This window comes from Prionailurus viverrinus, chromosome B2, assembly GCF_022837055.1.
Source record: "Prionailurus viverrinus isolate Anna chromosome B2, UM_Priviv_1.0, whole genome shotgun sequence".
In the NCBI taxonomy this organism is placed as follows: domain Eukaryota; kingdom Metazoa; phylum Chordata; class Mammalia; order Carnivora; family Felidae; genus Prionailurus; species Prionailurus viverrinus.
The window spans coordinates 90308694-90380782 of NC_062565.1; the positions used below are offsets into that span (position 1 = coordinate 90308694).

Consider the following 72089-nt stretch of genomic DNA (forward strand, 5'->3'; position numbering starts at 1 on the left):
ATTTAAAACATTTAAAAATGTATACCATGGCCCAATATGTGTTAAAATAATGTATATGCTTAGGAAAAAACAATATATAAAATACTGTGATTTTCATTTTATTTTTTATTTCTAAATTTTCTATATATATTATTTTTCTAATAAAATATTATTATGATAAAATATTAGCAATAATTATCTCAGGCTGCTGAATTTGGGATGATTTTTATTTTCTTCTAAAAAATTACATATTTGCTTCCCAAATTCTCTATATTAAGCATTTTTATATTCTTTATAAATTCAGAGAAGAAATAAGCATTATTTAAAAACATATCTTGAAAGCAAGAATATATTCAAATGCCCATCAAATTATAATAATTCTATGGAAGCAAGGATGAACTTATTCAGGTAGAAAAGACACTGGGTACAACCAGATGTCTTTAGAACCTGTAGTTATTTGCTTGATAACATCTATGGGATTTTGATTCATTTGAGAAGAAGATAGAATTGAGTATTATTCTTTGAACTTTCAAATATTCTTAAAATGTACTACAATTTTTTGAAGTTTAGAAATTAGTTTACAGAGGTCCAAGTTTTACAGTAAGCACTTGCAACATTTATCAAATATTGTTCTCATAGATTCATAGTAAGACATTTGAAACCACATTAAATCTTTTTGTCTCATTTATTTATATTTTTTCACATTAAATCTGTATTTTTTTTTCAGGAATAGAATTTAGTAATTCACCACTTACATATAACACCCAGTGCTCATCCCAACACGTGCCCTCCTTAATGCCCATTGGCCATTTAGCCCATCCCTGCCACCCAACACCCCGTCAGCAACCCTCAGTTTATATATATATATATATATAGTCATATATATAGTCATATATATATATAGTCATATATATATATAGTCATATATATAAAATCTTCTTTATTCACATTAAATCTTAAGAAGTGCAAATCAGATGCCTTTTAGAAAACCCTAGCTAAAACCTAAGTAAAGGCAAAATGTCTGCAAGCATTTTAATACACAAGTGATATGCCAGTGCTTTATTGCTACATTCAAAGTAAAAAAAAAATGAAAAGGAGAAGTTTAAAGAGATTTGTAAGGTATCTCAATCACAAGTCTTTTTGTGGTTTATATGAGAAATCTTCCTATATGTTAACATTTAGATATATATCTTTCCATGCCCATATATGACTATGGGTATAAATATATGTGTATATATGTGTGTATGCATATATTTATACCCATAGTCATATATGGGCATGGCAACTTCAAATATATATATATATATATATATATATATATATATATATATACACACACAACACATACACACAGACACCCCAACATCCCTTCAAAGTATTCTTTATCTTCTTTCCTTTCTGATTTATTTATTCACTCAGTTGTTACCTGGACACCTGTTATGTGATAGCTACTGAAGTTTCACCAGTACTAAGATGAGTTAGATTTTTTCTGGTTGGAGGAGCTTACAAGTGTAGTGGGTAAGACAAGTACATAAATGCTATTACTGGTTATGCTACATATAATAGAGGACACCACAGAGTAGTATGTAAGTACCAACAAAGAAATGATTAATTTGGCTTACTTTGGGAGTAGGAGTGTAAAGAAATGACATTTACATTGGGTCTGAAGAACAAGAGTTTCTTAGGTGGAGAGCAAAAGGGTATTCTAGGTAGCAGGAATGGCACATAAAAAAGCCTGGATAAGTGAATGTATACCCTATGTATATGACCAAATCTTAAGGTAAGTAGAGGGGAATGACCATTAGGGTTCAATTGTGACGGGCTTTGTAGACCAGGCTATATTTAAGTCTCAATCACAGTCACCTGGGACATGACCATTATCAAGCCCTTCAGGGTTAAGGGACATTTTGTCATCTGTCTGATCCAGTTATCCCAGAAGCTTCCATTTTGGAATGCAAATAAGGCCTCCTCTGTGCAGAAAGCAATCCTCCATTCCTGCTGAGGAAGTGCTTTACCCAAACTTACTTATCTTTTCAGGTATACATTCTTCAGAAACAAATAGTAAACAACACCCACAGTGCTTTCACGAGACCTTCTCATTTGCAATGACCCAGGAAACCCAGCTTTGTTAATAAGCAGTGAACACCTACTCAGGCTGGCAACTGGGTCAAAATGTTAATTACTCTCCAATAGCCACATTTTTTTTCTCTCTTCATTTGCTTTTTCACCTCCTCAGAGACTTTAATCAAGTTTGAATTTTCCTTACTGCTGAGACTAGTGTAGTGTTAAAAATAAGTTAGCCCTTTGCCTGTCTCCTGGGCACCTATAATCTCAGGCGTCATTAGATTCTCTCCCTTTCCAAGTTAATTATATTCAGTGTGAGCTTGAATTTTCAAATCCATCTGGTTTCTCCATCTCTGGAGATAGTTTATTTATATCTACTATTTTAAATAGAAAAGAGATGGAACAACAGTTTCCTCATAGTCTAAGCATTTTGAGTTTGATGCAACAGCCATTTCCTTTAGAATAAAATCAATGGGGAAGAATTTATTTCACAGCATCTCTGTGTCTAAGCACTGATAAAAAACTCTCCAGTAGGACTAAAGTTTGTCTCTGTTATTGTCTCCTCTAGGCACTCATCACAATTTATAATTATATATGTATTTCTGTGTTCACATTTGTGATGCTAACCAGACCATAAACTCTGTAAGGGCAGGAAAATGTTTTGTTCATCAATCCATAACTGAAACTTAATATACTATATGGAATATGCTAGATGCTCAATAAATCTTTATAGAATAAAGGAAGAAAGGAAGGAATCAAGGTTCATAATAATTGTAATACTTTAGAGGCTTACAACTTTTTTTAATCACCAAGGCCATTTCATTTTATTTATTTATTTATTTATTTATTTATTTATTTTTACATTTATTTATTTATTTTTGAGACAGAGACAGACACAAGTGGGGGATGGGCAGAGAGAGAAGGACACACAGAATCCGAAGCAGGCTCTAGGCTCTGAGCTGCCAGCACAGAGCCCCACGCGGGGCTCGAACTCACGAACCGCGAGATCATGACCTGAGCTGAAGTCGGACACTCAACCGACTGAGCCACCCAGGCGCCCCATCCAAGGCCATTTTATTAATTTTTACCTTCATGGATGCTATTTCAGTTACCTATTGCTGTGGAACAAATTGCCCCAAAGCTTATGACTTAAATAACAATTTTTAAGTTTTCCCAATTCCCAGTTGGTTGGGTGGTTCCTCTGTTGCTTTTACCTGGGTCACTCAAGTGACTGAATGCTGGACAGTCAGCTGGACTGTAAGGTCCAAGATGGTCTCAGCCACATCTGGGAGTTGGTGTTGGCTACCAGCTGGAGTGCCTCAGTTCTCTTCCACATAGTTCCTCATCCTCTGGTAGGCTAGACTGGCTTTATAACATGGTGTCTTACGGCAGGGTTCGAGAGGGCACAGGTAGATGCTGCAAGTGCTCATGAGGGCCTACACTTTGGAACTTACACAATGTCACTTCTGCTAGTCTGTTGGTTAAAGGCAGTCACAAGATCAACCTAGCTTAAAGGAATGGAGAAATAGACTGTACTTCTCAACAGGAGAGGTTGTAAAATATGGTTCATGTGTTTTTCAATTTCTAGAGTATTTAAAAGTGATGATGATAATGAAGATGATGATGGTGTTAAAAGTACTAAATATTTACACTAACTAGTGTTCTAAGTGCACTGTTTACGGCTCACACACAAAAAAGTGTGAATTAGGTGATATGATCATTCTCAGTTTATAGATGGGGAACTGAGGGTTAGAACAGTTAAAGAACTTGCTCAAAGTATTACAGCTAGTAAGCAGAAATTTAGGGATGCAAACACAGGTTGATTAACTTTATAGCCTGTAGTTTCCCCCCCTTCCCTTTCTCTGAACTCTTAATGAAATAATTAGTCCCTGCTGTCTGTGTTATGTCTTTCCATGTCAACATCAATCCTGATTTAAGTAACCAGAGATGATTGTTTTCAGTGGATTGCTAATAAACGATAGAGTTGAATAAATAAGTTGATGTGTTAGCTACTACTGTTAGCACTGTTAGCTACTACTGGTAGCCTGATTTTCATAATTGCTAAAAGAATGGGTTCAGCCTTTTTTATTTTTAAAATTGATTTAAGAACAGACAGGCAGAAACTCTATTTAATGAATACAGATTGCAGCTGGTCCTCCTCCTGGGTTATCATTTCAGCTGGTAAATTTCCCATAGGCTAGAAATCTCAAAACAATTCCTCTTCTTCAGTCTGCATAACCAACTTTATTTTTGGAAAGTTTCTCCTGTCTGTCTCCTCCTTTGCATTTCCATTGGACATAACTCCTTGCAGCTCAAAATGGGGTCTGTGCACTAGCAATATTGGCTCAACTGGGAACTTATTAGATATGCAGAATCTCAGACTGCACCTAGAACTGCTAAATCAGAATCCACATTTTTAAAAAAGAGAGAAGGCAAATAAAATTAGAAATTAAAGAGGTGAGGTGCCTAGGGGGCTCAGTTGGTTGAGTGTCCTCTTAATTTTGGCTCAGGTCATGATTCCGAGTAATGATCTCAGGTCGTGGGATCAAGCCCCACATTGGGCTCCATGCTGAGCCTGCTTGGGATTCTCTCTCTCTCTCCCTCTGCCCCTCTCTCCTGCTCAAGCTCTCTCTCTCTCTCTAAAATAAAAAATGAAAAAAAAAATTAGAAATGCAAGGAGACGTTACAAATGATATCACAAAAATACAAAGAATCATAAGAACAATGAACATGAACAATCATATGCGAACAAATTAGGTAACCTAAAAGAAATTGCTAGAAACATGCAACCTATCAAGACTGAATCAAGAGAAATATAAAGCCTAAACAGACCATTGATGAGTAAAGAGACCGAGTCAATAAACAAAACAAAAAACAAACAAGCAAAAAATTCCTAACAAGGAAAAGCCCAGAACCAAATGGCTTTACTGGTGAATTCCACCAAACATTCAAAGAAGAATTAATATCAATCATCCTTAAAAACAGAAGAGGAGAGAATATTTCCAAACTTATTTTATGAGGCCAGTATCCTCAGATACCAAAGATACAATAAGAAAAGTACAGGCCAATATTTCTAATAAAATTAGATGCAAAAGTCCTCAATAAAATTCTAACAAACTGAATTTAACAGCACATTAAAAGGATCATGTACCATGATCAAATGGGATTTATCCCTGGGATTCAAGGATGACTCAACACATATAAATTGATTGATGTGATATACTAAATTAACAGAATGAAAGATAAAAACCACAGGATCATTCCAATAGATACAGAAAAAGCATCTGATAATATTCAACATCCATTCAAAATAAAAACTCTAAACAAAATAGGTTTATAAGGAACTTACTGCAACACACTGAAGCCCATATATGAAAGGCTGTCAGCTAACATCATACTCAATGGTGAAAAACTAAAAGCTTTTCTTTTGAGATTTAGTAAGAGGCAAGGATGCCCACTCTTGTCACTTCTATTCAACATACTACTTAAAGTCCTAGCCAGAGTAATTAGACAAGAAAATGAAATAAAAAAACACCAAATTGGAAAGGAAGAAGGAAAATTAATCACTATTTGCAGATGACATGATAATATATATATATATATATATATATATATATATATATATATTTATGCAGAAAACCCTGACTAAGCAAAAAATTGTTACAACTAATAAATAAATTCAGTAAAGTTGCAGGATATAAAATCAACATACAAAAATCAGTGGCATTTCTATACACTAAGAATAAGCCATCTGAAAAGGAAATTAATAAAATGATCTCATTTGCAATACCAACTAAAGGAATAAAATAGGAATACATTTAATCAAAGAGGTAAAGGGCTTATGCACTGAAAATATAAAATATGGATAAGTGATATTAAAGAAAACACAGATAAATAGAAATATATCCTTCATACATGGATTGGAAATAATATTGCTAAAATGTCCATACTACCCAAAGTGATCTATACATTCAGTTCAATCTCTATCAAAATCCCAATGGAATTCTTTTCAGAAATAGAAAAAAGAACTCTAAAATTCACCTGGAAATACAAATGACCCCAAATAGCCAAGGAAACATTGAGCAAGAAGAACAAAGCTGGAGGCATCATACATCCTGATTTCAAAATATATTTAAAAAGCTACAGTAATTAAAACAGTGCAGTACTTGCATAAAACAGACATGCAAACCAATGAAATGGGATATAGAAAGTCCAGAAATAAATCCATGCACTTTTGGCCAACTGATCTTTGACAAGGGTGCCACAAACGCACAATGAAGAAACAATAGTCTCTTTAATAGTGTTGGAAAAACTGAATATCCACATGCAGAAGGAAATTGGACTCATCCCACACCATGTAAAAAGTGAGATAATTGGCACAAAATCAACTCAGTATGGATTATGGGCTTAATGTAAGATCTGACATGTAAAACTACAAGAGGAAAACATAAGGAAAAATCTTCTTGACTTTGGTCTTGGAATTGATTTCATGGATATGACACCAAATACACAGGTAACCAAAACAAAAATAGACAAGTGGGATTGCATCAAAGTAAAAAGCTCCTGCACAGCAAGGGAAACAATAAATGGAGTGAATAAAGATCTTATAGGATGGGAGGAGGTATTTTCAAACCATAAATCTTATGAGGGGTTAATATCTAAAATATATAAGGAACTCAATCAAACAACTCAATAGCACAAAAACAAATAACCTAATTAAAATTGGGGCAAAGGATCTGAATAGACATTTCTCTGAAGAAGAAATGGACAACAGGTGGGGAAAAAGCTGCTCAACTTCACCAGTCATCAGGGAAATGCAAATTGAAACCACAATGAGATACCACTTCATATCTGTTAGAATACCTATCATCACAGAGACAAAAGATAAGCGTTGGCAAGGATGTGGAGAAAGAGAGCCTTTGTGAGAATGTAAATCAGTGTAGCCATTATGGAAAATGGTATGGTGGTTCTTCAAAAAATTAAAAATAGGGCTAGCATGTGATTTAGTGATCCCACGTCTTTTAAGAAAATTTTATTTAAGATTTATTTCTGAGAGAGAGAGAGAGAGAAAGAGACAGAGAGAGAGACAGAGCATGAGTGGAGGAGGGGTAGAGAGAGAAGGAACACAGAATCCCAGGCAGGCTCCGGGATCTGAGCTGTCAGTACAGAACCTGGCATGGGGCTTGAACTCATGAATGGTGAGATAATTACCTGAGCCAAAGTCGGATGCTCAACCAACTGAGTCACCTAGGCGCCCCAGTGATCTCACTTCTGAGTATATGTCCAAAATAAATGAAATACTATCTTGAAGAGATATATGCACTTGCATGTTTATTGCAGCATTATTCCCAATAGTCAATACAGAAACAACCTAAATGTCCATCAACAGATGTATGGATAAAGAAAATGTGATACACACAGATCACACACACACACACACACACACACACGCACACACACACACACACACACACACTATTCAGCCTTTAAAAAGAAGAAAATCCTTTCATTTGCGATAGCGTAGATGAACTTGGAGGACGTTATGCCAACTGAAATAAGCCAGACACAGAAGAATACATACTGCATGGTCTCATTTATGTAGAACTTAAAATAGTCAAATGCATAGAAGCAATGAATGACATGGTGATTGCCAGGGGCCAGGAGGAAGGGTGAATGGGGAAGATGTTGGTCAGAGTACAAAGTTTCAAGGTGAGTAAGTTCTGGAGATCTAATGTACAGTATGCTGATTATATTAACAATACTGTGTTGTATACCTGAAGCTTTCTAAGTGGGTAGATCTTAAGTGTTCTCACCAATAAATAAATAAATAAATAAATAAATAAAATGAGTATGTTAATTAACTTGATTGTGGTAATCATTTCACAATGTATACATATATCAAAACATCAAGTTGTACACCTTAAAAAATACTATCCCTATTCATCAGTTATACTTTAATATAGCTGAAAAAAGATCCTCTTTTATTCAGTTTAGAAAGCTCTTATACTGTTCTTCCTTTCTGATTGTAAACTATAATAAACTGTTGCCTGCTACTCATTTTATTTTGTGCCCACCTCTTCATTCTTTGAAGTGGGAATACAACAAATCCTAGGTATTAAGGTAAAAAAAATCCTGCAACATACAATTTATTTCAAAATTATTTGTATATTTTTTTCTCAATCCTGTGTGTGAAAAAAAGTAAAACATTTTGTGAGGTATTTAGTTAATTTTGATCCTTCTATATGATTCATTTATGTATTTGGATTTAGGCATTTATTAGTAGGGAGGAAGTCAGTTGGTAGAGACTTGTTTCATTGAATGATGGAGATGGGTACATTTAATTTTAGAAGAAAATGCAACGATGAGTTGTCAGTATATTTTTTCCTCAATTCAGTGATGTGCACTTTATCCACATGTTAGTTTTTAAACTAATAACTAGGATGTGCCTTACTATTAATATGAATATTTAATGTTGTATTTTTGGTTCCCAAAGGAAGTTATTACATTAGTTGTGCATTTTTTAAATGTTTAATTTTGAAAGAGAGAGACAGCATGACCAGAGGAGGGGGAGAGAGAAAGAGACACAGAATCTGAAGCAGGCTCCAGGCTCTGAGCTGTCAGCACAGAGCCTGATGTGAGGCTTGAACCCACAAACTATGAGATCATGACCTGAGCTGAAGTCAGATGCTTAACCAACTGAGCCATCCAGATGCCTCTAAATTCATTGTGCATTTTACCATCAATTGTACTTTAGAATTGAGAAATCACTGGAGATTGTTTTCTGGTTCACCTAAGTAGGTAGAATTGATCTATAGGAAACACAGGAGACAATGGATTTTCAATTCTTGAGACTGGGTAATGTTTTAGGCATTAAATTTTATTTTTTCCCCCCAGTGGAGCCCAGAATAATGTCTTGGAGATATTGTTATGTAAATGTATGTTAAATAATGAATATACAAACATCAAAAACCAAGATACCAATTTAGCATAGGTTTTTGGATGGACATTGCTGTATTTGAGCTAATTACTGAAAGGGCAAATGAAACAATACTATCTCTATGGGCGTGAAGTCATAAAGGATTCATAGCTATAGGATTGCTCCTAGCCTTAGGCAAAGGAGGAGGCTATCTGTACAATGAACTAAATTTTTGGTGTAGAGAGCTGTCAACAAAAAACTGGGGATAGTAAAAAAAAATATATTGTTAATTTCTATATTTTGCTTTGGGCTTGTTCCATAGAACTCTGTGAATAAAAGGATGACTGGGTGCCTCGGTTAAATTTCTGACTTTGGCTCAGATCATGATCTCAGGGTGCGAGAGCCCCACATCGGGCTCCCTGCTGTCAGCACAGAGCCCACTTTAGATCTTCTGTCGACCTCTCTCTCTGCTCCTCCCCCCTCACCTCCTCACTCTCTCTCCCGCTCTCTCTCTCAAAAATATTTAAAAAAAAGAACTCTGTTAAATAAATGGAAAATTAATCTCTGCCATCCTGACAAAGAAGTCAAAGCAAATTATGAAGAATCAGCTATTTTTTTTCTAACTACAACTTTTAAAACATATGATCTTGATTTATTCACTGAACTCTCAGGAATTTGGTATAGCCATTGAGTGTTAACTTTAATTTTCTTACTAGCAGTTTTTTACTGTCCCCACAAGGGAGGGAAGTTTGGTGGCAAGAACTCAGGGCTGGTTTCTAGCAGCCCATTGGGGTTGGGTCTCTGGACACACTGGACTGTGTTAAAAATAACTTGGTCTTTCTGGGGATTATTTTTCTCATCTGTAACATCTGATAATCTCTAAGGCATCTTTCAAGTCCAGATTCCATGACCCCTGTGACATCATAACCCATGAAAAACAGTAATATCTAGACTTCAGGTGCCTAGATTTCTGAGAATCTGGTATGATGGGTGCCTTTTAATTATTAGCCATATTTAGGGTACATTTTACTACTTCTGAGCTCTTTATGCTTTGTTCGTGAGAAACTATATTAAGGAAATATGAAATCCTTAGGAATACGTACCTATTGGGATGAGCACTGGGTGTTGTATGGAAACCAATTTGACAATAAATTTCATATAAAAAATACAAGCTGTAGGCTAGAAGTAAATTAATATTCAAGCATTCACTGATTTATATTAATTGGTCAAAATTTAAATGAGGTACCTAAAATTGAATAAGCATAGAGGAGGGATGCAGTTATGATTGTAAGTAATAACAAATACCCAAGTATTAATTAGATATGGGAAACTGATCATTATGTTGTCTTGAAAATAAACATGTATACATATCATGGGCAAAAAATACAAGACAGAGAATCTCTGTCAAACAACCTTAGCAAATTTGTGTGTGTGTGTGTGTGTGTGTGTGTGTGTGTGTTTACTTATACATAGAAAAAGTATGTAAAGCACAAAAATGAATTTAATAGTCATCCTTTTTATTTTGTACTTTGATTAAATGCTAAAGTTCTTTACAACTCTTAATAAATGTAAATTAAAAGAAATCACTGACCAATTTACATATTGGAATTATTTGATATCTATTGGAAATGCTATTAGAAAAATGTATGTTGGTTTAAAATAATTTTAATCTTTAAAATCATAATATATTTTGTAATAAAAAAGATGATGGAGATAAACTCTTCAACTATTTTTCAATTACCAAATGACAACATCTGTTGATGACCCATGGTTTTGGGTCTTCAGATGTCAGGGTTACTCACTGAACCCTGACTGTTGCACCATAGGAACGTGAGAATAAAGGCCCCTGGAATTGTAGCCATGATACAACTTTTTCTGAAGTTGTAAAGGAGCATCTAGGCTCTGGGTGTAGCTCTGCAGAGCTCAGTTACAGAACTAAAATGCCTCAATGTGACCTATATGTATCACGTTGTTCATGTGAACTTTCATCGAGATATGCGTTTATATATTCCCTTGTTTCAAAATGGTCTCTAAAAGATCTAGAACCAAATACATTGGGTTAAAAGTCATATGTCTTGACAACTGAGATATAAAAATGGAAATCAGATTGTTAAAAAAGTTGGTCTCTGTGACTCTTTCATGTAAAGGGTTGAGTAAAAGTGAGTTTAAGACATTCATGGAGCAAGTGATTCTATGAATTTAGATGAAGTGGGTGGGTTTATAGATTTCATCCACAAATAAAATAGCAGTGTTTACCTTTGTTGAGAATACAGGCTTTAAAATCATTTCTTTCTTTTCTTTCTGTACAAAATGCATGTTTTATACAAACCCAAAGAAGAAAAGGTAGCTATAATGAACATCTACACATTTAAGGGCTAATTACTTTTGTACTCTTGAGCAAACATATACTGTAACCTAAAGAGAATGTATCTGAGTGTATGCCTCACATCCTGAAGAATACTATTATTGAAACGCATGTACTGCTTTCTGTAATTCATAAGCATGAGAACAAAGCTAAATGCAAAAGAATATTCTTAAACCATCAACTAATTTCTTAATCAGTTCTTTTCTTATGGCACTGTAGGAGAAAGCAAATCCTCCCCCCTCCCAAATAATTGACACTCTCCAGTATGATAGTACAGGTTGCCAGGGTGTGCTTTAAAAGTACAGAAACAGGCAGACCTGGATTTTAGCCCAGCTGTTATGAAGCTGCTCAACATCAAGCCTATCATTTAACCTTTCTGAGCCTAAGTAAATTGGGTTGATACTTACCTCATGGGTTTGTTACATGTAACCTTACATATTGCATATGTTCGATACATGGTAACTGTTATGCTAACAGATGGAGCTGATTATTGAAGGCATTAGATTGAATCATATGAAATTTTGTAGATAAAAAATGGCCAAATTTAAGACTTCATGATAAGGTTTTCCCCTCCTAGGAATCTCAAGAGCACTATTGCTGTGAAGCCAAAGTATGGATGGCAAGGCCAGATTCCTTGGTGAATTTTCAGTCAATAGTCATGGCCCTTTTATCAGTGACTAGTTTATAATAAGCTGAAGTAACACCCATAACCATGGAGCTCAGGGATCTTAGACTATCCCTTTCTATACTCCCAACATGAACAAATATTTTACATCTTACTAAAGTTAGCATTTTAAACTCATTGCATTTGAATGGTTACACTTCCATTCCATGCTACTGAGAGTCACAAATACACAGGAAGGATGGACATAAGCACACTGTTTCACCTGCTCTTTCTAATAATACCAATAACATAGACAAGCCTATCTAGACTTTTGGTGATACGTGTGCTCTCCTAAAAGCTGGATTTCAAGGTATTTTCTATATTGTTGATTTCCTTCTCAGTCACTCTCCTTTGCACTTGAGGCAGGCGTTTCCGGAAATTTCCACTCAGCACGATGTAGAGAAAAGGATTAATGCTGCTGCTGGCATAGCTGAAACAGATGGAGAGATAATAACCCACATGGAAAGCCAGTGTGGGCTGCTCCATCTGTAAGTTCACCAGTTGTATCACGTGATAGGGGGCAGCACTTAAGATAAAGACTGCCACCAGCACCAGCACCATCTTTGTCAGCTTCATCACTCGTTGCTTTGGAACACTGGGATTATAACTACAAAGGAAGCATTAGGATAGACAGAACATAAACAACCATAGACATTGTGGGGCAATGATTTCCTAGAGCTTTCATTAACAGAGATGCCATGCAGTTACCATGAGCCCCCTGATGTGTTGTGATGAGAAGAACTGATCTTTCCCCAAAACACATAACTACAGTCTAATTGTGATACAATATCAGGCAAGTCCAGATTGGGAACATTCTATGGGATACCTGACCAGTACTCCTTAATACCCTCGAGGTCATGAAAAACAAGGAAAGAGCAGGAAACTCTCATAGACTAGAGGAGACTGGGGACACATGACAACTAAATGCAATGTGGTATTCTGCATTGAATCCTGGACCAGAAAGAGGCTTTAATGGAAAAACTAGAGAAATCCAATTAAGGGTAGAGTTTAGTTAGTAGTAATGTACCAATGCCATTTTCTTTGCTTGGACAAATGCATCATGGCAGGGTAGTATATTCATGGAGGAACGAAGTGAGGACTGTATAGGAACTCTATACTATTTATGGAACTTTTCTATTAATTAAAAATTATTCCATGGGGCGCCTGGGTGGCACAGTTGGTTGAGCGTCCGACTTCAGCCAGGTCACAATCTCGCGGTCCGGGAGTTCGAGCCCTGCGTCAGGCTCTGGGCTGATGGCTCAGAGCCTGGAGCCTGTTTCCGATTCTGTGTCTCCCTCTCTCTCTGCCCCTCCCCCGTTCATGCTCTGTCTCTCTCTGTCCCAAAAATAAATAAACGTTGAAAAAAAAATTAAAAAAAAATTATTCCAGATAAAATTTGAAATTTCCCAAGTTTTATCATGTTATATTTAGATATTTAATAGAAATGTCCCAGGGATGTAGTTGAAGCAGATGAAAAAGCCCAGGGAATGATTAAAAAAAAAAAAAGCACGGCAACTGAAAATCTTTGTAAGATAATGATTCTTCTGCAGCTTATCTGAGTAGGCACCATCATTCCTCTAATTATTTGCATTTTGAGGGGTAATTGGACAGTATGATATTTGTTTCATAAGATGCTCTTTGCATTTCTGAGGAAAGTGCTGGGAACAAAGTGATCTGTTTTGGAGAATGGTCTTAAAAGGGCTCAAGCATCCTCTCCAACTGTCAGCGTCTTAATACTCCATGTGATTCCATTTCAACTGTCTTCCCAGCTCAGCTGCCTGTGATACATTTAGAAGCTAAGTTATTTTTCCATAACTGTGGCTGCTTCCCTTTCCCATTCTAAATGGGAATGCAACATTACCAGAGAATTTCAGGAAGCTAAGTGGGAAAAAATGTCATGGGTCAATAAAACACCTAAACCTTTGGCACCAGAGTTTGCCACAGATTTTGACTCATGGTTAAATTGATCGCCTATTTGACTTCCAGGGAAGATGGTGGGTTAGGAGAATCCTAAACTCATCTCATCTCACAGATGCAACTAGATAACACCCATATCTCAGTTGTAAATAACCCAGAAAATGACCCAAAACCTGGCAGAACAGACTCTACATAGTTAATCATAGAGAAGAGGCCACATCAAAAATGGCAGGAAGGGCAAAGGTGTGGTCAGGAGCAAAACTGACATGTAAGGCTGTCCACAGGAGGGCAGGAAGCTGCAAGCATGAAGAAGGCAGAAGAGCAGAGCCTACACTAGACATCCTAGGCAGGGGGGATCTGAACTGGGAAGACGAATCTCCACAACATTTGGATTTAAAAACAGAGGGGCTTAACTTCACAAGTTTTTACAATCAGTGAGGCTTAATACCTGGAACTTTAAAAATCAGCAGGCTCATCTCTGGGAGAGTTAAAGGGTGGAAGGAAACTGAGTTCCCACCCGTAAAGAGACAACACAACCACAGTCCCTTGTAGATACAGCACAGAAGCAGCAGTTTGAAAAATATCTGTGATTTATTTATTAATCTCAGAACATGTACTGGAGGGGCAGAAATCATTAGGAGACTTATCCAAGAATAAAAGAGCATGGACACCTGGGGAACCAGCATGAACACTCTCTACCTAGCTTGCTAAAAGTGTACCCCACCCCCACGTTCTCCTGCAGACCTGCCTCCTCCAATATGCCTTTGGCTGGAACCCATCCAAAGCACTGCCACAAGCTTGGCAGTGTGTAAGCAGCCCTGACAGTGGCCAGCGTCACTCCAAAATGACTCCTGTCTGGGGTGCCCGAGTGGCTCAGTCGGTTAAGTGTCTGACTTCGGTTCAGGTCATGGTCTTGTGGTTCCTGAGTTCTAGCCCAGTATCAGGCTCTGTGCTGACAGCTTAAAGCCTGGAGCCAGCTTTGGATTCTGTGTCTCTTTCTTTCTCTGTCCCTTGACCCCTCACACTCTGTCTCTCTGTCTTCAAAAAAAAAAAAATTAAAAAATAAAACAAAAACAAAAACAAAGTGACTCTGTCCTGGAGAGAGAAGAAGATAACCACACACAGAAGTTTCACTGTGGCTCCAGCAGTGGACTGGGGGCAGACATCTGGTCTGACTATAGTCCCTGACCACCAATGAAAGCTTCTCAGGAGATAACACAGGGAGAGTCCCCTGTAGTTTGATGTTATTGCATCTCTGGCAGATGCATGGTCTGACCCAACTCAAGCCCACAATAGCCCCATACTGATCCATTAACAATACAGGACCCAACTCTGCCCACCACCGACAGAGAGCCATTGCAAATGACTGGACTGAAGTCAAATGCAGTTCAGCCATAATAGTAGGGCACATGCAACACACATAGGAGACACCCGTGAAGCAGCAGATTCTGATGAACAGAGAACATTGCACTGCAGGGCACTATAGAACCCCTTCTTCATTAGGACATCACTTTCAAAAGCAGGAGATGTAGCTGATTTCCCCAACACATAGAAATAGACATAGAGTGCTAGACAAGATGAGAATCAGAGGAATAGATCTCAAATGAAAGAACAGGACAAAATCACAGCAAGAGAGCCAAATGAAATGGAGATAAGCAATATGCCTGATAGAGAATTTAAAGTAATGGTTATAAAGATACTCACTGGACTTGAGAAATTACTGAAATTAAAAAAAAACAGTAGAGGGAATTAATAGCAGAATAAAGATATTTGTGCTACCAAAGTGAGTATAAAATAGTAGAATAGAGGAAACAGAATAATGGATCAGTGATCAGGAAGATGGAATAATAGAAAGCAATCAAGCTTAATAGGAGAGAGAGAGAGAAAAAGAATAATAGAAAATGAGAATAGATTGAGGGAACTCAACGACACAGTCAAGCATGCAAATAACATTTGTATTAACAGGGATCACAGAAAGAGAAGAGAGAGAAATGGGGGCAGAAAATTTATTTAAGAGACAATAGCTGAAAATTTCTCTAATCTGAGGAAGGAAACAGACATCCAGACATAGGAGGCACAGAGAGCTCCCAACAAAATCAACCCAAGGAGATCCACACCAAGACACATAATGATTAAAATGGCAAAAACAGTGATAAAGAGAGAATTTTAAAAGCAGCAAGAGAAAAGAAAACATACATATAAGGAAAGTGCCATAAGGCTATCAGTTGATTTTTTAGCAGAAACCTTGCAGGCAAGAAAGGAGTGGCATGATATATCCAAAGTGCTGAAAGAAAAAGCCCCTGCAACCAAGAATGTTCTGTCCAGTGAGGCTATCATTCAGAGTAGAAGGAGAGATAAAGAATATCTCGAACAAAAGTTAAAGAAATTCATCACCTGTAAACCAACCTCATAAGAAATATTAAAGGGGATTCTTTGAGTGTAAAGGAAAAACCGAAAGTAGGAATAAGAAAAGTAGAAAGCAGAAAGGCAGAAAAAATAAGTATATCTATAAAAACCAGCCCAGGGATTCACAAAATAAAAGAATGTAAATTATAACACCATATACGTAAAATACTGGGGAGGTGGGGGTACAAATTTAGTGCTTTTAGAATGGGTTCAAACTTAAGTGACCATCAACTTAATATAGACTGCTATATGCATAAGATGTTATATATAAACTGATGATAACCACAAATCAAAGACCCGTAATAGATGTGCAAAATTTAAAAAAGAAAGGAATCCAAGTACATCATTAAAGAAAGCCATCAAACCATGAGAGAAGAGAGCAAGAGAAGAAAGGAACAAAGAAGTACAAAAACAACCATAAAATTAGAAAATGACAGTAAGTACATACCTATCAATAATTACTTTGGATGTAAGTGGACTAAATGCTCCAATCAAAGATAGGGTGACTGAATGGATAAATAAGTAACACCCATCTATATGTTGCATAGAAGAGACTCATTTCATTTCTACAGACACATGCAGATTGAAAGTGAAGGGATGGAAAAACATTTACCTTGCAAATGAAACTACAAAGAAAGCTGGGGTAGCATTATTTATATCAGACAAAATAGACTTTAAAACAAAGACTGTAACTAGACACAAACAAGGACATTACATAATCATAAAGGGAACAATCCAATAAGATATAACAATTGTTAATATTTATGCACCCAACATAAAGCACCCAAATACATAAAGCAACTATTAACAGGCATAAAGGAAGTAATTGATTGGAATACACTGATAGGGGACTTTAACACCCTACTTACATCAATGGGTAGATCAGATAGAAAATCAACAAGGAAATAGTGGCTTTGAATGACATACTGGACCAGATGGATCTAAGATATATTCAGAACATTCCATTTTAAAAGAGTGGAAAACACATTCTTTTCAAGTGCACATGGAACATTCTCCAGAATAGGCCATAAAACAAGTTTCAACAAATTCAAAAAGATCAAAGTCATATCATACATCTTTTTCTAACCATATACTTATGAAACTAGAAATCAACCATAAGAAAAAACCTGGAAAGAGCTCAAATACATGGAGGTTAAATAACATGCTACTAAATAATGAGTGGGTCAATCAAGAAATCAAACAGGAAATAAAAAAATGTGGACACAAATAAAAATGATAACACAGTGGTCCCAAATCTTTGGGATACTAGGGCACTCAGCCAGTTAAGCATCTGTCTTTTGGTTTTGGCCCCAGGTCATGATCTCACAGTTTGTGATGATCACAGTTTGTGATCTCACAGTTTGTGAGCCCCATATCAGGCCCCAAGCTGACAGTGAAAGAGCCTGCTTGGGATTCTCTCCCTCTCTCTCTGTCTCTATCCCACTTTCTCTTTCTCTCTCTGTCTCTCAAACAAGTAAACTTTTTTTTTTTTAAAAGGGGGAAAAAAAACCCCAAGACTTTTAAATATAGAGAACAAACTGTTGGTTGCCAGAGAGGATGTGGGTGGGGGGATGGGTGAAATAGGATTAAGAGGGGGTGATGTGTGGGAGATCTAGTGATCTTGTCTTTCCAAAATACAGTAATCTATTCTAAAGACAAAATTTAATATTGTCTTAAAATCCAACATGTTATGTGTTCACTGACTTACTTAACTTGATATAGACAGTTTCAAGTAGAAAATAATTTAGATTTATTCATACAGTTTTACTGACAACTATTTTTAAAGTTTCTTCCCAAGTCTATTGTCTTAAGGTAAATCTTTGGTTTTATTCATTCCTAATTAATCTTGTCCTAAATATTCAAGTATTAATGAGATTCTTTTCCTCCAAATTAAAAAATTAAGCACAAAATTAGAAAGTTATACATGGCATCTAGGTTATTTACATATGTACACAACTCTTCAAAGTGTACAAACGAAACATTTAAGTAACGTTGATAACAAATATAAAAATATTCTTTTTTTTTTTTTTAATTTTTTTTTTCAACGTTTTTTATTATTTATTTTTGGGACAGAGAGAGACAGAGCATGAACGGGGGAGGGGCAGAGAGAGAGGGAGACACAGAATCGGAAACAGGCTCCAGGCTCTGAGCCATCAGCCCAGAGCCTGACGCGGGGCTCGAACTCACAGACCGCGAGATCGTGACCTGGCTGAAGTCGGACGCTTAACCGACTGCGCCACCCAGGCGCCCCTAAAAATATTCTTTTAATAGTATATTGAGTTCTGTTTAGATTTTTATGAAACTATAACATTAGTATTGCAAGATTTATCACTGGGAGGTCCTCAAATAGCTGCTTCAGAACATATCTTATTTCAGAAAATGCCTCATATAAACATTAATGCCCGTATGTCTAAATGTGGTATGTTTCAAGTGATTGTTGTTTAAATTTCTGTTGTGGATGTCTTAGGATCTCTGAATTGTTCTTTCAACAAATAAAACAAAATAGGGTAAATACTTACCATCTGGCATCCTTATTCTGTTGGTACATCTCCCAAGTATAGCATAAAATTAAAATATAGCATACCAAAATCAAAGGCAGAGGGAAAAAAAAAGTTGTTATTGTCAAATAAAGTGTATACCTGTAAAATGAGAGAGAGAGAAGACACGGCTGTTACATTCACATTGCCAGGAACTGGCTTTTACAGTTTATGAGGCATGATTTTCTAATTTCTCAGGGCTCAGGATAAAAGTCTTTGGGGGAAAAGTTAAGGATCTTGGCTGCTTTTATGTAAAGAAGTCTTGCTCTTCATTATTTGCCAACAATGGTGCTCATCTGTTCTCTAGCCAAGCCCAGCACTACTGAGTACAAACAGGTGAGAATACATATTATTACCATTATCTTTAGTGTTATCTACAATATGGAACAGCAAGTAGCATTTATTATATAGTATATGCTGATCTGAGTACTTGACATATTTTAATCCATTGAATCTGTTCAATGCCTGATTACAATTGCCATTAGTATTCTCCTGTTACAGAAGAGCAAACTAAGGCACAGAGGGGTTAAATGGCTTGCCTGAGGGTATCCAGCTAGTAAGTAGGAGAGGTGGGATTTGAATCCACAAGAGAGTTGAGTTGCACAGCCCACCATTGTAATCAAGACCCCGATGGCCTCTCAAAGGGCCTGTTGTGACCCTTTTCCTTGGGGTCACAGACTGTGACCAGTCTTTTCCTTGAGATCCCCTGGGGAAAATTCTCAGGTAAGCCAATTCCATTTTTGCATGGATTCCAGTTATCCTCCTGCCTGGAAGAAGCTTGGTGTTGGTGAATGAAGGCAGCCCACACTGGGTGGGTGTGCACAGGGTGCCACAGGGAGAGCACCTGGGAGCAGAGGGACACTGAAAGCCACACATTGGTTCCAGTCTCAGTTCACCATAAGAACTTAATTCTGGGGAGTAACAACAGAGTCTAGAACCTCAGGATTGCCCTTATGATAACCAACCAAAACCAGCAGATGCAGCTGCTGGTGCAAAATAATCATTATTATTTCTTTGACACAGGCTGAGTCCTCTAGACATCTCAGGTTGTGCTGTTCTGTTAGACAGGTTGGGGTTCATATTAATAATCTGTCAGCCACCAGTGATTAAATATCATTTCACCTTTAGATTGGCAGATGGTTTTTGTCTGTGAGTGCTGCCAGTGCTGGTGGGAGAAAATAATGAATTAACAATCACTCCTACTGATGTTCTGGTCCTCTGGAGGTTTTTGTTACTGGATTTGTAGCCTTGCAAGGGCCTCTACCTCCATCCCTCTTGGGCTGTGAGTACATGATGCAGAAATGACTCACCTATTTGACAAGTGGTAGATGGGAAAAAGGAATCTTCCAAATTGACTGGAGATAATGTATGTGAAAAGCACCTAGCACAATATGTAGCCTGTAGTAGGCGGTCAAAAAATTTTAGTCATAGACTCCAAGGATGTATTCAAAATTTCGAACAAAAATTTTTGACTTAATTTTTCTTTTCAAATTAAAATGTGAGAAATAATCTGTATTGGCTGCCTTGTTAGTTACCCAGAGCTGCTGTAACAAATGACTGGGTAGCTTAAAGCAACAGAAAGTTATTGTCTCAGTTGTGGAGGTAGAAGTTAAGGGGCACCTGGGTGGCTCAGTCAATTAAGTGTCCAACTCTTCATTTTAGCTCATGGCATGATCTCACGGTTGTGAGATCAAACCTTAAGTTGGGGTCTGCTGAGCATAGAGCCTGCTTGGGATTCTCTTTTTTCCTCTCTCCCCAACTCTCTCTCTCTCTCTCTTTCTCTCAAAAAAAAAAGTATGAAATTAAGATGTTGGCAGGGTTGGTTTTTTTTTTTTGGAGGCTCTGAGGAAGAATCTATGCCATGCCTCTCTGGTAGTTTCTGGCAATCCTTGGTGTTATTTCCCTTGTAGACACATCACTCCAATCCCTGCCTCTGTCTTCACAGGCTCTCTCCTCTCTGTGCCTCTTCAAACCTCACTCTCCTTCTGAGGACACCAATCACTGGATTTAAGGCACACTTGAATCCAGTATGACCTCATTTAACTTGATGATATCTGCAAAGACCCTATTTCTAAACAAGGTCACATTCATAGGTACTAAGAATTAGGACTTGAATATATCTTTTGGGAGGGAGGGCAAACTTAAACCAAACTCCAGTGGCACACTGTTAAGGTTGGAATCTTGGTAACGCCTAGACCCTTTTGGAAATTTTGCCCCTCCCTTGATTTTTGCATTCCTGCTGTGTCTGGTTGCCATGGATCTTTAAAATCCATATTTAAATATACTTGTGTCCACTGAGGCTACATAATTAAACTCCAAATCTTTTTCTAAAGGTTACCCTCTCCTTAAAATCAGGCTACCAACTTGATTGTGGAAAGCAGAAAGCGAAGCGGGGAGACTACCCCTTAGAGGATCCCCAAGGACACTGTGTGCAGCTGCCCACGTGTTGACAAGGAGGATGAAGCACTTCACAACTTAATTCAACTCTATTTTTCTTAAGTTTTAACAACTTACCGGAGTACATCGTCAGGGGATGTTAAATCAAAAGCACAACTCTCCACGCCGTCTTTAAATTTGATGACCTTCGAGTAGACCCAGACAGGCAATGCCAGAATAAAGGAAGCTGCCCAAAGGCCCAAATTGATGCGGATGGTCTTGTACCTCGTTCTCCAACTTGTAAGTCGAAATGGTTGGACGAGAGCCAAGTACCTGCAAAGCCAGTTAAGAAGGGTTTGGGAACAATCAATAAAACGCTGAGCTGCCAGGATGAAAGGTTCATGACAAGAGTAAATTATTAGTATTATTATCTTCCCTGAAGCACACCTCTATCAGGGTAAAAGAAAGTTCTATTTTTTAAGAGCTGGCTGGTACCTGTAGAGAAAACAACTCTTGACCCTGCAAGTCTGAATAAACCACTCACTGAAATAGCTGTCACTTCCCCGAACACACTGATAATGGTAAAATTCTGCCCTGTGCAAACTCTGTCTTTACAAAAGTGCTTCCCATGTAGGCTGGGTTCTGGAAAACTTTGCTTCTGAGCAGGGATTTCCTCCAGGAGAGAGGGGCCTTCTTCCCAGTAGGATTTACTGACATGGAGGCAGGAAGGAGGCAAGTGCACTGGCTGGTAGGAGAGTCCCCAGGCAGGATGAGGTTCTGGCCCATGGGGACAGACATTCTGCCCAGATGACTTTCCAGTGGGGGCCCCAGGCTCTTGGAAAGCAGTCCACAGGAATCACAGTGAGGATAAACCAACATGACTAGTGCAGACAATGCAGATATCCAGCAATTTAGGCTGCAGGCCAAAGAGGGGGAAATGGGCTAATTTCATGGGGAAGGGGTTTTTCTTTCTTTTCTTTTTTCCCCCCATTTTTAATTCAGAAAAAAAGCATAATCATTAATGAAGCTTGAAGTCCTGACATATTAAATATATTTGGTTCTCAAGCAAGTCCAAGAATGTTTTAGAGCCAACTGAAAGCTAAAAGGTGAGAAACAGCCTAGACCCAGAAGGAAGGTTATCTGTGAAAGCACAGTTTTGCTGGAGGTGGGGGTGTTGGAAGGCAGTATCCATACACATCAAATAAATGTAAAATATGTTTTGGTGGTTATTTAATTTTTGTAGAGCTACTTAAGATTTCTAAAAATAAAAAAAATTGCTTGTCCCCTGTTCTTTCAATTTTGCATGAGAGGCAGAACGTTTTAAGGGACACTTAGTTAAGGGACCCCTTGGCATTCAGGGAGACGTTTGTGGCCCAGGGTACCCCAGCTGCTCCTCTCCTGCACATTGCACCTTCATTACCTGTGGCTGAGGAGAGAAGGACCCCTCCCTCCCTTGTGTACAACCACGAGGTAGTGATTGTACAGCAGCCCAACCATCATTTTGTCTGGGATGAAAGGATAATGGAGTCATGGCATCAATAGATAAGGGAATCTTCTCTGGTTATATCTTCACCCCAACACCCTCCTTCTCCCACCTGAAAACCCCTCACTGGTTTTCCATCTCCTTTCAGATAAAATTCAGAATTCTTACCATTATTTGCCAAGTCTTTCTTCACCTGGCCCTGCCTGTCACTCAGGCTGCAGCTTGTTCCAGTCTCACTATGGCCTTCATTTAAGCTCTCTCCCCTTTCAAGGCCAGGTGCATGCTGTCTTACTTGCCTGGCAGAATCTCCCTCTGTTTCCTCTTGCTTTTCCTTTGAGTCCCCATTTAATAGTCTGTGTGTCTCGGAGCGCCTGGGCGGCTCAGTCGGTTGAGTGTCTGTCTTCGGCTCAGGTCGTGGTCTCATGGTCTGTGGGTCTGTGGGTTTGAGCCCACATTGGGCTCTGTGTTGACAGCTCAGAGCCTGGAGCCTGCTTCAGATTTTGTCTCCCTCTCTCTCTGCCTCTCCTCAGCTTGTGTTCTTTCTCTCTCTCAATAATAAAGAAATAAACTTAAAATATTATTTAAAAAAAATACTCTGTGTGTCTCAGAGAAGCCTCCCTTGACTACTTACTCTATACAAGGGCCCATGACTATAAATGCAGATGGTGGGTGAACTCTGCTTTTCTTTCCTAGTATGTATCACTGTGTGGAAATACACATTTGCTGTGTGACTCTTCACTTAATGTCTGTCTACATCTTGGGAATGGAAGCCCCAGGAAAGCAGGAACCTTGACTATTAGTTTAATGCTCTTGTATCATTTGTATCCAGCATAGTTCCTGACCTATGGTCATACTCAATAAATATTTGTTGAATGGGGGATTTGGCTCCTACTTACTGACTTTTGATGTTCTAGAGAATATATTTATAAGAGTAGCCATCTACGAGAGTTTAGGCAGCTTTCATCTGGAGGTATATACATTTAATATTTTGGATATTTACAAAATTTTTTTGGTATTGATTTTTTAATGTATCTCTCTTTTTTTTAATGAAATTTACTGTCACATTGGTTTCCATGAAACACCCAGTGCTCATCCCAACAGGTGCCCTCCTCAATGCCCATCACCCACTTTTCCCTCCCTCCCAACTTCCATCAACTCTCAGTTTATTCTCAGTTTTTAAGAGTCTCTTATGGTTTGCCTCCCTCCCTCTCTGTAACTTTTTTTCCCCCTTTCCCTCCCCTATGGTCTTCTGTTAAGTTTCTCAGGATCCACATAAGAGTGAAAACATATGGTATCTTTCTTTCTCTGTATGACTTGTTTCACTTAGCTTAACACTCTCCATTTCCATCCATGTTGCTACAAAAGGCCATATTTCATTCTTTCTCATTGCCAAGTAGTATTCCACTGTGTATATAAACCACAATTTCTTTATCCATTCATCAGTTGACAGACATTTTAGGCTCTTTCCATAACTTGGCTAATTGTTGAAAGTGCTGCTATAAACATTGGGGTAGAGGTGCCCCTATGCATCAGCACTCCTGTAACCCTTGGGTAAATTCCTAGCAGGGCTTTGCTGGGTCATAGGGTAGATCTATTTTTAATTTTTTGAGGAACCTCCACACTGTTTTCCAGAGTGGCTGCACCAGTTTGCATTCCCACCAACAGTGCAAGAGTGTTCCTGTTTCTCCACACCCTCTCCAGCATCTGTAGTCTCCTGATTTGTTCATTTTAGCCACTCTGACTGGTGTGAGGTGGTATCTCAGTGTGGTTTTGATTTGTATTTCCCCGATGAGGAGTGACGCTGAGCATCTTTTCATGTTCCTCTTGGCTATCTGGATGTCTTCTTTAGAGAAGTGTCTATTCATGTCTTCTGCCCATTTCTTCACTGGATTATTTGTTTTTTGAGTGTGGATTTTGGTGAGTTCTTTACAGATTTTTGGTACTAGTCCTTTGTCCGATATGTCATTTGCAAATATCTTTTCCCATTCCGTTGGTTGCCTTTTAATTTTGTTGATTGTTTCCTTTGCCGTGCAGAAGTTTTTTATCTTCATGAGGTCCCAATAGTTTATTTTTGCTTTTAATTCCCTTGCCTTTGGGGATGTGTCGAGTGAGAAATTGCTGTGGCTGAGGTCAGAGAGGCTTTTCCTGCTTTCTCTTCTAGGGTTTTGATGGTTTCCTGTCTCACATTCAGGTCCTTTATCCATTTTGAGTTTATTTTTGTGAATGGTGTAAGAAAGTGGTCTAGTTTCATCTGCATGTTGCTGTCCAGTTCTCCCAGCACCATTTGTTAAAGAGCCGGTCTTTTTTCCATTGGATATTCTTTCCTGCTTTGTCAAAGATTAGTTGGCCATATTTTTGTGGGTCCAATTCTGGAGTCTCTATTCTATTCCATTGGTCTATGTGTCTGTTTTTGTGCCAGTACCATGCTGTCTTGATGATTACAGCTTTGTAGTAGAGGCTAACGTCTGGGATTGTGATGCCTCCCACTTTGGTCTTCCTTCTTCAATATTACTTTGGCTATTCGGGGTCTTTTGTGGTTCCATAAAAATTTTAGGATTGCTTGTTATAGCTTTGAGAAGAATGCTGGTGCAATTTTGATTGAGATTGCATTGAATGTGTAGATAGCTTTGGGTAGTATTGACATTTTAACAATATCCCTGATGAATATGGATGCAAAAATTCTCAATAAGATACTAACAAATCAAATTCAACACCATATAAAAAGAATTATTCACCATGATCAAGTGGGATTCATTCCTGGGCTGCAAGGCTGGTTCAATATTCACAAATCAATCAATGTGATACATCACATTACTAAAAGAAAAGATAAGAATCACATGATCCTGTCAATTGATGCAGAAAAAGCATTTGACAAAATTCAGCATTCTTTCTTAATAGAAACCCTCAAGAAAGTTGGGATAGAAGGAACATACTTAAACATCCTAAAAGGCATTTATGAAAAGCCCACAGCTAATATCATCCTCAATGGTGAAAAACAGAGCTTTTTCCCTGAGATCAGGAACACGACAGGGATGTCCACTCTCACCGCTGTTGTTTCACAGAGTGTTGGAAGTTCTAGCATCAGCAATCAGACAACAAAAGGAAATCAAAGTCATCAAAATTGGCAAAGATGAAGTCAAGCTTTCACTTTTTGAAGATGACATGATATTATACATGGAAAACCGGATAGAGTCCACCAAAAGTCTGCTAGAATTGATACATGAATTCAGCAGTCACAGGATACAAAATTAATGTACAGAAATCAGTTGCATTCTTATATACTAATAATGAAGCAACAGAAAGACAAATAAAGAAACTGATCCCATTCACAATTGCACCAAGAATCATAAAATACCTAGGAATAAACCTAACCAAAGATGTAAAAGATCTGTATGCTGAAAACTATAGAAAGTTTATGAAGGAAATTGAAGAAGATATAAAGAAATGGAAAAAAATTCTGTGCTCATGGATTGGAAGAATAAATATGGGTATTGTTTGGAGGTAGAAACCTACTATTGAAATATTCCACACACCTGTAGTTATTATTAATCAGAGAAAGAAGGAGAGAAATTATCAAATGCATTTGAAATTTCTGACCTGTTAAATTGGCAATACTTGAATGGCTTAAATGTTCCCTGCTTGCATGTGCATATGTATGTGCTTTCTCTCTCTCTCAAAAAATAAATAAACATTTAAAATGACTTAAATGTGTAAGTGATAAGGCTTACTCTTGGCACTGACATGGCCAATGCCATGGTTATGGCCTTGCAAAGAAAACTCCATTTCTGTTTTACAAAATCTCAGTTTTTGTTGAAGTTTTATGCATTTAGTACAGTTGGAACCATAAGAAATGCCAAGAAGGAAAAGGTTCAGTTTTACAGACTCTTAATTTCTCTCTGGCCATGTAATCTCTAGAGTGAGGACAGAGAGAAGGATAAGTATTCAAGTGCCTTAATTCTAAAATAAAATTTTAGCACACTGTGTCCATTAGACTAAAAAAGTGACATTAAGGGGTGCCTGGGTGGCTCGGTCAGTTTAGTGTCAACTCTTGGTTTTGGCTTAGGTCATGATCTCATGGACGTGAAATTGAGCCCCATGTTGGGCTCTGTGCTGAGCGTGGAGCCTGCTTGGGATTGTCTTTCTCTCTCTCTCTCTGCCCCTCACCACTTGCTCTCTCTCTCTCTCACTCTCTAAGTAAACATTAAAAGAAGAATGAAAAAATTAAAAAGTGACATTCATATATATGACACACATGCACATGTACACATACACTCACAGAAAAGAACCGGTGAACATTAGGGAATGTATACAGTTGGTCTGTTCCAGTGCAGACCACGTCCATTCACTTTATTTGCAGTAAGAGGTTTACAGAAGAGGTACAATTTCCTTTCTTTAAAGAAAAAGCCAAAAACTCTCCTGCCTTCAGGGTACAGGGTATGAATAAGCTTTTATTATCTCTGAGAATGGGATTATGATTGGTAATACCTGTGCTTATGACTGGTAATACCTGTGCTTTAGATTGCTTTCTTTCAGTGGGCCTGTCCTCTGCTGAGCCCTCACCCTGCGTTGGAACACTGGCCAAGCTCACCAGGCTTTACCTAAGACATTGTCAGCAATGGCTGGCATCAGATGAACCAAACAGACCTACATTGATTTTTAAATGTGCTGTTAATTATAAATTGAGAAGCACAGTCTATATTTTGAGAATTCTTTTGCAGAAAAGCAGTAGGATATAAAAAATGCATTAAACATCACCATCATTATTCATGTCTGAATAATGATCCACTGAATGATTTCTATGAACCTCACTATTCCTTTGTTTTTTCATTTGAAAAACTGATCATCATGTCCTCACCCCAAAGACACACATGGAGTGGGAAAAGAGGCAGAGCTCAGGAAGAGGTCCTGGAAGGACCCAGGGAAATTTAACATAGCACTCAAGACTGACAGTCATTCATTTGTCAGTATTTTTTGAGCACCTATATGCCAGGCACTGTCACATAGACACTTGGGATTTATTAGTGATCAAAGACCCTGACTTCATGGAATTTACATTTGAGGGGTAGGGGAAACTGAATAATAAACAGTACACACACACATCCAAACAAAAAGCAAATTATACTATATAATATATTGGAAACAAAGGAGAAAGAAAAAGTAGATCAGAGCAAGAGGGGGTCAAGTATGCTGGGTTGGGGTTGGTATGGGAAGAAGATGGATGGAGATTTTAAGTGAGTTGTTCTCTGAGACCATTCCCGTTTTGCATGTTACTGTATCTTTAGGGCTTGTTTCTATTTGGGGAATGTTGCTAAGACCTAGTCTGGAGGTCCTTGCATCTAGATAATGCAGGGACATCCTAGCTTGCCTGCTTCCTGACGAGGTCAGATGATAAAGTTGTTATGAGCCATCTGCCATCTCTAGAGACAGCTTGGAACTGGGCTCCACCACTCCCTGGCTCCATAAGTACCTCACCATCACTGTCATCTCCTCGAATAACATTAGCTTAATGGTTGGTGAATACGGCTATGGTACATTCCAGGTCACAGTCTAATGCATTTCTAATGATGTTAATTAAATATCAGCATTTGTGTTAACTCATATAATGATGAGTGTAAAAGATGTAAAATATGGTCTTCCTGGTGCCGCAATGTCTCTTCATAGCTATCCAGGAGCCCAAATTTATTTCCCAGATTCCTTCAAACTGCCAGGTGATAACAAGAGTCTGTGAGACATTGAACATACCAAAAATAGCCCTGGACAGAGAGTAAGGAGACATACTTCAGTTCTCAGTTCTGCCATTGACTTCCTGTGTGCCTTCAGAACATACCCTCACTTCTTGGGGCCTCAGTTTCCTTAATGCAAGAATGATGGGGGCACTCATTCTTGTTTCTAACATTTCATGATTTCAAGATATCTTTATCTTGCGGTGAATTAGAAATAATACTGAAGTAAAGAATGAATAGGAAAAAGATTTTAGTGTTTTAAAATTTCCATTAAAAATATAATTCTATGAAAGTTGGAAAAAATATTCTGAAGTCCTACAATGAAACAAGCAAAGTAAGAGGAACTTTGCTGTTACAAACCAGCAGATGTTGCTTAAACTGGGATAAACATGGGAAAGCACAAGCACTTCTGAATTATGTTAAGCCATTTCAGAGTTTCATCACTTACCTGTCCACACTCATTACAGTCATGATGGAAGTACAGGCAAACTGGTTGCAAGTATCCAGGGATGTGATAATGGTGCAGAGAGGCCCCCCAAACACCCACTCTCCTCCCCGTGCCCACTGATGAATAAGAAAAGGCATTCCAATGATGTGGACCAGATCAGCCACAGCCAGGTTGCAGATATAAATGTCAGGAATAGTTTTTTTCCTGGACCTGAAAGAAAAGCAGGGAAACTGAGGATTGATATTGAAATTATGCACCTTGTTCAATTTATGCCACCTTTTACAAATTTTTAATTGTCTAAATGAATTTTAAAAGAAATTAAAGGAAAACCTACACAAATTCATGTATGAATGTCTAGTCTTGTGTGTACTTAAACATTTTGAACTATATACCTGATAACTTTCTGTGGTGGCTTAAAGATAGGTCCACAAATTCTTTGATACTGCTTTCAAAAGATGGAGCCTAATTATCTCCTTTTGAGTGTGGTTAAACTTAGTAACCAACTGTTCACAAATGGAATATGGTGGAAATGATAATGTGTGACATAAGAGCATACAGGCATTATAGGCCTTCTCCTTGCTCTCTCTTGGATCACTTTCTGGGGTAGCCAGCTACCATCTTGGGAGGATACTCAAGCAACTCTGGAGAGATCCACATGGAGAGGAACTGAGGCCCCCTGCCTACAACCAGCATCAGTCTTCCAGGTATGTGAGTAGGCTACTTTGGAAGTAGATGCTTCAGCTCCCACCAAGATGACTGTTGCCTTGGAGAACAGCTAACTGCAACTTTATGAGAAACCCTGAGCCAGAGCCACCCAGCTAAGCTGCTTCTGGATTCTTGACCCTTGAAACTGTGTGGGATAATAAATGTTGATTGTTTCAAACCACTAAGTTTTGGGGGGTAATTTCTACATAGAAACAAATTATACCAGTTCCAAGCTCCATCAGGCAAAAGGCTTACTCCTTACTTATCCCTGCCACCAAAAACAGCTGAACAGGGAAAATAAGTGGTTTGCATTATACAATGCATTTTTCCCCACTGAAGCTTAAGTCATATACTAACAGATCATTGTTAAAAAGTTTCAACCATTACTTAGAAATATTCCAATAATATCTAACCCAATAGCAAAGACTATAAATTAAGATCATGAAATCCAGACAGTGTGGAGAAGAAATCTGAAGAGTAAACTGTTAGAGGGCATGGAGAATAATCTCATGACCCCTGCTGGGGGAGTGCATTCAATGCTGTCTAGATGTGGCTCTCTTCTCTGTAGGCAAAATACTTTTCTAAGGGCAGAAATTTAAATTTAAAATTTAGTTGATTCCATGGGACACCTGGGTGGCTCAGTCAGTTAAGGCTCTGACTCTTGATTTTGGCTCAGGTCATGATCTCACAGTTCATGAGATGGAGCTCCATATCGGACTCCAAGCTGATGGCGCAAGAGCCTGCTTGGGATTCTCTCTCCCTCTCTCTGCCCCTCCCATATGTGTGTGCATTCTCTTGCTCTCAAAATAAATAAAATAAACATTGAAAAAATTCATTTGGTCCCTATCTTCAAGGCGTTAGGACATTCAGTAATAAAAAGGTAACATCTTTATTTGGGAGATGCTATTCATTACTTCAACGAAGATTTTATTGAGCACCAATTATGTATCAGGCATCATATTGTGCTCTGGGGCTGCAAAGCTAAATAATCTATAAACTCTAACATCAAGGAGCTTGTAGTCTAGATGTGTATAAATAAAGATCACTGCAGTGTGGTGAGAGAAAGCTAGAGCAAGCGCAAGGAGCACACAAAAGGGGCCCCTGCACCCTCCCCTGGAGACAGTCAAAGCAGATTTCTTGGCAGAAGTGGCATCTGAACTGAGGACAAATAAGACTGTACACAGCACATAAAAATTAGCCCTAAGATTATGCCACAATTGCTAGTTCACTCTGAATACACGGCCTTGCTCTGTGGTTTGGAAGCTAATGTGTGTCTTTATTATCCATGAGCTGAAAATTCTACAGCCTGTGAACTTTATTTCTAAGCCATAAAATCCTTGTGTGAAACAAATCAGAGAGGATGCTTTCTCCATATCCTGGCAAGCACACACTGTGTGGGAAGTTACTGCCATCGAATACTTACACAGCAACCACATTTCAGGCATGGTTGATGACACTATAAAGCATGTTGGTTCCCTGTCCCCAGCAGGTTGGTGACTCATGTCAGAAAGATCCAGAATGAGAAGAGATTTGAGGAAAAGATGATGTCAACCAAAAGATCAGCTAAGTGACTGTCCTTGGTCTCTCATCCTCTTTCCTCACCAGGCCACTGGCAGTGGGAGATGGGGAGGGGACAGGGGAGGAGAATAGCTCCCAGAGGTCAGGTAGAAAGAGTTCCACATTAAAAAAACAAAAAACAAAGCAAAACACCATAAAATCCCCCATAAATTTTAGCCTATAAACAGATGTTATTTCCACTTGAATTAGGATATAAACTCTAAGTGGTTGCTTAGGGTCTAATTGCAGCAATTAGATTCACAGCCCTTGCTCTTCTCTAGACAGGTACCCATCATCAACTGATAATGAATTATGTTAGTACCATTGTGGAGGACAGTGCAAGCCATTAAGTGGCAATTAAAATGAATTAAATAAAGTGTTTCTAGGTGATATTCTGTATAGAAAAGGAGAATTCTGAAGCAAATGATGATCTGGGCAAAAGATGATAGATAGGGCAATAAAAATAACACATTATATTTATCATTGCTTTCTGCGGTAAGAGTGACAGCATAGAAATTTTAAAAAAATTAAGGAGAAATTATAAAATTTCTACCTATACAACTTGCATTCTTTTTTTTAGGTCTAATTCATCTCCAGATTCTCTGTTGCCAGACTTCATTAAATTTCTGTCATGACTCAAACATTTAAAATAAAAAATGTAGACTAGTGATCCTTTTAGCTAACATGTTTTCCATATGGTTAACATGGCCGTATCTAACGCTCACTAATTTGGAGAATGATAAAATAAATTATGGTATTGCACAGTACCTTACAATAAATTATGTAGTTGTTATAAATCATAGTTTGTGAGAATATTTAATCAAAAGGGAAACATACTGATTAAGTAAAAAAGTCCCAATTATGTATATAGCATACATTTATTTAACATTTAAATAATTTATTTCAACATTTGTTTAGAAATATGCTGGAATCATGCCAAGTGATTACAATGATTATCTACTGGATAATAGTAGTATAACTATTATTTGTGTTTAAACAGTAGTATGACTGTTAATAACATGTTTACATTTTATGGTCATAAATAACAACATATGCTATGGATTAAATAAAACACATAACACCACACATGTGGGAGGCTGCTTTGCTGATCAACTTGCTTTCAAATCCTTTTCCCACTCTTCTCCAGCTTTGTTCCTAGGTGTCCTAGCCAACTGGCTTTTGGTTGGTTTTGGCCAGTAGGAAGCACTGTTGGAGGGAAATTGGAGGGTGGGAGGAGAGGAGGGGTCAAGGTATTTTCTTATCCTTTTAAGCTATTGGCATCTCTGGCAGTGGATGCACATCTTCCATGGCCCCATCTTCCTCCTATAGCCTCAATTCCATTATCCCAGATCCCTTTATGGCTACAGCTCCCACGAGGCAGTCTAGATTCCTGGGGTCTATAAAACTACCTATTTTCTTTTCTCCATCCAGCTCAGGGCTGGGAGAGGGGTGGTGGTGTTAGGGTGGGAGATGGTGGTAGGACATGGTAGAAGCTTCCTGATTTTTAAAAATTTTATTTATTTTATTTTTAAATGTTTATTTATTTTGAGAGAGAGTAAGCTAGCAGGGGAAGGGCAGAGAGAAAGAGAGAGAGAGAGAAAGAGAGAGAGAGAGAGAGAGAGAGAGAGAGAGAGAGAGAGAGAGAGATAATCCAAGCAGGTTCCATGCTGTCAGTGCAGAGCCTGACTCAGGGCTTGATTCCAGGACCCTGGGATCATGAGCTAAGCCGAAATCAAGAGTTGGATGCTCAACTGACTGAGCCACCCAGGTATCCCCCAAAGCTTCCTGCTTTTGTGTATCTTCGGATTGATGTCTGACATTTAACTCTAGTTGAATTAAATCCCACTTGTGGAAAAACCCCAATGGATTAGTAGTGATTTTGTGAAGCACTGTGATGAGAAGAATTCTGAATCTTTGCACGGTCACTACTTACAGGACAGATCTGTGCACAGATTAGAGATGACTGGTATGGATGGGAGAGTTTGGAATGGGAGAGTAGAATGACATACTTGCCAATGCTGCTCTAGATACATAGTGGGATACAGTTGAAAGAGAACCTAACTGGCAATTCCATTTTCATTTCTATGCCCTCCTTATGTCCTAGGAAAAGACATTCAACCCCTTTAGTTCCAGAGTTTTCTTGGCTCATTGGACCATTGCAATGAGGCTCTTCCAACATCTTTCCACGTTGGGTGAACAGATGTGGCTGAAAGGTTCTATAGCATCTGAAATATAGGATATGTGTGCAGCAAGAGTATGGTTAACTCCAACAAGAACTTACATATGGCTGACACTCTGAGAATGGCTGAGGGCTGGGTCAGAGGGAACCAGTAGTTATGATTTAAGCTGGGTAGAAAAAATGAAGGGGTCTTATTCTAACTTTTTAATCTTCCTGTCTGTTTTAGCAACTGGTATTCCACCATTAGATCATTTGTGTTCCTGGGGCACCTGGGTGGCTCAGTGGGTTGAGCGTCAGACTTTGGCTCAGGTCATGATCTCCTGTGAGTTTGAACCCTACATTGGGCTCACTGCTGTCATTGTAGAGCCTGCTTTGGATCCTCTGTCCCCCTTCTCTCTCTGCCCCTTCCCCACTCATGTGCATGTGCTCTTGCTCTCTCTCAAAAATAAATAAACATTAAAAAAAGAGTATTAGATTCTTAATATTGCTTCAGGTTAATGTACTGACCCTCTTGTAATCTCTGTATAAAATGTAGATACCACTGGGAGGGCTAAAAGTAAGGTGTTTCAGAATTCATGGTTTAGTGTGAATTCATTGACTTGACAGTGTCAGGGAATGACAGAACAAGGACTTTTTATTTATCAGGAAACAGGGCATCCCTTGGAGAGTCTCTGTCAGTAGACTGTCAGTCGACAGGTGAAAGATGTGTTCAGGAGGTGGGGGTAGGGATCTGATGGAGAAGAACATCCTCCCCTTTATGGAAGTAGCTTCCCAGGGCCCACTATGACTGTGGAGCAGAGTTGTGTAATGGGATTGAGTTCACTAGTCTCCCACTGAAGAATAAAAGTGGGAAATGATTGTGTTATAATTGGCCCAGTTTCCCTCCTACATTTTCTAATCTGGCTTTCTTTTGACCTGCTGTGAATTTAAAGTGTGACCAACTAATAATGATCTGGCTTCACTACTTTATAGTCACCTTCCTAATGCACAATTTGCTTCTTACTCTTTAAAATGGCCACATAGAACCTCTTATTCTGGAAACTCCATATTTCTTAAACTTATTTTTTTTCTTATATGTTTTTAGTCTTCCTTTGGCAAAGTCAGAAGTTAGTTCATTTCTTGTTTCCTAGTATCGCTAATGATCTTACTGACTTTCAGTTCTGTTCATCCTCTTCTGATACAAATATTCATCATAAATGGAACTTCTCCTTATTTTTAGTGTAATCTTAATATGTTAATTAAGCCACCCATCTGTTTAGAAGGTAACAAATAAAAGATCATGGCAAGGCATGATGAAAATATTAATACAAATTGCCTTAAAATTTTTAGAGAGCAATTTTCCAAAAACAAAGTGTTAGATAAATTCCAAGCCAAAAAAAAATTAAAATTAATTTACTTTCAAATGATTTTTGAAAGACTAATACATTTTTTGACAGCAATTTACAAAGAAAAATATTAAAGTCCTAGTAATAAAAATTAAAATTAAGTTGCTCCCAAATTTTTTTTGAAAGATTAAAAGATTCATCTTAAAAGCTCCATTAACGTATCTTCTCACATATTATCTATAAAATGGTAATGATAAGAAGAAAGGACAGATTTTTCACAACCATTGCAAATAAATTGGTCAGTATGATGGCTCAGGTTTTCTTTTTTTTTTTCCAGTTAAATGACTACTTGCTTTATGTTGAGAATCTGTTTCCAGGAATTATAGCTCAAGTACTGACTTTTAGAAGAGTTCACATTCCACATTTATTCTTTTTTCCAGCTTTGTCTCCAGCTAAGTAGATAAGATCAGGCCATTGTCTATTGGTGTAAATAGAGGGGAACCAAGAATTTTTTCCAGCCCCAAATATCTCTTCAACAGCTTGTCACAGGGCCTGAAATCTAACACTGAAGAGTCTCTGCATATAAAAATTGCCTGTAAAAAATGCAACCATTTCTGTAGGGCCAACACATGATAACTTGATTTCTCACCAGTGGGGCTCTATGGATGTGAGACATCCTATATGTATCTCCGGGAGAGGACAGTAAAGATCCTGAGGGGTATGAGGGAAGATGGAAGGAGAAGTGGGCAGGAGCAACAGGCAAACAGGGGAGAGCGAGAAACATTCCCGTTTCTGACTATAAACTCTCTACTTGGCACTATTGCTTCCTTGATGCTTCCGGAGAATATCTGATTACTTCTGTTTTCCTTCCTGGAACTTAATATTTGAAGCATCTTTTTTTTTTTTTCACTTGATTGTTTTTAATGTCTTGTATTATTTTTCAAATTATTTTATGTGTTTAAATCTTAGCTTTTCTACTAGTCTTTGAACTTTTTAGAGTCAGACGCTACCGCATTTCTTTGGTATTTGTATAACACTTAGTGCTGGGTTTGCAATAGGTATTAGCAATATGTATTGAGTTGAACTACTTATGGCACTTAAAAAATTATTTTAAAATGCTTGATGTTCACAAATGGCTTTACAGGACACAATAAGAAATGCTTGAATTCATTAAGAGTAGAATTCTAATATACCAAATAAATCTTCAATTATGGATGGTGTAAATACCGTTGATGTGCTACACTTAACTGCAGAGATAATGACAATAAAAATTTGAGAGGTGCCTGGGTGGCTCCATTGGTAAACATCTGACCCTTGATTTCGGCTCAGGTCATGATCTTGCAGTTCATGAGTTCAAGCCCTGTGTCAGGCTTCACACTGCTGACAGTGCCAAACCTGCTTGGAATTCTCTCTGTCTCCCTCTCTCTCTGTCCCTTCTCTACTTGCACTCTCTCTCTCGCTCTCTCTCTCTCAAAATAAGTAAATAAAGTTAAAAAAAAAAGGCAATCATTAAAAAAAAATTGCAAGTGGGCTGGCTGATAGGAAGCCACCTGGGGAATGTGACCAGTTATGAACTTTCTCCGGAATAGTGAAAGTCATCTGCATCACCATCCTCTGGGTTGCTTTTGCTCTTAATTGATTCTGTGAAAATTCTTCTATGTACATAGTAAATCCAACCATCTTTCTAGTTTTGATGACTTGTTTATATGTTTTCATTTATTTTTTAATATTTATTAATTTTTGAAAGAGAGACAGAGCGTGAGCAGGGGAGGGGCAGAGAGAGAGGAAGATAGAATCCACAGCAGACTCCAGGCTTTGAGCTGTCAGCACAGAGCCCAGTGGGGCTCAAACTCACAAGCCTCGAGATCATGACCTGAGCTGAAGTTGGATGCTCAACTGACTGAGCCACCCAGCAGCCCCTTTTTGTTTTTATTTTTATATATATTTATAGCACCTGAGTTGGGGAGAGGGGCAGAGGGAGAGAGAGAGAGAATCTTAAACAGGTCCACACTCAGCATGGAGCCTGACACGGCGCTCCATTCATGGCCCTGGGAACATGGCCTGAGCCAAAATCAAGAGTCAGATGCTCAACTAACTGAGCCACCCAGGCTCCTCTGTTTGTTTTTATTAATGTGGAGAAAATAACCTAGAATTTGGAATCTGAGTTCATGGGAATTCTGAATCTTGGGATCTGAGTTCAGTGCCAGGACTGTCACTGACTGTGTGATGCTGGGCAAGTTATTTTCTCTCCTAAGTCTCTGCCTAAATGGGTATAGTAATTGTACTGCTATTTTGGATTAAGTGGGTTTACAACTGTGCTTTGTAAGTGTAATATGCTACAAAAAAGATTGGTGTAATTTGTGTTAATATGCTGAAAACACTATTATTAAGTGGTACTCTCAAAAGTGTTTTCTTATATAGAAACATGGACAATTTTTTTTATGATGGTTATAAGCATGATTGGAGACCAGGATAATTACATTTAACATCTTATATTGATTAAAAGAAGTAAAACTTAAATGTGAAAATAATCAGGATAGCAAAAATATCAAGTAGTGATGGGGCTCTGAATCCTTGTGTCAAGACCCATAGGAAATAAGTAACCTATTCCTATTTTCCAGGCTGAACCTTATGCCCTGGGTTTGAGAGGAACAAGGAAATTACCTGAAGGAGGTGGGAGATGAGAAGCAAAGGCAGGAGGTACTAGGGAGCAGATGTCTCTCAGTTTGGCTTACATGGGGGTAGTCTACACTGAAGGGAAGAGCCTACCATCTATGACTGCCTGAATCTTTGGGTGATCAGGGAGAGTATCTCTCTTGCTTAAATGAGTGAAAAAGAGTCTCTTTCATCAACCGACCAGGGCAACTTGTTACGATAACTCTTATTGCCAGAAAATAGAATGGTTGCATTGAAGTTTTATTCCATGCCTGGGCTCCACCTCTAGAGATTCTGAGTTAGTCTAGGATGAAACTATGTATTGAAGTTTTTTCTTTAAGTTCATTTATTTTGAGAGAGGGAGAGAATGAGGGAGAGAGAGAGAGAGAGAGAGAGAGAGAGAGACAGAAAGAGAGGGAGAATGAGCAGGGGAGGGTCAGAGAGAGAGAAATCCCAAGCAGGCTCCATGATGTCAGCATGGAGCCCGACATGGGGATTGAACCCATGAACCAGGAGATCATGATCTGAGCTGAAACCAAGAGTCAGATGCTTAACTGACTGAGGCACCCAGGCACCCCTCTATTAAGATTTTTGAAAGCTCCTCAGGTGATCTGATATGGTGCTAAGATTGAGAAAATTCCCTAACCCAGCAGGAAGCATTGGCTTAGGCCTTTTCATTTTGAGTTTTACAACTCAGATGTTACTTAATACATGATGAAAATATCTGTAGAATCCTGTTTAATTATCTTAACCAAATATTTCCAAACCGATTTCATTAAGAAAAATCCTATAGAGGGAAAGAGATTCATTTAGGGAGTATAGAATGTGCCTAAATTACAGAAAAGAATAAGAAGATCTTACCTTATTATAGTGAATACAATGAGGATGTTGCCAACCAGCCCCAGTGAACAGATAACCCCAATCATAGAAGGGAGGATAATTGTATCCACAATGCTGAGGGTTTGATAAGCAGTCTCTTTATTGCAGGATTTGTTCAAAAGTTCAGCAGAGGTGTTCCAACAGGATGAGTAAAGTGAATTCATTGTTCATGAATTTCCAGTGGTTAAACCTATGAAGGAATAGGACGTGATTTATTTAATGAATTGTTGAGGCAGTTCCGTGAACACAGCTTTTCTTTCACTTAATTTAAAAAAATTTATTGGGGCCTTGTTTGCAACAAGAATTGATGCACTATAAGATTTCAGGTGAATATTACTACTCCCTGTCCATAATGGCCTCACAGATTACCAGAGGGGATATGTAAATAGGAAATTACAGAACAGTGTACTGTGATAGTATGCATATGTTATCATGCCTTATTGTGGTGCATTCTTTGAACATTGCTGATATTTACTCAGTATTCCCTGGTACTGGTTGTTTACAGCTGGTATCTGTTCTTATTGGTCTGTGTATCTACTCGTATTGGCTAGAACCCCTGCAATACTTAAGTTGTTAAATACATCGTCGCTGCAATAAAGTGCATGGGGAACACCAACTCTGATTATTTATGAATGGAATGCAATAAGACTTCCTGAGATGATTCTTGGACTATCTGAAAGGATGAATAAGAGTTAGCTCAGTAAGGGACAATGTAGGAAGGGAAAGTACTGTAGCCAGTAGGGGATGATGTCTCAAGTCTGAGAGTTTCAAGTGTTGGTGAGGATTTGGAGCCCAGAAAAAACCCCTGCTGGTGGGAGTGTAAATTGATATACCACTGTGGAACACGGGGAGGCATTATTTATTACAGTTGAATAGAATACATATTATCCCATGACCCACAGACATCCCCCCAAGATGGGATATACCTAGAGATACACGCTTATATGTACCAGGATGAGTGCTCCTGAGTGTTCACAGAAATGTTTATTTTAAATGTCTTAAGCTGAAAATAGTCAAAATGCCCATTAACAATGGGATGGATAAATCAATTGTGATATAGTCATACAACGAAATGCTTCACAATACTAGATCACAAGTACACAGAGTAACGTGGATGAATCTAATGACTTAAGGTTAGGCAAAAGCAACACTTCATACAGTATGACTACATTTACACGGAATTTAAAAACACAGGCAAAACTAATCTATATTATTAGGGATAGATTTAATCATGGTAAAAATAGAAAGAAAAGCAAAAGAGTGATAAGTGGAAAAGTCAGAAGATGGGAGGCTTTTATGTATGGTTCTGCCAGTTATATTAACAGTAAAAATTTTAAAAATGCAGTCCAATATCTAATCATATGGTTTGAAGACAATTATCCAAATCTCTGTTCTTTCTTCTTTAGTAATTCTTACCTTATGCTTAATTTTCCTACTTTGCTTCTGTTCTCTTTTATTTTTCATCCACTTATTTCAAACATTAAAAATCAGCTAATATAAATGTTAAATTTGATTGTGATTCTGTTATGCTGAAATTCGATGTCAAAATATATGCAAAAATCTTGCAAAAGAGCCATTTTCAGGCAAAACAGTTATATATGACTGGCTGAACTCATTGAATAATCTCATACAGAGAAACATATTCACAGTCAGGCACCTTGTGTTGTTTTAAAAACAACAAATGTGGCTATTTGAAAAAGCCAAGATGACTAATTTATTTCAGTTTTAATTCTGTTATTTAGATCATGAAAAACCAATGCTTAATAAAGATTTTGGGTGATACACAAAAATAGTGTTTAATAGGTAAAAATGAACTTTTATGACAATTGCTTTTTAAGCATTTCCACAAGGTCAATAAGGAAAATATGGATTACATATTCAGAATAATAGGTTTGGGCACATATATGCATTTTTGGAAATGATGATTTAAGTTTAAGACATAGGTAAACATTTTTCAATGAATTATGTATAGCAATATCTGTTACCTCCCAAATCATTTATGTATTTAAATATCTCTTCTCCAAATATAATCTATAGGTATATGACTCCCTAAGTTTTAGTCAACAGTCATGCTAATAAGTATGTTTCTAAGGCTAATGGCTTTATGTCTAAGATTGGGAGTATAATAGATAAGGCTAAATATTATTATTTTTTTTTAACGTTTAACAAAAAAAACATTTTGCTAGGTCAGAAGGCTCGCCTGTGATTGACAATTCCTAGGCTATTAAAGTTTTAACCCAAATCTCTTCAGCTCCACCTTTCCATCTCCCTATACCTTTTCCTTTATTCATCTCCTGGCTCTTGAATTCTCTGAAGAAGATAGGAACTTCAGAGAGTGGGAAAAGGAGTTATCTGTAAAAGAATACGATGTGTGGAAAGAACCCTGAAAGTAAACTGTAACCTTTAATCTAAAACCTTTGTTCATGTCGTTACAAACCAGACAAGGTAAGAACCCTGTGACCTTGGCAGTTACTGCGATTAAAACCTTTATTGAGCATCTCCTGTAAATGTTGCAATTTAAAGTAAAGGCAAATGGGTGTATTTGTAAAAATTCTATACAATTGAAATTTTATGAATCCTTTGGTCATATTTATAAGAAGTTTCTTGCTTTACTAATTCGCCTAATTTCCAATTTGAGAAATTCATCCATTGAATAATAAATTCCTATCAATGAAAATAACCTTCTTGTCCTTTACCTTGTCTTGTTAGCTGTGGCAGGTAGCTGCCTTCCTTCCCTCTAGGTATATGAACATGAAAAAAGCTAAACATGAAAAGCTACTGTTAACAATATTTTGTGCTTCATAAGGCTTAGAAAATACCATAATCTTATCTTTCTCATTCTTATTTCTTATTCTTACACCTTAGTAGACACTGCTTGTTAGTTAAACATACAGAAACAAAATATTAATTCACTGATCATTGATAAATATTAGCTATTAGAAATTTTAAGCATTATTTATTTAAATTATGTTCGTATTTTAAATATTGTTAATATTTACATAGAAAGTTTTTTTTACAATCTTTCATACAAGGAATCTCTCAATTCTTTTCTTTTCTTTTTTTTAATGTTTATTTATTTATTTTTTATTTTTATTTTTATTATTTTTATTTTTTTATTTTTTTTTTCTGAAATTTATTGACAAATTGGTTTCCATACAACACCCAGTGCTCATCCCAAAAGGTGCCCTCCTCAATACCCATCACCCACCCTCTCCTCCCTCCCACCCCCCATCAACCCTCAGTTTGTTCTCAGTTTTTAACAGTCTCTTATGCTTTGGCTCTCTCCCACTCTAACCTCTTTTTTTTTTTTTTCCTTCCCCTCCCCCATGGGTTCCTGTTAAGTTTCTCAGGATCCACATAAGAGTGAAACCATATGGTATCTGTCTTTCTCTGTATGGCTTATTTCACTTAACATCACACTCTCCAGTTCCATCCACGTTGCTACAAAAGGCCATATTTCATTTTTTCTCATTGCCACGTAATATTCCATTGTGTATATAAACCACAATTTCTTTATCCATTCATCAGTTGATGGACACTCAGGCTCTTTCCATAATTTGGCTATTGTTGAGAGTGCTGCTATGAACATTGGGGTACAAGTGGCCCTATGCATCAGTGCTCCTGTATCCCTTGGATAAATTCCTAGCAGTGCTATTGCTGGGTCATAGGGTAGGTCTATTTTTAATTTTCTGAGGAACCTCCACACTGCTTTCCAGAGCGGCTGCACCAATTTGCATTCCCACCAACAGTGCAAGAGGGTTCCCGTTTCTCCACATCCTCTCCAGCATCTAGAGTCTCCTGATTTGTTCATTTTGGCCACTCTGACTGGCGTGAGGTGATACCTGAGTGTGGTTTTGATTTGTATTTCCCTGATAAGGAGCGACGCTGAACATCTTTTCATGTGCCTGTTGGCCATCCGGATGTCTTCTTTAGAGAAGTGTCTATTCATGTGTTCTGCCCATTTCTTCACTGGGTTATTTGTTTTTTGGGTGTGGAGTTTGGTGAGCTCTTTAGAGATTTTGGATACTAGCCCTTTGTCCGATATGTCATTTGCGAATATCTTTTCCCATTCCGTTGGTTGCCTTTTAGTTTTGTTGGTTGTTTCCTTGGCTGTGCAGAAGCTTTTTATCTTCATAAGGTCCCAGCAATTCACTTTTGCTTTTAATTCCCTTGCCTTTGGGGATGTGTCGAGGAAGAGATTGCTACGGCTGAGGTCAGAGAGGTCTTTTCCTGCTTTCTCCTCTAAGGTTTTGATGGTTTCCTGTCTCACATTTAGGTCCTTTATCCATTTTGAGTTTATTTTTGTGAATGGTGTGAGAAAGTGGTCTAGTTTCAACCTTCTGCATGTTGCTGTCCAGTTCTCCCAGCACCATTTGTTAAGGAGGCTGTCTTTTTTCCATTGGATGTTCTTTCCTGCTTTGTCAAAGATGAGTTGGCCATACGTTTGTGGGTCTAGTTCTGGGGTTTCTATTCTATTCCATTGGTCTATGTGTCTGTTTTGGTGCCAATACCATGCTGTCTTGATGATGACAGCTTTGTAGTAGAGGCTAAAGTCTGGGATTGTGATGCCTCCTGCTTTGGTCTTCTTCTTCAAAATTCCTTTGGCTATTCGGGGCCTTTTGTGGTTCCATATGAATTTTAGGATTGCTTGTTCTAGTTTCGAGAAGAATGCTGGTGCAATTTTGATTGGGATTGCATTGAATGTGTAGATAGCTTTGGGTAGTATTGACATTTTGACAATATTTATTTTTCCAATCCATGAGCAGGGAATGTCTTTCCATTTCTTTAAATCTTCTTCAATTTCCTTCAGAAGCTTTCTATAGTTTTCAGCATACAGATCCTTTACATCTTTGGTTAGATTTATTCCTAGGTATTTTATGCTTCTTGGTGCAATTGTGAATGGGATCAGTTTCTTTGTCTTTCTGTTGCTTCATTGTTAGTGTATAAGAATGCAATTGATTTCTGTACATTGATTTTGTATCCTGCAACTTTGCTGAATTCCTGTATCAGTTCTAGCAGACTTTTGGTGGAGTCTATCGGATTTTCCATGTATAATATCATGTCATCTGCAAAAAGCGAAAGCTTGACTTCATCTTTGCCAATTTTGATGCCTTTGATTTCCTTTTGTTGTCTGATTGCGGATGCTAGAACTTCTAGCACTATGTTAAACAGCAGCGGTGAGAGTGGGCATCCTTGTCGTGTTCCTGATCTCAGGGAAAAAGCTTTCAGTTTTTCCCCGTTGAGGATGATGTTAGCTGTGGGCTTTTCATAAATGGCTTTTATGATGTGTAAGTATGTTCCTTCTATCCCGACTTTCTCAAGGGTTTTTATTAAGAAAGGGTGCTGGATTTTGTCGAAGGCCTTTTCTGCATCGATTGACAGGATCATATGGTTCTTCTCTCTTTTTTTGTTAATGTGATGTATCACGTTGATTGATTTGCGAATGTTGAACCAGCCCTGCATCCCAGGAATGAATCCCACTTGATCATGGTGAATAATTCTTTTTATATGCCGTTGAATTCGATTTTCTAGTATCTTATTGAGAATTTTTGCATCCATATTCATCAGGGATATTGGCCTGTAGTTCTCTTTTTTTACTGGGTCTCTGTCTGGTTTAGGAATCAAAGTAATACTGGCTTCATAGAATGAGTCTGGAAGTTTTCCTTCCCTTTCTATTTCTTGGAATAGCTTGAGAAGGATAGGTATTATCTCTGCTTTAAACGTCTGGTAGAACTCCCCTGGGAAGCCATCTGGTCCTGGACTCTTATTTGTTGGGAGATTTTTGATAACCGATTCAATTTCTTCGCTGGTTATGGGTCTGTTCAAGCTTTCTATTTCCTCCTGATTGAGTTTTGGAAGAGTGTGGGTGTTCAGGAATTTGTCCATTTCTTCCAGGTTGTCCAATTTGTTGGCATATAAGTTTTCATAGTATTCCCTGATAATTGTTTGTATCTCTGAGGGATTGGTTGTAATAATTCCATTTTCATTCATGATTTTATCTATTTGGGTCATCTCCCTTTTCTTTTTGAGAAGCCTGGCTAGAGGTTTGTCAATTTTGTTTATTTTTTCAAAAAACCAACTCTTGGTTTCGTTGATCTGCTCTACAGTTTTTTTAGTTTCTATATTGTTTATTTCTGCTCTGATCTTTATTATTTCTCTTCTTCTGCTGGGCTTAGGCTGCCTTTGCTGTTCTGCTTCTAGTTCCTTTAGGTGTGCTGTTAGATTTTGTATTTGGGATTTTTCTTGTTTCTTGAGATAGGCCTGGATGGCAATGTATTTTCCTCTCAGGACTGCCTTTGCTGCGTCCCAAAGCGTTTGGATTGTTGTATTTTCATTTTCGTTTGTTTCCATATATTTTTTAATTTCTTCTCTAATTGCCTGGTTGACCCACTCATTCGTTAGTAGGGTGTTCTTTAACCTCCATGCTTTTGGAGGTTTTCCAGACTTTTTTCTGTGGTTGATTTCAAGCTTCATAGCATTGTGGTCTGAAAGTAAGCATGGTATAATTTCAATTCTTGTAAACTTATGAAGGGCTGTTTTGTGACCCAGTATATGATCTATCTTGGAGAATGTTCCATGTGCACTCGAGAAGAAAGTATATTCTGTTGCTTTGGGATGCAGAGTTTTAAATATATCTGTCAAGTCCATCTGATCCAATGTGTCATTCAGGGCCCTTGTTTCTTTATTGACCGTGTGTCTAGATGATCTATCCATTTCTGTAAGTGGTGTATTAAAGTCCCCTGCAATTACCACATTCTTATCAATAAGGTTGCTTATGTTTATGAGTAATTGTTTTATATATTTGGGGGCTCCGGTATTCGGTGCATAGACATTTGTAATTGTTAGCTCTTCCTGATGGATAGACCCTGTAACTATTATATAATGTCCTTCTTCATCTCTTGTTACAGCCTTTAATTTAAAGTCTAGTTTGTCTGATATAAGTATGGCTACTCCAGCTTTCTTTTGGCTTCCAGTCGCATGATAAATAGTTCTCCATCCCCTCACTCTCAATCTAAAGGTATCCTCAGGTCTAAAATGAGTCTCTTGTAGACAGCAAATAGATGGGTCTTGTTTTTTTATCCATTCTGATACCCTATGTCTTTTGGTTGGCGCATTTAATCCATTTACATTCAGTGTTATTATAGAAAGATACGGGTTTAGAGTCATTGTGATGTCTGTATGTTTTATGCTTATAGTGATGTCTCTGGGACTTTGTCTCACAGGGTCCCCCTTAGGATCTCTTGTAGGGCTGGTTTAGTGGTGACAAATTCCTTCAGTTTTTGTTTGTTTGGGAAGACCTTTATCTCTCCTTCTATTCTAAATGACAGACTTGCTGGATAAAGGATTCTCGGCTGCATATTTTTTCTGTCTAGCACCCTGAAAATCTCGTGCCAATTCTTTCTGGCCTGCCAAGTTTCAAAAGAGAGATCAGTCACGAGTCTTATAGGTCTCCCTTTATATGTGAGGGCACGTTTACCCCTTGCTGCTTTCAGAATTTTCTCTTTATCCTTGTATTTTGCCAGTTTCACTATGATATGTCGTGCAGAAGATCGATTCAAGTTACGTCTGAAGGGAGTTCTCTGTGCCTCTTGGATTTCAATGCCTTTTTCCTTCCCCAGTTCAGGGAAGTTCTCAGCTATTATTTCTTCAAGTACCCCTTCAGCACCTTTCCCTCTCTCTTCCTCCTCTGGGATACTAATTATGCATATATTATTTCTTTTTAGTGTATCACTTAATTCTCTAATTTTCCCCTCATACTCCTGGATTTTTTTTATCTCTCTTTTTCTCAGCTTCCTCTTTTTCCATAACTTTATCTTCTAGTTCACCTATTCTCTCCTCTGCCTCTTCAAGCCGAGCTGTGGTGGTTTCCATTTTGTTATGCATTTCGTTTAAAGCGTTTTTCAGCTCCTCGTGACTGTTCCTTAGTCCCTTGATCTCTGTAGCAAGAGATTCTCTGCTGTCCTGTATACTGTTTTCAAGCCCAGCGATTAATTTTATGACTATTATTCTAAATTCACTTTCTGTTATATTATTTAAATCCTTTTCGATCAGCTCATTAGCTGTTGTTATTTCCTGGAGATTCTTCTGAGGGGAGTTCTTCCGCTTGGTCATTTTGGATAGTCCCTGGCGTGGTGAGGACCTGCAGGGCACTTCCCCTGTGCTGTGGTGTATAACTGGAGTTGGTGGGCGGGGCCGCAGTCAGACCTGATGTCTGCCCCCAGCCCACTGCTGGGGCCACAGTCAGACTGGTGTGTGCCTTCTCTTCCCCTCTCCTAGGGGTGGGATTCACTGTGGTGTGGTGTGGCTCATCTGGGCTACTTGCACCCTGCCAGGCTTGTGATGCTGGGGATCTGGCGTATTAGCTGGGGTGGGTAGGCAAGGTGCTCCGGGGCAGGAGGGGCAGGCTTAGATTGCTTCTCCTTAGGTGATCCACTTCAGGAGGGGCCCTGTGGCAGCGGGAGGGAGTCAGATCCGCTGCCGGAGGTTTGGCTCTGCCGAAGCGCCGAGTTGGGTGTTTGCGCGGAGCGCGCAAGTTCCCTGGCAGGAACCGGTTCCCTTTGGGATTTCGGCTGGGGGATGAGAGGGGGAGATGGCGCTGGCAAGCGCCTTTGTTCCCCACCAAACTGAGCTCTGTTGTCAGGGGGCTCAGCAGCTCTCCCTCCCTTTGTCCTCCAGCCTTCCCGCTTTCCGAGCAGAGCTGTGAACTTATGACCTCCCAGACGCTAAGTCGCGCTTGCTGTCGGAACACAGTCCGCCCGGCCCCTCCGCTTTTGCCAGCCAGACTCAGGGGCTCTGCTTGGCCGGCGAGCCGCCCCTCCGCCCTGGCTCCCTCCCGCCAGTCTGTGGAGCGCGCACCGCCTCGCCGCCCTTCCTACCCTCTTCCGTGGGCCTCTCGTCTGCTTTTGGCTCCGGCGACTCTGTTCTGATAATCCTCTGGCAGTTTTCTGGGTTATTTAGGCAGGTGTAGATGGAATCTAAGTGATCAGCAGGACGTGCGGTGAGCCCAGCGTCCTCCCAAGCCGCCATCTTGCCGCAACTCCCTCTTATTTATTTTTTAAAAATTTTTAACATTTATTCATTTTTGAAAGGCAGAGAGAGACAGAGCGTGAACAGGGGAGGGGCAGAGAGAGGGGGAGACACAGAATCTGAAGCAGACTCCAGCCTCCAAGCTGTCAACACAGAGCCTGACATGGGGCTCGAACCCACAAACCATGAGACCATAACCTAAGCTGGAGTTAGATGCTTAACCGATTGTGCCACCCAGGTGCCCAAGAATCTCTCAATTCTTAGGTAACATTTCATTATATCTAAGCGCCATTTTCATCCAGGACAACTCCCTCTAATGGTTATAATGAGAATCAGTGCTTTCTCTGACTTACTTCACTTAGCATAAAACTTTCTAGGTCTATCCATGTTGTAAATGGCAGGATTTCATTCTTTATCTAATATTCTATTGTACATGTATACATGTTCTTTATCCATTCATCAGTTGGTGGACATTTGGGCTCTTTCCATAATTTGGCTATTGTAGATAATGCTTTTGTAAACATTGGGGTGCATTTCACTCATATATGGAATTTAATAAACAAAACAATCATAGGGGGAAAAAAGAGAGGCAAATCAAGAAGCTGACTCTTAACTATAGAGAATAAACTGATGGTTACCAGAGGGGAGGTGGGTGAGGGGATGGGTGAAATAGGAATGGGGATTCAGTAGGGCACTTGTCATGATGAGCACTGGGTATTGTATATGTAAGTGTTGAGTCACTAAATTGTGCACGTGAAACTAACATTGCACTGTATGTTAACTAACTGGAATTTAAATAAAAATTAAAAAAAAAGAAAACCAGTGTTAAATAAGATTAACTTAATAAATACTCCTTTGCAGAAAACTATCTACATTATCTCTATCAACCCTCATGGTACCTCTGGGGTGAACCCATCCACCCAGGTATTACATGAAAGTACTTCCCCCTTGAAATTTCTAGGCATAAAACTATTTTTCATTTACTAAATTGCAAGTTTTGATGCTTATTTGAAATATAACTCCAGAAAACTGGTCCTAAATAGTTGAAGACATCTTTTTGTAGGAAGATTTTCTTCTTAAGAAAAAAAAAAAGGAAATTTATGCTTGTGAGGTTGGTGTTGAGAGAAGACTGACAGTGTCAGTTTAATGTATTCTGATTCACATTGTTCATCTATATACACTGACATCTTCATACATACACAATTTATTCATGATGGGTAGGACAAGCAAATGGAGGAATGAATATAAAGGAAATTAGATGTTTTTTTTAAAGAAAAAGAGTGTTAAGAAGTCTGAAAAGTGATAAGAAAACGTACATGGCAAAGAAGAGCATGATGTAGAGAATAAATCAAAAGAACAGATGATGAGTTCACTTACATTGCAGCAATATTTCACACAAGTTTGATTATTTAAAAAAAAATCCTAACATAATAATCCTCAACTATTTTTCAATGAACATAATCATGTTGATGGGATTAAGAGGATCTAATGAGCCAGCTTTATGGCTACTTGTCTCATTAATACTTTCAAGTTAAATATCAGGAAAAAATTATATGGGGAAAAATCCTGCTGCTAATACCTAGCAAAATTAATAAGGATGTTTCAATAGCCATAAAGCACAAAATGTAACACTTACACTTACCTGCTATACTCCTGCTCCATACCCCCCACACTGATGAGTAAGAAATACACTATATATGTATTTTTAATGTTTATTTATTTTTGAGAGAGAGACACACAGAGTGCTAGTGGGGGAGGGTCAGAAAGGGAGGGAGACACAGAATCTGAAACAGGCTTCAGGCTCTGAGCTGTCACCACAGAGCCTGATGCGGGGCTCGAACTCACAGACTGCAAGATCATGACCTGAGCCGAAGTCAAACGCTTAACTGATGGAGCCACCCAGGTGCCCCTCCAGTTAATCTTTAATCTACAGTGAGCACCTTTAGAAACTGTTAAAAGGTAAACTGAGGCACATTAAAATTTTTTTCAAGAGTTTGAATGAACATCAATTGAAATCAAGTAACACCAAACTGAAAGTGGTTGGGAGTGCCCCATCGACAGGGACAAGGGGAAAAGTTTTTATAGAGAAGGTGCAGAAGCAACACAAGAAAATTATTTGATTGGCTTAGCTTACACTTGTCCTATTTGGGAAAGCCTAGTTGGCTGTTTGTGCCTGGTTGTTCTTAAGTGTTATTTTTCTCCGATTCAAGGGCATAGACTTCAGCATAGGGTTTCATTTGCTTACATAGGGTACCAAAGCATTAGGGGCACTTCGGTCTAATGGCCTCCTTGTTTAATTACTTGAACAAAACATAGTACCAGTTTTAGCTCAAAACACTTCAGACCGTAAAGAGAAGCAGAAGAAAGGGGATCACTCCCATGACCCCGTCTCTATCTGTTGACTATCTAGACAGCAGCTACAATGACCTGATCTAACCATGGCAAACCAGGCTTCGTCACCATTTACAGCTAGAAAGAAAACCTTCTAGGGATTACTCTCACTTGTCAGCTTCCCATATATCTCTAAGTGACAAAGGAAGCTGGAGAGAAGGGACTAACAGAGTTTATCCTAATGAATATACCATGAGTTGGTGTTGATGATGAAAAATTATGGTCAGATAGGCTGAGGGTGTGTTTTAAACATACCTGCCTCTATATTTCTGCCTCTCATCTACTTTGAATAAGTAGAGCTGAACACTGTAATCAGTGTAGCCTAAACAACTGAACTTTATGTTCAAAGTTGAATGATACAAAGGCATTTCACTTTTTATCTCAAACATTCATGCCATCTTTCATCTGAATTCTTTTTCTAAGTAACCAGAGAGAAGCTTCTCTTCATTGGAATGATGAAGGAATTGGATCTCACATCTAGTGGTCTGACAGTCAGGAGCAGATGCAGATTTGTGGGTCCATTAGCTTATACAGTGGGGAGGGGTGCTCTTTAAGAAAAAAACAAGCCACAAATACAAATTTCAGTGCAAATGTTCCTTTAGAATGAGAAAAGACACGACACATTACAAATGTTAAAAAGCTAAAAATACCCTAAACACAAAATCCAGGAAAATAACATAATATTTTATTAATTGCCTAACAAGTACTTTTCTCCTACATGTTTTGGTTGCATAATCTTTAATTATCTCTTCAAATGACAACACATATGAAATATCATCTGTGTCACAGTTCAGAATCTATAGCCTTAGGAAACTATGTGATTTTGCATAAGCCTCAACTTTTTATGTCTGAGTTTTTTTTAAGTTTATTTATTTACTTAAAGAGAGAGAGACCTAGTGTGAGTTGGGGGGGGGGGGGAGACAGAGAGAGAGAGAGAGAGAGAGAGAGAGAGAGAGAAGGAGAGAGAGAGAATCCCAAGCAGGCTCTGCACCGTCAGCACAGTGCCTGATGCAAGGCTTGAACCCACAAAACCACGAGATCATGACCTGAAACGAAATTGAGAGTTGGATGCTAAACCAATTTAGCCACCCCAGCACCCCTGTCTGATGTTTTTTTTTCAGCCTAAGGAAAAACCAGTTATCATCTGGTGGGCACCAACTGTGCACGGATTTGGGGCATCTCTGGTTGGCCTCGGGGCTCTAGGAGATGCAGCCAGTAATGGTGGTGACTGGCGTGTGGGAGGCTGGCTTCTGGAGGTGCTGCTCGTGTAGCCCAGCTGCTCCACAGCTCAGTCCTTCAAACCAGCACCTACTCATGCTTTTGTTCCAAAACACTACCCCAGGTGTGGCTGCTACAAGCCAGCCAAGGCTTTCATCTTTCATGAAGCATCACCTGTAACTCTTTGACAGCACTCCCCACCTACCTCATGTTTACCGATGCCCCTACCTGACCTCCAGCTGCCTTCAAGCTCCTGGGTCCTACCTGAGCTCACTTTCTGGCAGCTTCTTTTGCACCGGCACCTTTCAGTCTCTGCATCTGGACTGCTCAAGCCTGGCCAAGGTAAGGAGTGCTGGCTGGGATCCAAGGCCTGCTGCTCAAATTTGTTTTACCTTTAATTTAAGGGATTTGCTTTCTTTGCTAGTGTTCTCGCCTCATACACTTGTTGGCCCCTTGCCACACACATGTCTTTGTCAGCTACTCACATATTCCATATCAAAAGCGATCTTAGGCTTATAGAGACCATAATGCTAATCATTTACTGACTTACTGATTTGAAGTTTAATTTCACTTTTATTATGGAGTTACATTTAGTGAACTTGGTTTGATGTAAGTAAATGCTTAACTTTTGATAAGTGATTAAGGTCTGGGATGCATTCTGACATGTTATCCCACTCATTCATGAATCACTCTCCAAATGTGTGAATAAAAATTAGTCTTCCTCTGCTCAAGCATTATCTAACATTTTAATTAGCACGTTCACAATCTCCTTTGACCTTGAACTATATTAGCTGGAAGGGAATGTTCTTTGCAGATTTCAAAACAGGTTAGAAAGTCCAGACTCTTACATTCTAGCCCTTCGTTTTATAAACTCTTTAGATTCTTTGGAAAACTCCAGTTTATCATTTTGCCAGAGAAGGTTTTCTTTTCTTTTCTTTTTTTTTAAACAATTGTTGGAAATACATTTTGAAGGAAATTTACTCTTTGCTTAGGAAGAACAGAGTATCTATGACATTGTTGGCAGTTGTGGCGTGGGATCAGCCAGAATAGGGCTCTGTCAATACTTTCATGGGACCTAGTTTTGCTTTCATGAGCCCCTTCCTCCATAAAAACTTAAAATTATACCTTATAATTCTATTGGTATAAATACAAATATAATCCAGTTTGGATTCTATTTATTTTTCCCTTTTGAATTTATAAGAAATAAAAACATTTTCATTGGCCTGTAAAAGTTTTGTAGGCCCTGGGCATTGTGGCTTCTGTGCCTAATGGATGAGTCATTTCTACTTATCTTTATATTTAAAAAAAATACAACAAAGTATTGACTTAGAAACTCAAAATGTCATGCTATTCCCTCAGCTTTGAATGAAGACGACTCACTTAAAAGCAAGGCTATAACCAGTCCATGGAGCCACCATGAAGCTTACTAGATGATGAGTGTAATTTATAATGCTAACAGTCAGTCTTGGGCCATATCATAGGTTTATTTCTGGAAATAAATATAAACTGAATGTAAACACTTCGAATATGTGGTGAACTCAATAATTAGAGCCAAAAATTGAGTGGGCAGGGAAAAAAACACACTCTGAGAATCAACTTCAGCAGATTCCAGTGTTATGTGACAAAGGTATGGAGATTTGTGAAGGAAGAAAGAGCAATGGGACAGCCTGTCTGATGAGCCACAACCAAAGGCAACATTTCAGCAGCCTCAGGAAGATGACCCTCCACCTAGTTGCTTGATGATGCTGGAAACTAATTTAACTGAGAATGCAGACTTTCAAATCCATAGTTAAAATATTGCTTATAATGTGAAAACTCCTGAGAAAATGAAGTATTGTACTAAATGCATGATGCAGAATTAAAGATCGCCACCTGAACTTTCTCTGAAAGCAGGTTGTGTTGAGGGGAAATGTTCTGGTTTTGCCTAGCTTTTAGAATCTAGAAGAGGCTATGGGAGCTCAAGATGGTTCGTTAGAAGCATAGGTCATCCACTGGCCTTCCCTGAAGGAAGAAGATAGCGTGGTGGGGGTGGGATGGGGAAGATACAAAGGGGGACAAGTACCCTTCTTCACAACTGATACTATAATCAGAGTAAGAGGGCAGTGGACTTTCTAAAGCAGTGTTAGAGAGTCCTGATCTTTTGATGTTGGTTGGAGTGTAGACTGGGATAGGACTGTGGAGACGAGAAGGTGCCATGACTAAAATTAGGCCAAGAGAACCAGCAGGGCTCCTGGTACAATTGTGCAGGTTGTGCACAGCTCAAGGGTGCCACATCTAAGGGAGGGTGGTTTATTTATTTGTAGACATCATAAGTTTGTGTATTTATTAAAACAGTTTTCTGGCTTATGGTAGTAGAGTACTTTGTTTTAATTAAATTGGCATATTTTGTCCATTTTCTGACAGATGGGAAGAAGAGAGTCTCTAAATTGCAGAAAGGCACATTTTGTTTAGTATCCTTGTACCCCTTCAGGAAGTTCCTTAGCTTGAAAAAATTCCTGCATTTTGTTCTCATTGAGGACAGGAGTCCTGTTTTGTTTTGTTCCCCGCCCCCATGATTTTTTTCCTATCACATAATATAGGAGCACAGTTTACCGACGAAATTGAACTTTCCCCAAGCTTTGTGCAGTGGCAGTATTGTAGCCAATGAGGTCTATCCGAGGCGTGATTATTGCTAATTGAAATTGAACTTTCCCAAGAACCATCGTAGTCACCAGCCAAATGTGACTGTTGAGCATTTGAAATATGGCTTGTTTGGATGGAGATGCACTGTATGTGTAAAACACGCTGGATTTCTAAGACAAAGTGTGAAAAATATAAAATAGTTCCTCAATGACAAGTTTATATTGAAAATACATGGGAATGATAATTTTTAATATAATGGGTTAAATGAAATATATTAAAATTAATTTCACCTGTTTATTTTTAGTTTTTAAATGTGCCTACTAGAGGGGCACCTGGGTGGCTCAGTCCGTTGAGCATCAGACTCTTGATTTCCGCTTAGGTTGTGAACCCAGTGCACTGGGATCAAGCCCCATGTTGGCTCTGTGCTAGGCGTGGAGACTGCTTGAGATTCTCTGTCTCGCTCTCTTGCCCTCTTGCTCTCTCACTCTTGCTCTCTTCCCCCCCCTTACCTCCTGTGTGTGTACTTGTGTGCTCTGTTTCTCTAAAAAATAAAAAGATTGTTAAATGTGGCTACAAGAAACTTAAGTTACATATGTGGCTTGCGTTGGTGGCTCATGTTTCTGCTGTACAGAGCTCTGCCTTAGAAGGCTGACTAGAAAAAAAATCCTTGGTAATAATTTATACAATAATCATTTACATTATCTCCAATTTAGTACCCTTTAGTTAATAGTTTTCTGATCCACTTCATATTATTTTTAAGAGTTACATGAGGCATAATCTTAAACAGGGTTAAAGAAGAACATTTCTGAAAAATGTATGTTTCTTCATGGCACAGATGTTAAGTTGAAAAGGAAAAAAAATCATTTTTTTTTATGGCTTGGCACTTTGCCCAGATAATTACAAGCTTTTATTTGGAGAAGAGTGTTGTTTGTTCCTGAAAATCTGCTAGCGTTATTTAGGTAGCCTCATATGAACATAGTGACTCATGTTTGGTATAAGATTTTTGTTTAATTTGATCGCTTCAATTTATATACTGATTATGGTTTTACAGTTGTATTATTTTGTAATAGTTTGTTTTGTAGTTTATCTATAAGATGAGAAAGTAAGCATTGTAAAAGCATACTAGCCAGCTTTACTCAACCAACTAGGGATCTTTGTTCAATAGTAGCTTCTAGATATGTGACTTTTCCTCAGCACCACTGCTTTTCCTAAGGGCATGAGTGAGATGGACCAAAGGAACGTCAATATACTCCATTGAATCTGGACTGGTCTCATGCTAAGTAGAGATAACCTTGCCTGGGAGTATCTGGTTGCCAGGCCAGGCCAGGCCAGGTCAGGCTGAGATTGAAGCTGCTTTTGTGTGGAAGTTGTGTGTGTGTGTGTGTGTGTGTGTGTGTGTGTGTGTGTGTGTGTATGTGAGAGAGAGAGAGAGAGAGAGAGAGAGAGAGAGAGAGAGAGAGAAAGAGGAACTGGATGAGGAAAACAGAAGAGAGGGAGAGGGAGAGAGGGAGAGAAAGAGAACTTTCTGATATAATCTTTCTAAGGACTATCTATTAGCACCAATAAAACATCATCTATATTGGGACTTTCAGGATTGAATCAAACCCTGGCTTGTCCTAAAAATTGGGAGTGAGGTGTGTAGCAGAAATGACAATGTAGAAGAATTCTTTATTGTGTCAGTATTCAGTGTTCCACATATAGGTACTGCTCACCTAACACTAATTTCCAAAACATCAAAGAAAAGATAGGTTCATTCAGATGGTACAATCCCAGAAGGGATGCATGAAATATTTAGTATTCCTTTCTGCTTTAGGTTTTAGGATAAAAAGTTATTACGTATTTGAGTAGATGTCAAGATGGGGTTGTGAATTTAACAAAAGAAACCCTTAGATAATTTACACTTCTTTCATTGTGGTTTATATACACAATGGAGTACTACGTGGAAATGAGAAAGAATGAAATACGGCCCTTTGTAGCAACTTGGATGGAACTGGAGAGTGTTATGCTAAGTGAAATAAGCCATACAGAGAAAGACAGATACCATATGTTTTCACTCTTATGTGGATCCTGAGAAACTTAACAGGAACCCATGGGGGAGGGGAAGGAAAAAAAAAAGGTTAGAGTGGGAGAGAGCCAAACCATAAGAGACTCTTAAAAACTGAGAACAAACTGAGGGTTGATGGGGGGTGGGAGGGAAGGGAGGGTAGGTGATGGGCATTGAAGAGGGCATCTTTTGGGACGAGCACTGGGTGTTGTATGGAAACCAATTTGACAATAAATTTCATATATTAAAAAAAATTTACACTTCTTTCAAATAGGTCAAGTGCTCATAGAAGAAGAGACATTTTAGTCTGACAATCGGAAATCTACTACAGTAAAAACAAGGGTCTTCCTAACTGCTGATCCTTACTTGGTCATCAAAGATAATGCTTCATCTGCTTGTTTATTTTTATTATTGTTATTATTTTTAATTTCAAAAGTACAGACTTCCCTAAGCTGTGGTCCAAATAAAAAGGTAGCAGTTCATATATCTATCACTCATTATTCTATATTGAAGGCAGAAAACAAAGATATTTTATTTAACAATAAAATAATAACCATGAGCACCTAACCTCCCCATCTCAGGCACCTGAGCCCTCATCCTGGAAAGAAAAAAAAAGTTGCTTGTTGCTAAAAATCTGCTAGCATTATTTAAGTAGATTCATATGAACATAGTGGTTGTTGTTGTTGTTGTTGTTTAGCACACACTTGATTTTCATCCCCGCTTTTTAAGACTTGGACCCTACTCTCTCTAGAGTGAGTTGAATGGTGCCCCCTGATAAGGGGTGTTTATGGGAAAGAATTTCTGATATGAACCTAGTCATAGCCTAGGAAACATTTCTGAAGCCTGAAGTCACTGACCTATTAAAATAATTTCACAAAGGATAAGAGGATTTAGAGTCTTGTGTCATGATTAAAAGTTCTGGAGCCTGAATGCCTGAGACTGAACCTGACTCTGACACTATCTGTGACCTTGGACAGGTCATTTTACTTTTCTATGCCTTAGAATTTTCATCTGTAAGTTGGGGAATAATAATAGTACCTACCTCATAAGGGTTGTTTCGAGAATTGAGTGAAATAATGCATTTAAAGCCCCATGCCAGATGTAGAGTAAGTGCTCATGAATATTAACTATAATTTAATTCTTCTCACTGCTTTATGCCCAAGTCTTTAAAGTATTTGTGCAGAAAATGAAATTGACAACTATTTGTTTCTTTAATATATTTCCGTAACATGTTCTTAATCTGCTGCATTTCCAATGATGTGAAGATATCTGTTGTCATAGTGGCCCCCTCTTTTCTCCAAACTTTGGGCTTCTGCCTTCCTTTTGCTGTCACCATCACTGCCTCCTCTCTTATTCAGTCACACTTGCCCCTACACAAGTACACTGTGTTGCTTTAAGATTTCAGAGGGCAAAAAGGGACTAGTCAATTAAATAAGCATCTCCTGCCCCATCACCATCTTCTGTAATTCCTTCTTCTGTGTATCTAGGAAATTGCTGGGGAATGACATTTAGGAGGTTTGATAGTTGTTTTATTTACTAGAGTTGAGATGAAATTGATTGGTATTTTTCTGCTAAACACTCGCCTGCAGAGGTAAGAGTTTCAAGAACAAAGAAGAGGGTGGCCATAAAGAAAAGATGTTTTAATGCTGGGTGTTAGCCTGTGACTGGAGTGGTTTTCCTCAAAACTGTGGTCTGGCCTCTGGAAAAATCCTTGTCCTCGATGGGGACCTGGCCAGTGGCTGGGGGTATAAGACTGGGGATGCTGGGACTGAATCCAGGTTCTGCCCTGCCAGGAGTGAGAACATGGGCAAATTACTTAACTCCTTTTAATTTTAGATTCCTACCTGTTCAATGAGAATAATACAGCGCATCTTATCAGATTGTTTTGAGAAAATGAGATGTACAGATGAAGCACCTGGCAGACAGTAACCGTGAAATAAGTGCTGGTTCTTGCTGTTGTTACTATTAATTCTCTACCTATGCCTTTGCTCATGTTCTCTCTGCATGAATGTACCTTTTCCTCCTGGATGATGTGGAGGACTCTTCTTTTTAGGAATGGCTCACCTTCTTGGAGAACTATCCTCTGATTTTTTTTCCAGTGCTGTGAGTCTCACCTGCCTCCATGCTGTCAGGTTTTGTACGTGCTCATGATTTTTAGTGCTGTGTTCACATGTCAACCCCCCCCCCCCCAAACTATAAGTTACTGTAAACACATGGCATATGTTCAACATCCACCCTTTACTGAATTAACAGTTTCTCTCTCCAACCCTTATTCCTCCTGACCACTTCCCATATACCTTGCATCTATTTTCATATTCTGGACTCTTAATTTCATGGCCCCTGAGACCCCTAGCTCCCCGCCCATCTTTGTGTTCTATTCAGATGGGCCTTCTTTGGGTTCTCTTTCTCATAGCCCCACTGCTTCCTTCAGTTAGGGCAGCTTCCTCGGAGCCACCTCAGCAGAATCCCTCCTCAGTCTTTCATAGTCCATGTCAAGGCTGCCTCCTAAGTTAAGTCTTAGTTTCTGACTCACCCCAACTCACCTTTCTTCAACTGTACTCAGGATGGCTGTCTAGAAATGTAACAGTACCAATGCATATTACAAATGTGACATCTCAAAAGGTGCTTTGTGGTGAAAGTGGTCCTTCTCAAGGTGTATGTAGCATTATGTAGATGTTAGCAACCCTGCTTGGTAAAAGGATTTCTCTCGCTCCTGGGTCCTCATGCTTAGATGTTGTTCATAGAGGATGTCATGAGTAGAGAATTATGTCTCAAAGCACCATCTGAGCCAGCAGAATATGCATGGCACCCATCCTTCCTGTAATTAGGACCCTCTCCTCTTTTATTACACAGCTGTGTCTGCTACTCTGTACTTCTAGAAGCAAGCCTTCTCCTAGTTGTTCCAAAAAGAGAATTTGAGATCCTCATTCTAGCTTTTGCGTCATCACTCCAATGAAACCATGCTTGTCAGGCTTACATGATCTGATGGTTGGCTAAATACAGTGAATTCTTATTTTAGTTGAGTTCCAGGCAATAGCTAGCATCATTGCATAGTTCCTCCTTAAAACAATTTTTGCTCTTGACTTTCTTAATATCACTTAGTTCTCTTTTTACTGGCTGAATGTCCTGCTCAGTCTCCTTTGCTGGTTTCTCTTTGCTTGCCAGTCCTTGAAGTGTTGACACTCCCTAATGTTGGGTCCTAAGCCACTACCTCTTAGCCCTCCTCATCCCCTGCAAGGTCTTATCTCTTCCTGATGTCAGTGACTGTGTGCGTTTGTGTCTGTGTTGCTGCCCAAATGATAATCATGGTGTTGATGAAGATGATATGTACTGAGTTCTTATTATATGCACTTTAAGGATTTCATTTGCATGAAGTCATTTAATCATCACAGTAAAACTATGAGGTAGAATGATTATTAATCCTGTTTTACAGGTAAGTGCAGAGTTAGGAGCTGACCAAACCGTCTGGCCTTGGATCATGCGCTGTTATTCAGTACCCTGCACTGCCTCTTTCAGCTTTACGCTTCTGTCCTTATTCCAGAATATCACTCTTGGATTTCACCCAGGCACCTCAAATAAGTAATATATATTAAGAACTAAACTTACCATCCTGCACGTACTGCTCCTGCTCTTGTGTCCCCTATGTCAAGGATGGCACCAATTCCCCCCATTTGGCTGAGCTGCACAGCCGGCCTTCTCTTTGCCTTCATTCTCACCTGCTCTTTAATCAGACAGCAGATTCTCTCCATTCTCTTCCTTTCCCCAGATCCAACCATGTTTTTCTAGCTTCATTGCTACTACCTTGATTGATGCTACTTTCGTCTATGTCACTGTAATAGCTTCATAACTGATCTCCCTGCTTCTTGTCTTGCTCCCTCTGCAGCCGGTACTAAACAGATGATACGCTTTGCTTAAATACCCTTCAGTGCCTCCACGCTGACTGCAGGCCAGAGACTTACCACCTCAGTGTGGCTACATGACACACATGTGCTTCTCTCTTCTGCCTCAGCGTGTGCACCTGTTCCTCACACAGTGTTTGTGCAGTTCCTGGAGCCTTCCACAAACGGCTTCATCTTTGTCTCTTGACACTCTCCCTTCCCTTTGCCTTTAAGTATCTGGCCTCTCCTCTTTACTCCGTTTTGGTCCACATATTATACTCTTAGTTTTTAGCTTTGTACGTTTTAGTGTTTTTATACTTTGGATTCTCGTTTTGTCCCACTTGAGTATATTACCCTTTGACTCACATGTATCACACGTGAAACCTCCCATTTTCTCTCCCCCTTCCTCTTCCAATTTTTGATAGGTGTGCAATTAAAAATTTTCAGGCCATACAGTGTGCCATTCTAATCCTTATACTCAACTTTAGGATTGGTTCTACAGTTTAACACATTCTGGGCCTCCTGCCATTCCTTTGCTGTAGGTGAGGAATTTGCCAAGAGCCCTACAAAAAGTAGATGGCAGGGCTAGTATTTATTTATTTATTTATTTATTTATTTTATTTATTTATTTATTTTTTTAATTTTTTTTTCTGAAATTTATTGACAAATTGGTTTCCATACAACACCCAGTGCTCATCCCAAAAGGTGCCCTCCTCAATACCCATCACCCACCCTCTCCTCCCTCCCACCCCCCATCAACCCTCAGTTTGTTCTCAGTTTTTAACATTCTCTTATGCTTTGGCTCTCTCCCATTCTAACCTCTTTTTTTTTTCCTTCCCCTCCCCCATGGGTTCCTGTTAAGTTTCTCAGGATCCACATAAGAGTGAAACCATATGGTATCTGTCTTTCTCTGTATGGCTTATTTCACTTAGCATCACACTCTCCAGTTCCATCCACGTTGCTACAAAAGGCCATATTTCATTTTTTCTCATTGCCACGTAATAATCCATCGTGTATACAAACCACAATTTCTTTATCCATTCATCAGTTGATGGACATTTAGGCTCTTTCCATAATTTGGCTATTGTTGAGAGTGCTGCTATGAACATTGGGGTACAAGTGGCCCTATGCATCAGTGCTCCTGTATCCCTTGGATAAATTCCTAGCAGTGCTATTGCTGGGTCATAGGGTAGGTCTATTTTTAATTTTCTGAGGAACCTCCGCACTGCTTTCCAGAGCGGCTGCACCAATTTGCATTCCCACCAACAGTGCAAGAGGGTTCCCGTTTCTCCACATCCTCTCCAGCATCTATAGTCTCCTGATTTGTTCATTTTGGCCACTCTGACTGGCGTGAGGTGATACCTGAGTGTGGTTTTGATTTGTATTTCCCTGATAAGGAGCGACGCTGAACATCTTTTCATGTGCCTGTTGGCCATCCGGATGTCTTCTTTAGAGAAGTGTCTATTCATGTTTTCTGCCCATTTCTTCACTGGGTTATTTGTTTTTCGGGTGTGGAGTTTGGTGAGCTCTTTATAGATTTTGGATACTAGCCCTTTGTCCGATATGTCATTTGCGAATATCTTTTCCCATTCCGTTGGTTGCCTTTTAGTTTTGTTGGTTGTTTCCTTTGCTGTGCAGAAGCTTTTTATCTTCATAAGGTCCCAGTGATTCACTTTTGCTTTTAATTCCCTTGCCTTTGGGGATGTGTCGAGTAAGAGATTGCTACGGCTGAGGTCAGAGAGGTCTTTTCCTGCTTTCTCCTCTAAGGTTTTGATGGTTTCCTGTCTCACATTTAGGTCCTTTATCCATTTTGAGTTTATTTTTGTGAATGGTGTGAGAAAGTGGTCTAGTTTCAACCTTCTGCATGTTGCTGTCCAGTTCTCCCAGCACCATTTGTTAAAGAGGCTGTCTTTTTTCCATTGGATGTTCTTTCCTGCTTTGTCAAAGATGAGTTGGCCATACGTTTGTGGGTCTAGTTCTGGGGTTTCTATTCTATTCCATTGGTCTATGTGTCTGTTTTGGTGCCAGTACCATGCTGTCTTGATGATGACAGCTTTGTAGTAGAGGCTAAAGTCTGGGATTGTGATGCCTCCTGCTTTGGTCTTCTTCTTCAAAATTCCTTTGGCTATTCGGGGCCTTTTGTGGTTCCATATGAATTTTAGGATTGCTTGTTCTAGTTTCGAGAAGAATGCTGGTGCCATTTTGATTGGGATTGCATTGAATGTGTAGATAGCTTTGGGTAGTATTGACATTTTGACAATATTTATTTTTCCAATCCATAAGCAGGGAATGTCTTTCCATTTCTTTAAATTTTCTTCAATTTCCTTCATAAGCTTTCTATAGTTTTCAGCATACAGATCCTTTACATCTTTGGTTAGATTTATTCCTAGGTATTTTATGCTTCTTGGTGCAATTGTGAATGGGATCAGTTTCTTTATTTGTCTTTCTGTTGCTTCATTGTTAGTGTATAAGAATGCAACTGATTTCTGTACATTGATTTTGTATCCTGCAACTTTGCTGAATTCCTGTATCAGTTCTAGCAGACTTTTGGTGGAGTCTATCGGATTTTCCATGTATAATATCATGTCATCTGCAAAAAGCGAAAGCTTGACTTCATCTTTGCCAATTTTGATGCCTTTGATTTCCTTTTGTTGTCTGATTGCTGATGCTAGAACTTCCAGCACTATGTTAAACAGCAGCGGTGAGAGTGGGCATCCTTGTCGTGTTCCTGATCTCAGGGAAAAAGCTTTCAGTTTTTCCCCGTTGAGGATGATGTTAGCTGTGGGCTTTTCATAAATGGCTTTTATGATCTTTAAGTATGTTCCTTCTATCCCGACTTTCTCAAGGGTTTTTATTAAGAAAGGGTGCTGGATTTTGTCGAAGGCCTTTTCTGCATCGATTGACAGGATCATATGGTTCTTCTCTCTTTTTTTGTTAATGTGATGTATCACGTTGATTGATTTGCGAATGTTGAACCAGCCCTGCATCCCAGGAATGAATCCCACTTGATCATGGTGAATAATTCTTTTTATATGCCGTTGAATTCGATTTGCTAGTATCTTATTGAGAATTTTTGCATCCATATTCATCAGGGATATTGGCCTGTAGTTCTCTTTTTTTACTGGGTCTCTGTCTGGTTTAGGAATCAAAGTAATACTGGCTTCATAGAATGAGTCTGGCAGTTTTCCTTCCCTTTCTATTTCTTGGAATAGCTTGAGAAGGATAGGTATTATCTCTGCTTTAAACGTCTGGTAGAACTCCCCTGGGAAGCCATCTGGTCCTGGACTCTTATTTGTTGGGAGATTTTTGATAACCGATTCAATTTCTTCGCTGGTTATGGGTCTGTTCAAGCTTTCTATTTCCTCCTGATTGAGTTTTGGAAGAGTGTGGGTGTTCAGGAATTTGTCCATTTCTTCCAGGTTGTCCAATTTGTTGGCATATAAGTTTTCATAGTATTCCCTGATAATTGTTTGTATCTCTGAGGGATTGGTGGTAATAATTCCATTTTCATTCATGATTTTATCTATTAGGGTCATCTCCCTTTTCTTTTTGAGAAGCCTGGCTAGAGGTTTGTCAATTTTGTTTATTTTTTCAAAAAACCAACTCTTGGTTTCGTTGATCTGCTCTACAGTTTTTTTAGTTTCTATATTGTTTATTTCTGCTCTGATCTTTATTATTTCTCTTCTTCTGCTGGGCTTAGGCTGCCTTTGCTGTTCTGCTTCTAGTTCCTTTAGGTGTGCTGTTAGATTTTGTATTTGGGATTTTTCTTGTTTCTTGAGATAGGCCTGGATTGCAATGTATTTTCCTCTCAGGACTGCCTTTGCTGCGTCCCAAAGTGTTTGGATTGTTGTATTTTCATTTTCGTTTGTTTCCATATATTTTTTAATTTCTTCTCTAATTGCCTGGTTGACCCACTCATTCGTTAGTAGGGTGTTCTTTAACCTCCATGCTTTTGGAGGTTTTCCAGACTTTTTTCTGTGGTTGATTTCAAGCTTCATAGCATTGTGGTCTGAAAGTAAGCATGGTATAATTTCAATTCTTGTAAACTTATGAAGGGCTGTTTTGTGACCCAGTATATGATCTATCTTGGAGAATGTTCCATGTGCACTCGAGAATAAAGTATATTCTGTTGCTTTGGGATGCAGAGTTCTAAATATATCTGTCAAGTCCATCTGATCCAATGTCTCCTTCAGGGCCCTTGTTTCTTTATTGACCGTGTGTCTAGATGATCTATCCATTTCTGTAAGTGGTGTATTAAAGTCCCCTGCAATTACCACATTCTTATCAATAAGGTTGCTTATGTTTATGAGTAATTGTTTTATATATTTGGGGGCTCCGGTATTCGGCGCATAGACATTTATAATTGTTAGCTCTTCCTGATGGATAGACCCTGTAACTATTATATAATGTCCTTCTTCATCTCTTGTTACAAACTTTAATTTAAAGTCTAGTTTGTCTGATATAAGTATGGCTACTCCAGCTTTCTTTTGGCTTCCAGTAGCATGATAAATAGTTCTCCATCCCCTCACTCTCAATCTAAAGGTGTCCTCAGGTCTAAAATGAGTCTCTTGTAGACAGCAAATAGATGGGTCTTGTTTTTTTATCCATTCTGATACCCTATGTCTTTTGGTTGGCGCATTTAATCCATTTACATTCAGTGTTATTATAGAAAGATACGGGTTTAGAGTCATTGTGATGTCTGTATGTTTTATGCTTATAGTGATGTCTCTGGGACTTTGTCTCACAGGGTCCCCCTTAAGATCTCTTGTAGGGCTGGTTTAGTGGTGACAAATTCCTTCAGTTTTTGTTTGTTTGGGAAGACCTTTATCTCTCCTTCTATTCTAAATGACAGACTTGCTGGATAAAGGATTCTCGGCTGCATATTTTTTCTGTCTAGCACCCTGAAAATCTCGTGCCAATTCTTTCTGGCCTGCCAAGTTTCAAAAGAGAGATCAGTCACGAGTCTTATAGGTCTCCCTTTATATGTGAGGGCACGTTTACCCCTTGCTGCTTTCAGAATTTTCTCTTTATCCTTGTATTTTGCCAGTTTCACTATGATATGTCGTGCAGAAGATCGATTCAAGTGACGTCTGAAGGGAGTTCTCTGTGCCTCTTGGATTTCAATGCCTTTTTCCTTCCCCAGTTCAGGGAAGTTCTCAGCTATGATTTCTTCAAGTACCCCTTCAGCACCTTTCCCTCTCTCTTCCTCCTCTGGGATACCAATTATGCGTATATTATTTCTTTTTAGTGTATCACTTAATTCTCTAATTTTCCCCTCATACTCCTGGATTTTTTTATCTCTCTTTTTCTCAGCTTCCTCTTTTTCCATAACTTTATCTTCTAGTTCACCTATTCTCTCCTCTGCCTCTTCAAGCCGAGCTGTGGTGGTTTCCATTTTGTTATGCATTTCGTTTAAAGCGTTTTTCAGCTCCTCGTGACTGTTCCTTAGTCCCTTGATCTCTGTAGCAAGAGATTCTCTGCTGTCCTGTATACTGTTTTCAAGCCCAGCGATTAATTTTATGACTATTATTCTAAATTCACTTTCTGTTATATTATTTAAATCCTTTTTGATCAGCTCATTAGCTGTTGTTATTTCCTGGAGATTCTTCTGAGGGGAGTTCTTCCGCTTGGTCATTTTGGATAGTCCCTGGTGTGGTGAGGACCTGCAGGGCACTTCCCCTATGCTGTGGTGTATAACTGGAGTTGGTGGGCGGGGCCGCAGTCAGACCTGATGTCTGCCCCCAGCCCACCGCTGGGGCCACAGTCAGACTGGTGTGTGCCTTCTCTTCCCCTCTCCTAGGGGTGGGATTCACTGTGGGGTGGTGTGGCTCGTCTGGGCTACTTGCACCCTGCCAGGCTTGTGATGCTGGGGATCTGGCGTATTAGCTGGGGTGGGTAGGCAAGGTGCTCGGGGGCAGGAGGGGCAGGCTTAGATCGCTTCTCCTTAGGTGATCCACTTCAGGAGGGGCCCTTGGCAGCGGGAGGGAGTCAGATCAGCTGCCGGAGGTTTGGCTCCGCTGAAGCGCAGAGTTGGGTGTTTGCGCGGAGCGAGCAAGTTCCCTGGCAGGAACCGGTTCCCTTTGGGATTTCGGCTGGGGGATGGGCGGGGGAGATGGCGCTGGCGAGCGCCTTTGTTACCCACCAAACTGAGCTCTGTTGTCAGGGGGCTCAGCAGCTCTCCCTCCCTTTGTCTTCCAGCCTTCCCGCTTTCCGAGCAGAGCTGTTAACTTATGACCTCCCAGATGCTAAGTCGTGCTTGCTGTCGGAACACAGTCCATCAGGCCCCTCCGCTTTTGCAAGCCAGACTCGGGGGCTCTGCTTGGCCGGCGAGCCGCCCCTCCGCCCCGGCTCCCTCCCGCCAGTCCGTGGAGCGCGCACCGCCTCGCCGCCCTTCCTACCCTCTTCCGTGGGCCTCTCGTCTGCGTTTGGCTCCGGCGACTCCGTTCTGCTAATCCTCTGGCGGTTTTCTGGGTTATTTAGGCAGGTGTAGATGGAATCTAAGTGATCAGCAGGACGTGCGGTGAGCCCAGTGTCCTCCTAAGCCGCCATCTTGCCGCAACTCCCAGGGCTAGTATTTAAACCAAAGTTTGACACAAATTTTTGTGTTTTTTTTTTTCCTACTACATCCCGCTTCTTTTGAAAAGAGAAACATATATTTAAAAGATAAACAGGGGTGCTTGGGTGGCTCAATTGGTTAAGCGTCCAACATCAGCTCAGGTCATGATCTTGTGGTTCCTGAGTTCGATCCCCGTGTCGAGCTCTGTGCTGGCAACTAGGAGCCTGGAGCCTTCTTCAGATTCTGTTTCTCCCTCTTTCTCTGCCCCTCCTGTGCTCACACTCTGTCTCTCTCAAAAAATAAGCACACAATAAAAAAATAAAGGATAAACTATACTGAAAGCAAAAGAGATCAACATAGTACATGGGAAAAGTAAGCAAAAATATAAAAAGATAAGAAACATGATAAAATAGAAATAGATATATGAAAGAGATTAAAATTCACTTTACTGGCATAAAACATGTAAAAATAAAAATTATTAAAAATTATATGTGGGTACACATGATTATATATATATATATTTTGATAAGATATTCACAAGCCAATAATAAAGTAAAATCAAATCAAACAAGAGATTAATAAGCCTAGAGAGGGTTAATATTTTTAAAGGCATTAAAATAGGTTAAAAATCATTAGAGGTAATCTACATTCCTTGAACAAAGGCAGCTATAGACTCTAGCCAAGTATTTAACCTATTTTATCTCATTTGACATCAGGTTCTAGGTCCTTTCCATCTTTCTCCCCTGCAGCCCCCTCATCAGGTGAGCTTTTCTCCAAGGCTGGTCCCTTCAGGGATACAAGAAGGAGGCAGCATCTCCAAACACCATATCCTCACATAGCCACAAAGACCAGAAAAGAAACCGTGTCTTTTTTGTGGACATGTTGGTGAATGTGCAGTCCTTTCCAAGCAACCTCTCCTGCAGACTTCCCCACAAGTATCAATGGCTGGAAATGTGCCATTTGCTCATTGATAAACTCATACACAGTAAGAGGAGTCCAATTACAGTGATTGGTCTAAAATAATCTAGACTTCCCTCTGTCCACCCTGGGTCTAGGGATGGACATAAACTCACCAGAAGCACACAGCCATGCAAACCCAATGCAAGGAGAAGAGCATAATCAACCAACAGCATTTGTCATAGGTAGAAACACTAGAAAGACTTTCCCCTTTCCTTTTGACCTGTCTGCCTCTCATTTTTGACTCTCAAGTACCAGTGAGGATCAGGATGGGCTGGGTGAAGACATACAACTTCATGTTTTGTTTTGTTTTGTTTTGTTTTTGCTTGCAACAGCTGATTGGGGCACAAGTTCCTATTATTAGGTCTATAATTCTATAATTTTTTAATATAATGAATGACATACTGATTTGTTTCCAAGAATGGCCATAATAAATATTTACCCATGACTAATGTGAAATTCTTTTTTTAATGTTTATTTATCTTGGGAGGGAGGGAGGGAGAGAGAGAGAGAGAGAGAGAGCGAGCGCGGGCCTGCATGAGCATGTGGGGGAGGGGCAGAGAGAGAGGGAGACAGAGAATCCCAAGTAGGCTCCGTGCTGTCAGCACAAAAGCTGACATGGGGCTGAAAGTGATGAACTGTGAGATCACAACCTGAGCCGAAATCAAGAGTTGGATACTCAACCAACTGGGCCACCCAGGCAACCCTAATGTGAAATTATCAACGTATTTATGAGTCAGTGAAGAGACCAAGCTTAGTATCTGCATGATCTAAATGGATATTTACAAATACACATATGTGTAGTCATATCTACAAACATACCTATGACTCCAGTGAGAAAAAATAAATATAAGGTACATGTTAAAAACAAGCATTTCCAATGGCTGAAGAGGGTCCAATATCGTATGTACAGAAATATACCCCAAATTTAAAATTACTGCCTAGATTTTCATGAAAACGAACACAGAGAAGTAAAGTGTCAATTATAATAATAAGCAAATGTATAGAATATGTATAATGTGCCAGATATTGTACTTAGCTCCTTACATATATTATCTTACTTAATTCTTATAGTCACATTCATGGCAGATACTACTATTACCTTCATTTTGCAAATGGGACTACTGACACTAAGAGGACAAGGACATTACTCAGTTCACCCTGATAATGAGTGGTAGGGCCAAAAATTAAACCTATTTCTGTTGGCTTCCAAAGCTGTGTGGTTGGTCTTTGACCTCTACTGAAAAGATGGTGAACAATAGACACACTTCCCCTGAAATGTTCCCTTCTTGTTAGGAGCCCAAACTGCTCCCAAGAGCCTCTGGGACACTGGGTTAATAGCTTATCATGATCATTGCTGCTTGAAAAGAATCAAGAAACACTTTGAGAAAATTACACATATCTCCTATAGAAGCTCTATATAAAGAACAAACTGTATAAATTCCCTTCTAGATTTTGAAAATATAAAATATTTTAGGTAAAATTTATACAATGAAATGCTTTAGTAGTAAATAATTTTATGCCATTTTCTATTTGAAAAGATGTTGTTTTCATATGTGTTCTATGAAATAATCTCCACCAAAGAGTGCAGCCTTTCTTTTAAATTTATGAATAATTTTGTTGGAGGAAAATATTCACCTGGACTTTAAAAAGAGCTTCAATACATGAATTTATTTTAAAAAATTAAGATTAAAAGGCATTTTTATGCCAGTTTATTTGCAAGTTCATAGGCTTAAAAAACCCCAAACTACCATCTTAATGAACTTGAGTGATCAGAGGATTGTAAAATGAGTAGCTCAACTTTTTTTTTTTTTTTAATTTTTTTTTTTCAACGTTTATTTTTTTTTGGGACAGAGAGAGACAGAGCATGAACGGGGGAGGGGCAGAGAGAGAGAGGGAGACACAGAATCAGAAACAGACTCCAGGCTCTGAGCCATCAGCCCAGAGCCTGACGCGGGGCTGGAACTCACGGACCGCGAGATCGTGACCTGGCTGAAGTTGGACGCTTAACCGACTGCGCCACTCAGGCGCCCCGTAGCTCAACCTTTTTAGAAGGCTTGGGACATCAGGTACATTTAGGACAAAGTGGGAACTAGTTGATGAGACTTCCTGTATTTGATGGCTTTGCAACCCAATAGTACTCACATTACATGCTTTAAAATTATGGCAATGAGCTGCTAAATGTATGTGACTAGAGTTCACATACTCTAAGCAAAAGCTTTGCCAGTGTTTTACATGCTTTATATAAATCCCTAAGGATAAAACTTCTTAGGAAGCATGATTTCCATCTAGGTCTCTCAGAATGTTAGAGTCACAAAATAAACACACTATCATATGTGTAAATTTATTGTAATGGATGATCATGCCAAATATTTGGATTCGTGAGCAATTCTCTTAGACTTGAATATATAGATCACCAGCATTTTTCACAGAACTAGAACAAATAATCCTAAAATTTGTCTAGAACCACAAAAAACCCTGAATAGCCAAAGCAAACTTGAAATAGAAAAGCAAAGTTGGAAACATCACAATACCAGACTTCAAGTTATATTACAAAGCTGTAACAATCAAAACAGTATGGTACTGGCACAAAGATGGACACAGATCAAAGGAACCAAATAGAAAGCCCAGAAATGAACCCACAACTACATGGTCAATTAACCTTTGACGAAACAGGAAGGAATATCCAGTGGGAAAAAGACAGTCTCTTCAACAAATTGTGTTGGGAAAACTGGACAGCAACATGCAAAATAATGAAACTGGGCCACTTGATTACACCATACACAAAAATAAATTCAAAATGGATTAAAGACCTAAGTGTGATACATGAAACCATAAAAATCCTAGAAGAGCACACAGGCACAGTAACTTCTGTGTTACACAGTAACTTCTTTGACATTGGCCATAGAAACTTCTTTCTAGATATGTCTTCTGAGGCAAGAGAAACAAAAGCAAAAATAAACTATTGGGACTTCATCAAAATAAAAAATAAAGAATCAATAATACTAAAAAGCAACCTATGAATGGGAGATGATATTTGCAAATGACATATCTAATAAAGGGTTAGTATCCAAAATATATAAAGAACTTATAAAACTCAACACTCAAAAAATGAATAATCCAATTAAAAAGTGGGCAGAAGAGGTGAATAGATGTTTTTCCAAGTAAGATATACAGATGGCTGGCAGACACATAAAAAATGCTCAACATCACTCATCACCAGGGAAATGCAAATGAAAGCTACCATGAGATATGACCTTATACCTGTCAGAATGCCTAAAATCAAAAATGCAATAGACAACAGATATTGGTGAACTCTCCCTCCATTACTAGGAATGCAGACTGGCATAGCCACTCTGGACAACAGTATGGAGTTTCCTCAAAAGTTAAAAATAGAACTACCCTACCATCCAGCAGTCACACTTCTAGCTATTTACCCAAGGAATACAAAAATACTAATTCAAAGGGATAAAAGTAGCCTGATGTTTATAGAAGCATTATTTACAATAGCTAAATTATGGAAACAGTCCAACTGCCCATCAATAGATGAATGAATGAAGAAGAAGTGGTGTATATGTATACAATAGAATATTGCTCAGCCATAACAAAGAATGAAATCTTGCCATTTGCCATGACATGGATGGAACTACAGCATATTATGCTAAGTGAAATAAGTCAGTCAGAGAAAGACAAATACCATATGGTTTTGCTCATGTGGAATTTAAGAAGCAAAACAAATGAGCAAAGGGTGGGGTGGGGGGAAGAGAGGGCAAACCAAGGAACAGACTCTGAACTCCAGAAAACAAACTGATGCTTCCCAGAGGGGAGGTTGGGGGGGGATGGGGGAGATATGTGATGGGGATGAAGAGCACACTTGTCTTGATGAGCACTGAGTAATATGCACAATTGTTGAATCACTGTACTCTACACCCTTCACTAATATTACACTGTGTGTTAACTAACTGGAATTTAAATGAAAACATAAAAAATACTTGAGTATAGAGAGAGTTAAGAATTTTATTATTTTAATGAAATAAAATGTACCAAAGTTACTTTGATGTGTACGTAACGCAATACACAATTGTTACTGTGCTGCATGGTAATTAGCTGCAAGTCATAAGAAATTTTAAAATGACTGTCATTTTGCCAGCATGAATTTTTTGTCAGCACTAATTTTACACAGTCAAATCTAGTTTCTAAAAGCTTCTCTACGATCATACAATTTTCCCTGGATAAGAATCATTCTCTCCCTTCTTCTCTGTCTCCTTTTGCTTTTTCTACTGCCCTTTCCTAAGGTGAAGGGTCCCCCAGTTCTGACCCCCAATTCAGCATTCCCACTCATCATTCCCTCCCCCTTCCCATCCTCATCCAGGGATCCAGCTGCTTGGAAATGCCAGGCCCTGGATTCTGCAGATCTTGAAGCTGTGCCTCGTTTGGGCCCTTAAATGTACATCTCCTGCTTTATTATAGGGATCTTTATGACATCCCCATATTTTGGTGTGGGACAGAAAGAAGAAACCTCTCACGGGGTGAGAACGTGGTACAACAGGGAGAGAGAGGGTATGTGCCAACGCATTTGACAGTTTGGGGCAAGAGGAATGAGCACAGTGATGGAGATAAAGGATGGGGGAAGGGAGGTGAGTAGAGCAGCCTCTGGGGTCCACTACCTCTGTGAGAGACCCTGTGTCCATACATGTCCCTGGGGCATAACTCTTCCTCTTGGAGAAAGCTGGGAGATGCATAAGCCAGGAGAACAGAGCCACTTGGGTTTTTCTCACCAGCCCTCACATGCTCACCTTTCTGGAGGAATCAGGCAGATTAGGGCCCAGTTTAGTCCTATCACTTCCTACCTGTGTAACTCCCACTAGTCACCACCCTCTCCAAACCTCATTTTTTCCCAATGATGTTTTCCCCATTGGTGAAACAGGGATACTCTCTATCTTACACAGTTCTTGTGAAGATTTAATGAAATGAAGCATCCAGACATTGTTTAACACAAAGTTGGCTCTTGACAAAAGTTCTTTTCTTTTTTCCTCCCCTGAAGTACTAAGAAGGCTTCCCACCCTGTCCCATCGTGATCTTTCACCATCTCCAGCTTTCCTCAGTTTTCCCCACCTATATGTATAACATTTCACTTCTGAGGATCAGAATGTTAAAAATAAGTGTGCAAAGCTTTGGGGGTGAGTACGTATGAGACAGAAGATAAGTGACAGCCTCT

General features: G+C 39.0%; 1 protein-coding gene and 1 non-coding gene across 2 annotated transcripts; one reads left to right on the plus strand and one right to left on the minus strand.

The window, feature by feature from the left end:
* Positions 1–12279: 12279 nt before the first annotated feature.
* Positions 12280–38342, minus strand: MCHR2 (melanin concentrating hormone receptor 2). Its single transcript, XM_047860810.1, has 5 exons — positions 38161–38342; positions 28879–29088; positions 21363–21557; positions 18831–18950; positions 12280–12595 (listed from the first exon to the last, which is right to left on the minus strand). Exons 1-5 carry the CDS (start codon positions 38340–38342, stop codon positions 12280–12282), a joined length of 1023 nt encoding a protein of 340 aa, XP_047716766.1.
* Positions 38343–53428: 15086 nt separating this feature from the next.
* On the plus strand, positions 53429–53568 carry LOC125166963 (U4 spliceosomal RNA). Its single transcript, XR_007152645.1, has one exon. It is a non-coding gene; the product is annotated as a U4 spliceosomal RNA (small nuclear RNA).
* Positions 53569–72089: the final 18521 nt, after the last annotated feature.

What these genes read in the sequence shown, in the direction of transcription:
- MCHR2 (XM_047860810.1), bottom strand. Translation starts at nt 38,342, where the DNA reads ATGAATTCACTTTACTCATCCTGTTGGAACACCTCTGCTGAACTTTTG. An exon ending in ATTGTATTCACTATAATAAG is followed by an intron (nt 29,089 to 38,160) that starts GTAAGATCTTCT and finishes CTTTTCTTTCAG; the next exon opens with GTCCAGGAAAAAAACTATTC. An exon ending in CAGAATAAGGATGCCAGATG is followed by an intron (nt 12,596 to 18,830) that starts GTAAGTATTTAC and finishes CTTCCTTTGTAG; the next exon opens with TTATAATCCCAGTGTTCCAA.